The following is a 70,426-nucleotide window of genomic DNA, read 5'->3' as shown; positions in this document are numbered from 1 at the left end:
GGTTATGAACAGTCCAAATGTGTGTGGAGGCTGAGGTGACTTCTCTTGTGGGGGAATTAGTGTGAATGTCCAGTATCTGGAGTTCTCTGTCTTGCCCAGGAGAAGGGAGGATCCCTGAGCTGGGGCACAGGCTCTGCTGAGGACAGTGGCCATCTGTGTGGACATCCAGTGCTGCTCCAGGGATCTGTTTGCCTTTGCTGTGCAGGTCCCTGCCGAGGCTGTGTATTTTTGTCATGGCTGGCTGGGAATGTGCATGATTTATGTTTTTTTTTTTTTTTTTTTTTAAATCCGAGGCTTCGTCATAAAGGAGCATTGAGACTACAGTGAACCTGGGTATGAAAGACCTTCCTTTCTGAGGCTGTGGGAGGAGGCACTGCTGGCTGCCCCCCGGGAGGGTTCTGGAATGCTGTGCCCACCTTAGTTAGCTCTGGAATGGCCAGAGATGCCAACGAATCTGTACACCAGTCTATGCCTTGTCACCACGTCCCTTCCCAGGCCTCTTGCTCTTCGTATGTTCTTAGCTGAAATTCTTCCTTACAGGAAACCTGCTGGGTGCCTTCGACTTTGGAGGCACACAGGTCTCTGGACAAGTCACCTGACCTCAGCAAGTGTCAGTTTTACAAACTGCAAAGGGAGCGTAAAAATATTCACCTCAAACTGTTGTGTGGCAATACAGGTCCCACGTCCTGGCTGGTAAACTCTTGGAGCATGTGTCTTGTTTATTTCCGTCTGTCGAGTACCTAGCAGTCTCTGGCACACAGTAGTGGGCACTGAGTGTTAACTAGTTCCAGCTGATTGTATGCTGTGAATGGAGAATGTGGGGAATGTATTGGGAGTGGCAAGCCCAGCTGGTCACTGATCAGCATTTAGGAAACCATCAACTGTGTCCTCATCTTTCCCTATAGATTCAGAGATAGAGCACCTGGCCTTACGCTGAGAGACCCCAGAGTTCCAACTGATCCCAACCCCCTGCTTGTGGGGAGCATCAGAGAGGCCTTTATCACTGGGTGCCTACCCAGACACCCTTCTTCCAGCTTGGACCCTCACTTCTGGGAATGGCAGCCACTCTGGGGGCAGTGGGCGTCCTCATGTCGGCTCGGCCAGGCTGGGCCCCTCTTCAGAGAAGGGGTGGAGGGGTGTGAAGGACTGGTGTGTGTGACTTTGTTTATTTTTTCTGAAGGATCCTGCTATAAAAATAACCTGCCTGGAAACCTCATCTCTGAGGGGGAGAAAGAAGCTTTTGTATCCGAGGAAGTGGCTCTAACGGCAGCCCTGGGCCTGCCCCCGCCCCCACCATCAAGGAGGGGCGGCTAAGGTGAGAGGGGCAGGGCCCACAGAGGACTGGGAGCCTCTCTTCCCAGTACTGGAGGCTCTCCACAAGCCAGCTAGGTCTACAAGTTCCGAAGGAGGCCCTAGGTAAGGAATGTTAATGAGCGAAAAGCTGAGACAGAGCAGATACAGAGACAAAGAGCCTAAAAGAAAGGAAAATCAGTCCCGCAGAAGGGAGCAGAGGGTCAGCCTGGAGTTCAGAGAGCTGCAGAGCTGAGAACTCAGCGTGACACTGTGGCCATGTTTCTAGATGTAGCTAAGAATTTGATCCAATTCTCAACCCCCACTATCTTTTCATCGCTGAGGGACAAAGGCAGGGCAGGAAATAAGCTGGCTGCCTGCTCTGTGGCTCAGACTGTGACAGAAAAGACAAAGGGTTGCAAGTAACTGCCAGGCCAGTTGATGAGGACCCACTTGGGCCCCTCGAGGTTCTCTTGCCCAGGATCCAGGCACAACAGTAAAGGCTCGCAGGTGGCACGTGAAAGGAAAAGATGATGGGGCACCAATGAAAGGAAAAGTCACGGGGCACCAACGTTGTGAAAAGATGATGTCCCAGGTTTCGGCACCAATGTTAGGGGAAGAATGAGGAGAGTGGGGGGCATATGGCCCATAGAGGTGCGTCGAGGCCTTGGGGCAAGGGAGATGCCTCTGGGGTGTCCATGTTGGGAATCCCTTCCCCCTGAGGGACCAGCCACACAACGGTATAGTACAGAATAGAGTTTATTCAGGTCATGGGAGAGTTAAGAGGGTGGTAGAGGCAGAGAGAGAGAGAGAGAGAGAGAGAGAGAGAGAGAGAGAGAGAGAGAGAGAGAGAGAAGAGAGACAGGAATAGAGGGAGGGAGGGAGGGAGAGGGAGAGAGAGAGAGAGAGAGAGAGAGAAGAGAGAGACAGGAATAGAGGGAGGGAGGGAGGGAGAGGGAGAGGGAGAGAGAGAGAGAGAGAGAGAGAGAGAGAGAGAGAGAGAGAGAGAAAGAGGAATAGAGGAGCTAGAATGCTATAGGATTGGCTGTGTTTGCTGGGCCAAAGCCACTAAGAAGGCCATCCATCGAACAGCTACCTGGACTAGACTGAGTGTGAACTGTGAGGCCCTTCCTTGCTCACAGGACTTTCCCAAGAGGTGTCAATACCTCAAACTTGTGATCCACCCACAGAACCAGGGGTTGGTAGGAGCCATTGAAGATGCCCCTGAACATTCAGTCTAGGAGACAAGTTGTGTCCCAGAGAGAACAGGATATCAGAAGAGGGTGATGGTTATCTCCCATAAGTTGTGGGACTGGTGTTGGAAGAAGATAAATCAAAGAACCCAACAGAGTAGGGATCCAGGATATTTAGAGCAACGTTGAGAGGAAAAACTTAAAATGCTGTGGCCACAAAGCTCTCTTGATAGAACAGCTGCTGGTGCAGGTGGGAGAGATTCATGGCTGCAGAAGCCATGGTCAGAGGTGGGGGTCACAGAGTTCCAGAGCTGAACGGATTCTCTGGGGCCTAAGCCCATAGGCCCAAGAGAGAAGCAACAGACAGACTGTTGCACTGGGGCCACTCTGAAGCACTGTGGTAGACTTGTACCAGACAGGGTGTCCATAGGTACATGGATGGATGAAGAAAGCATTGTACATACATACATGGAATGTTAGTCTACCATAAAAAGAATAAAACCCTGTCATTTGTGGCAATGTGGATGAAACTTGAGGATAATTATAGGTTAAAATTAGCCAGGCACAGCTAGACAAATACCACATTTTCATTCATCTGTGGAAGCCAAACATGTCAATATTATAAAAGAGGAGAGTAAAACAGTGGCCACGAGATACTGGGGGTGAGGATAGAGGCAATGGGTTCCAAAGATAAAGGAACTCCTGGACGATAGAGAGATGGTTCAGCACTTAATCTAGAGGATCTGGGTTCAATTTTCAGTACCCACACAGTGGCTCACAACCATCAGCAACTCCATTTCTAGGGAATTCAACACTCTTCAGTGCCAGCAGGCACATTTATGGTACATGGGCATACTTTCAGGGAAAACATACATATAAAATAAAAGCAATTCTTATAGAAGAGAACCAGAAGAGAACCCTAGTCTCAACATACACACATTTTAGTGTTTAGGGTGATGAGAATCCTGGCTATTCATATGCAATCATTATGTATTACACATGTACACTAAAGTGTCTGCACTCCTCACGTAGGCACAGCAAGTACACCCCCAAGCTGGCCCTTAGTGAAGTGCTGACTTTGTGTTCAGGACACCAATAATGCTGTTGCTAAGAATGACAGCATTCCCTGTGCCAGGTGCTGCTTGAAACCCTGTTATCTCATTTAGCATGTATGAACGCCCACTATGATGATCCTGTGGTTGGCTCCTCCAGTGTCTGTCACACACAACTGTGCAGAAAATTGCTATTTCGATAGAGTGCACTCTAATTCCCGTGTACATAAAGGCCCGGATTGACCTGGGTCAATTAGGCTAATTCCAGGACCCATACAAGAAATTGATTTGTTTAAAAAAAAAAAGGTTTTAAAGTGTAAGTGAGGGCATGTATCTGCAGAGGCCAAGAGTGTTAGATCCTCCTGGATCTAGGTAACTAGTAGTTGTGAACCACCTGATACAGGTGCTGGGGAAGGACTCAGGGTCCTCTCCAAGAGCAGCACATGGTCTTAAACACTGACCCATCTCTCTAGCCCAGAAAGTTTTCTTCTGGGCTGGTCCATACAAAGTATGAGTCAAAGTTTGGTTTAAAGGTAGGGGAGGAAAAGACCTCTCTTCATGTGCAGGACTTGTGTGAGTATTTTGGGTTTGCGAGGGAGCCAATGTATCAGGAAGGCAGAGCCAAGGGAATTACTGGAAACCAACTCAAGCTTGATCAAGTTGTCCTGAGCCTGCTATGATTTTCAGATTTTCAGCTCTGTGAATTAAAGTTTGTTGTGGAAGTCAATTGAATTTATTTGACCATGAGACCCAGAGGGCGCAGCCTTGCCAGTCTGGTGGTCATAAGCAGGGCCAGGAATTGTCTGTGTCACTCCAATGTAGAGAAAACTGATTTCGATCTGAAAACACAAAAAGCAAAACCAAACAAGACACACATAAATTCAGAACCCAGTCCCATCTCACTCTGGAGACCACACAAAGGTGAAACTGAAGGGAGAGGGAGTCTGACTTTAGCCCAGTGTTAGAGCTTTCTTATTACTGAACATCCCACTTCTCAGTGGCCAAGGCTAGCAGGCCAGGGCTTTGGGACACCAGCGGTGCTGATGTGAGGTACATGCTGGGCTTGACACAAAAAAGCATGCTCCTTAAGCTGTCTGCCTCCCAGGCCTCAGTTTCCCCTTGTACAGTACTAGGCAAGGGCTGTGGTCTCATCCAACTCTAAGATCCTAACATTCTGGAATTCTCACAGGCAGGCCTCCAGGCCCCAGGGCTGGCCAAGAGAACAGAGCTGTGGCTGTTTGTCACTGTGGCAGAACAGTGGGACCCATTGAACCTGTGGTCTCCTGCAACAGAAACAGCCAAATGGCACATGTAGAAAAGGTAAATTCATCTGTGGTGCTGGTGAGAGGTTCTGAAAAAAATATGCAGCACTTGGGGACTGTCCAGGGAGAGTCATCCTTCAGTTCACAGGCTGAGACAACCATGTGTCTGACAGGCTACACTGAGCTTCATCTTGCCATAGCCAGAGCGAAGACAGTGGAGAGCAGTCCTACATGAACACTATGAGACCAAGCAGTCCTACATGGTGGGGGTTCTCTAAAGAGCCATGCCTTTCATGGTCCTGGTTTTGTGACTGATAGAACAATAACTCTTTAAGAAATACGCCTTGAATGAAATCTAAAGTGTTGTTCTTGTGGAAAAAAAAGTGTTTATTTCAGCAACTTTAGACTGCCTTCAGCTAACTGTGAGCCCCAAACTGGAGAGTCTGAGGTTTCCTTTCCTTCGGGTCTTTGAGCTGGACTTGAGGCCATGATGTAGAGATGACATCGTAAGTCTTCTGGTGGCCACTCTCTGACTTTCCTTCCATCCTTTTCTCTGTCGCTGTGCTCTCATATCTGAAACTGATGTCATGTGAAATGGGGTGAGAGTTGGAAATGCTACAGTTGAAGTGAGCAGCTGGGGTACAGGGAAGACAAGCCAGGGGCCCCTTAGTTAGCAACTGATAGCTCTGGGGCTCAAATAAAGCCTCTTAGTATCGAGAGTTCTCTGGTCTTCTACCGCACAGGGCTGCTCTTCCACCCCCAAGGGCTATGGGGGAGGGATTCTTTGTTTCTCTTATTTGAGGATGATGAAGAACCCTTAGTGCTGGATTAAAACATTTACAAGTGCTAATCATTGAAAGATTGGTATTAAAAATAAAATAAAAGCAGTTGTAAGGGTGAAGAATTCTAAAGTTCTGACTTTTTCTATAAAGATCAGTTATTCTGACACTTGAAGAGCATCAAACATTGCAGTTAACAGGTTCTATTTGAGGCACCACTTGTGCTCACGTGGTGTGTGACGGTGTTTCTGGGCTGGCTTTGGACCACCCTGCCTACATTTCTTACCATCTCATAGGCCCCCAAAAGCCTTTCAGGGCAGGAATTCAGCCTTTGCTGGGGCAGGAATGGAAGGTCCTCAGGTAACTGTCGGTGGCTCCTGTTGGGAACACCCTCATACTCACTCCTGCATAGGCGGGACTGGAGCTGTAATCACTTTCTGGTACACGGTGTCATGCTACTTTCCCCAGCACCTGCCATCTTCCCTTGGTCCTGCAGAGATGGACCCAGTACAGGAAGTGTTCCATCAGAGGACAGAGCACCACTGTGAGACGGGGAGTTTCCACCTGAGGCACAGGAGTAAAGACCAAAGACACTATGGGGAGGGTGAAGTTGACCCTGACCCTAAAGGATTGTGGGGGTTTAATACAGCAATGCTTGCAGCACTTACAAGGAAGCTAGATCCTGGAATGTTCACAGCTATTTTTTTTCTAAAGATTTTAACACATATGGGTGTGTGTTTTGCCTTTATGTGTCTGTCCATTAAATGCATGCAGTATTCACAAAGGCCAGAAAAGGGTGTTGGGTCCTCAGGAAATGGGTGTAGAGAGTTGTTAGCTGTCACATGGGTGCTGGAAATCAAACTCCAGGCAGGTCCTCTACAAGAACAGCCAGCGCTCTCAACCACTGGGCTACCTCTCCAGGCTCGGCTCCCTGGTTCTTAAGTTTCTGGGGGTGGGGTGTCCTCAAAGGCCTCTGTGACCTGTACGTCATTCCAGTGGGCTTATAAAGAGCTCTTGCAGCCTTCCACCTCACTGTAAGGAGACTGAAACCCAGAGGTGAAATATCTTGGGGAAGGTCTCAAAGCTTGCTAGTAGTAGTGGCCACCTGAGCCCCTCACTCTGAGGCAGGTAAAGTCTTCATGTTGTTCTTTAGCTATTTCTCCTCCCAGATCCTGGAAATATCACAAGTACCACCCAGGCAGGCTGCCTGCGGTCCCGAAGGTTGTCAGAGGTAACGCCAATGGGCCCAACATTGGGTAAAGACCAAGAGAGAGGCACAGCCAGAGCCTGAGCCAAGAGGCATGTGGTAGGGAGGGGTTAAAGCGCTTGAGTGTGGCTTTTGTGTGTGTGCTTGAGGGCAAGGCTGCATGTGCGAAGATGCACGTCGCTCCCTTGCACATTGGTGGGACAGGACTAGGACTACAGGCCAGCCTGAGAGGTGCTTTGCAGCTCCTGGAATGAATGGGCCTCTGTCTTCAAGGCTGTGAGAGCCTCTGTGTATGCAGGTCCCATTAACTCAACCTCAGCCACATGTAGAAAGGGGAGAGGCCTGAGGAGCCCAAAGTACACAGTCCTTCTGATTTTAGAATGAAGCAAAACCTGCAGATGTCATATACAGTGTTGCCCCATCCACTGTCCTGTATTGTCCCTTCTTGTTCCTCCCGCTCATCTCCTCTTCAACAGATTCCAACAAGAGAACCCTATTCGTAAGTTCATGACGACCTCACTCCATGTGTGTGCTGTCTGGAGCCTGGGATCCTGAGTGTGGCTTTCTCCTAACTCAGCCTCAGCCTCCAGGCTGCATGCTCAGACGTCCAGCCAGACAGCGGCTTCACTCACACAAGTTTATCTGCAATGGACAGATGGCTTAAGTCTTGCCCGGGGCCCATGTCCCCACTCTCATTTCCAGGCCTCTCTGGGCCCAGGCCCCTGTTGCCCTTGGCTGTAGTTTGTTTAATGGAGTGACTCCTGTCTGGGAACAGCCTAGAGCACAGAACACAGAAAGACATTTGTCCAAGCTTGCTTTTTTTTTTTTTTTTTTTTTTTTTTTTTTAAAAACCAGCATAGCCAAACCACAGTGATGGGCTCAGTGGCCTGGCTGGGTACCTTCCTCATTCCTCCAACCACTATCCTGCCCTAATCATCAATGGCTTCTGGTCTAAGACTTCTAGTTATCCACTGGAAGACCTCCTAGGTTGGAGTCTGGTCCCTGACATGAAAGAAGGGAGATCCTGGCTTCTGAAGAAGGAAGCCGAGCTGAGAGAAGTTCCTGTGGAGACAAGCAACCATACTACATCCTCCCTACACCCAAGCCAGGCACAGAGTAGGACCTAAAGAAGCAATTGAGTGAATGGTTGAATAGAGGTTAGTAGACAGACAGACAGACAGGCAAATGGATGCATGTGCAGACAGGAAAATATTCGCTTCCCCATAAAGACATTTTTATAAGAATCTTACATGGTATCTTGACCCAAACATGGGAAAGGCTTAGGGAGAGACAGCACGATTATCCCATCTCGAATCTAAGGGAATGTTCTCAGCCCAGACCCTCCCTGGCACATCTACGAGACCACCTTAAATGTCTGCTGCTATGCAAAACTGGTCCATTCTCCATCCTTTCTTCCACTCAACTGGATTCCTCTCACAAAGGAGGCTGTGCCTACTGGAAAAAGGTCCTATGCAGCTGAGCAAAGCTGTAGAATCAGGGTGAAGGGAGTGGGAGGTCACCAGGTTGCAGTCCAAGCTGCCAGAAGCCATGGAACTGAGTATGACACTTAGGGCTGACGTGGAGCAATACGCACCAGGGGACAGAAAGCACCTAAACACGGAGCCACTAAAACATTTCTGTCTCCTCTCTGGCCGTCACTCTCATATCCTTTTCTAACTAGTGTATTAGACTCCACGGGATCCTTGTCTCTGGAGGGAGAATGAGTCAGGATGAGTAGACAAGCTGAAGGAGAAAGTGTTATCCACCACCCTCCAGCTCGCCCGCTCCACTCACGAGTGGCCGCCATTCCCTCTCTGACAGACCCCAAAGATCCCTGGTACTGAGCGTCCTAGGGAAGGAGCCGCTCAATACCCCCAGGACCTTGTTCTTCTCTTTTGATTACTATTCTCTGTGAGCCTCCCCTCTAAGTTACATCTGGAAAGCTGGGGACTGAGGTCCAAAGGGGCTTCCTTCCCTCCCTGGGTCCATGTTCTAAGGGGAGCCAAGAAAGGCCTCGTAAACCAGGGAAAACAATTAGGAGCAATTACCATCAAGAGGCCTCGGGTGAGGGTGCCAGCCATCTGTGATGAAGTGGCAAAACAGATTTGGGGAGGAGCAGAGAGGTTGGGAAAGAGCTCAGAGGGTCTGGCTTTTCTTTTCCAGTTAGAGCTCAGGACTCCTCCCCCAGTAAGCTCCTTGAATAAAACTTCTCCCATATGAGGGGAGTTTAACGTGGGGGGTGGGGCTGGAGTGGGGTGGGGGTGAAGACAGAGGGAGGGCCCCAGGTTCTACATTCCTGAGATTCTCAAACCAGGGCAGAGGGAACTCCACACTGACACGAACGAACGAATGAGTGGGGCAGAGATGGGAAGACAGGACGGACCACAAGAAATGACTCCAGGGTTTTGTTTGTGTGTAGGGTGTAGAGCTATTTAGCACAAACCCTGCCTTCTTCCTGAGGCATGAGTGTAGATGACTGGGGCCACCTGCTAACTCCAATTCATCGCCCTCCATCCTTAGGCTTATCTTTCTCTGGGTCTGATGAGACCAAAGAAAAGTCCTGGCCAGGTAGTGGAGGACAGTGGCACTTGGGAAAGGTGGACCCACATTACTGCCAGGGTTCTGACTTAATAGAGCTGGCGACAAGAGGTCTTTGGCCAGGTGTCTCTCTTGGAAGATGACTACTAGACTGGGCAGGTCATCAATGTCTGCTCTGGTTTATCGTGTCAGAAGTGATGACACTAGGTGTGTGAGGACCAATGAGCAACGCACACGGAGTGCCTTCCCTTCGTCAGTAAAATTATCAATACCATTAGGAAATGGCTTTAGCTGGTAAGTAGAAAAGAAACTTGAAGGCAGACACTGTGGCAGACAGGAAGCAGAAATGAACTTAGATGAGGGCCAGTTCAGCACTTGGGAGGCTGAGAGGCCAGAGCAAGTGTGGTATTCAGTGAGTTCCAGATCAGCCAGAGCCATACAGTGAGACCCTTTCTCCAAAATAAACATAGTGAATGTTCAGAGGGAGGCAAGAGGATGGAGGCACAAACTAGACCCAACATTCAGGAGAATGGGAATGATCAAAAGCCTTGGCTATACTGTGAGAAGATCTCAAAAATGGGGCTGTAGGGACAGCTCAGCAGGTAAGACTAGCTAAGCTACGGTCAGGGAACCCAGATTCCCAGCACCCATGTGGTGCCTCACAACTGTCACTCCAGTTCCAGGGGAAATGATGCCCTCTTCTGGCCTCTTTAGGCAACAGATACACAGGCATGCACAGACATGAACATAAAACAAACACCCACATACATAAAAACAAAAATAAATACATTTTAAAATGAATAATAAAACATGAATCAAAAAGAAAAAAAGGCCAGTTGCGATACACATCTGGGAGATAGGATCAGGAGACAGGCTACCTAACAAATTTGAGGCCAGCCTGAATTACACAAAACAGTCTCTTTTAATCAACACACAACTTGGGGATGTCAGTAATAGCAATCCATTCATTCCTTCAGTCTGTCTTTCCATGGTCCTAGACACTGGGAGGAGTACACATCTCAGCAAGAGGTGCTTAGCACAGGTCAGTAACACCGGGCCCAGGTGCTGTAAACACAGGAGAGGCGCGGGTGAGGAAGCGGTGAGTTCAGAGAAGCTTTGGCTTGTTAGACAAACAGGAGCAAGAGGCCAGGGTGGTAATACCACACAGCACAGGACAGGAGCAGGACGGCTGTTAGAGAGGTGCAGAGACAAATGCAGGGTTTGCCAGGGCACAGCAGAAATAGGTAAGCGTACATGGTAGATGAGGACAGGAACATTTCTCCCAGTCTGAGAAGTATTTGGTAAACAACGAACAAGCAGCCTTCCCTTTTCCTTTGAAACTTTCTGCAGAGCCATGCCCAGAGTAGCAAGCACCCAGGAGTAGCTGGGGAGAGGATGTCTTTTATGGACAGTGAAAGCAGGTCCTGCTCTGAGAGCAGTCTCCTTTTTGGGTGGCAGGTGGAAAAGGTTCAGGCAATCGACAACTATTTATATAAACCATATAATATGCTGTAATGGTTTCTTTACTCACTCCAGTCATTAGAAGAGTTTTAAAAATCTTAATCATGCCTAAAAAAGAGTTTAAAAATCTGTCCAGAGACAGCCTGGGTTCTTCAATCCCTCTCTCCTAAGCCAACAGATAAACGTTTCTCCACGAGGTTGCGAGTTGCTATGCTTTCTCAGCTTCACTCTTGGGAGCACAATGTACCAGAAGCACCCAGTAGAGGTAATATGGCAGGAAAGGGGGACAGGAAAGCAACGAGACAAGGGTGCAGTTAGCAGAGTCAGTTGGAGTCTGACTGGTACACTTGGCTTCAAGAGAGCTCCCTGGCCGCCTCTGCAGACAGGTTTAGTTTATAAAAGCACCAGAAAGCCACAGATTTGCATGTTATTTGTGTTCCTGGCTTCACTTTCAGGTATGTGGAATAAAATGAATGAACGGTATTCAGTCTCTTGGTTAAGGGGTGGATTCAGAAATCCAGACCATAATGAGGATCCAATCACTGGTACAGTGTGGATCAGCAGACAGTTTTTTTTTTTTGGGGGGGTATCTGTTTTATATATATATATATATATATATATATATATTTCATACTCTCATATAAATGAGGAGACAGAACAATCTCGGAGACACACGAATACATTGAGTCCAGGGAATTCCCAGTCAAAGCACAGAAGCAAAATCCACAGAATTTATTTTAAATAAATCAATTTTAAAAACCTAGGGAATCACATATACAGATAAAGGCAACACCGTCCGTGACACATTTCCACTTCTGTCCTTTCCTCCGCTTTAGCTTCATCTCAGTTATGTGTTAATGAGCCTGTGTTCTTCTTGACAAGGTGTATCTGTGTTTGCTTAGCCTTCCAAATGAGGCAAACTATAAACTTACAGACTGTAAGACCCCGAGGACAAGGTGGCTTTTATTTTCTTTGTTAAACCATCTTTCTCACCCTTCCCTAAGTCCAGTGCTTGACCTCACACTTCTGAAATCCTCAGATAGACAATTCCCTGTGAGTTTCAGGTAAGGCAAGTGCCTTTATAGGACGGGACAAAGAGGAAGGAGCCCATGGTCTGAATGTGCAAGGGATAGCCATGTCAATAAAAAGATGGAGGAGGGGCCTGCGGCTTAAGAGATGTTCTAGAAAGTCTCTTGGGGTATATAGCCTGAGAGCCCCAGATGGCAACACGGCAACCCGCCGAGGAAGGTGCTTCTGTTAAAGGCCAAGAGGAGCACTGTTCAGGTCAGAGCGAATGCTCTGATTTAATGCTCACACTATTCTTCTTAATGTTTCAGAGAATGAGCTGCCTTTTTCCTTACAGACTAGAATACGGACGCTTGCTCTCTTGGCTAGAGAAACAGTACCAAACTCATTCTCCTCACCTTGGCAGTTCCATGCTTCCCCCACCTCCCCTGTCCCCCATGAGAAAGGCTTTGTGCGCACACACACACACACACACACACACACACACACACACACACACACAGACACACAGACACACACACACACACAGACACACACACACACACACACACACGAGAAAGGCAGATGACAAGACAAAGAGGGAGAAGTTAGGCCATTCTGTCATCAGGACAGACAAGAGATTTTAAGGACTAAACTAAGGTGCCTGAGCAGATGGGGCCTGTGCTCCTGGCGACCGTTCTCCACATCTGCCTTCCCTGCAGCCAGCCTATATCTAGGCATGCTGTATTTAGCAAGACTCGCATGTAGCCTTGATTCTACAGCCATGGCAGTGTTCGTACTGACCTTCAACAGTAATGTAAAGCATCTTACTGCAGGTAGAGCAAGGAGAAACAAAACAAACAGTAAAATGCTAGTCGTTTCTTACTCTGACCTTTTCTTTTTTCAGAGTTTGGAGGATGGCACAGAAGATCAGAGGTGAAGATTTTGAATACAAAGCAGCTCTTTATCGGACCCTCTCTCCATCCACTAACGATGGACCGTACCGTTGGTGTACAGAACCAGGTGGTGGCGACGCACAGGCTGTGAGACGGGGCAGGTGGGTTATCTGCTGTCCCCGTGAAGCATGTAATGCTGATGCAGTGCTGCGGGCAGTCTTAAGAGCAGAGGAAGTGCTCCTCACACAGACGAGTGAACTGACAGCGAGGCTCTAGGCTGTCTATGGACAAGTACTCACACAGCCCTGGGACTCCTGAGTCAGTGGGTCTCAGGTGATCAACCAGATGTAGCTGGTTCCCATACATCACAGCACATGCTCGCAGGAGGGCAGGGACAGTCTCATTTCTCTACACACTGCAAGGCTGACTCCTGGGATTGTGGATGTCTGTTGGAGCCTGTAACTGCCATGTAAGGCTCATCATCCCTCAAACATTCCTTTTACAGAGGAGGGGAGATGGGCATCAGCATGGAATACAGGGGAAAAGAGACAGAAAGGGAAAACAACAGGCATATTCTGTTTAAAGCAGGTCAAACAAGATACTGGTAGCATACCCTTAGCCATGAAATATACAACCAGCTTCAGTCTTGGTCATCAAAGTTCACTCTTGAGTTGAGGAAGTTTCCAGATACTTGCCCTGCTCTGGTTAGCTGGCTCTTTAAGATGGCCTACTATACAAATCTATACCTGGTTCCCATTAAGCCACCCCGTCGTAGTCTGACTCATTCCTATTACTCCTGGGATGAACAGTGGTCTTAGGATCACTAGCTTTTACCTGGTACATTTAAACTGATTGGAGAAAGGGCGCCAACTTCAGACTGGCTCAACAATTCTATATATTTTGCAAAGTGCTTTTGTTGCACGTCTCATATTCTGCAATACATGGCAATACATATTTGTTGCTTTGGTCCATACAAAGTCTCTGAGGAAGATAAAACAGATATTGTCTAAAGGAACAAACCATAAACACAGAAAAGCATCTTGTGAAGAGCCCCAGGTAATAGTGAGAAAAGCCCGAGAAGCCTGTCTTTAGATTAAGTAGTCCAAACTGCCACTGTGCACGCTGTCACTGACATACAGTAAGTGTCAAGACCCAGACACTATTCTGTGTCCTGTGCTGAGTGTGCACGCCAGCTTTCTAAAGAGAACGTGAACGGCCCAGCAACTCATACATAGAAAGCTATTTATTCCCTATGGAAAATCAAGAGAAAAAGGGAGAAGGAGAGAGGAAGAAGCAGCAAGAGAAAGAAACACAAATGTACAGAGGGCCCTCGTCCCCCAACATGCAGGGAGGGAGGCAGGAGGGCACAGGCTGCTGGAGTGGAGACAGTAACATTCATTTAACAATGGAGTAGTAAAAAAAATAGTTGTTGTTTTCAAATTGTAACTTGTGGTAAAACATAGAAAAATGTACTAAACAAGCTTGGTATAAAACAGAGTAAGTTTTCAAATAAGCCCAAGGAGAGAGCACAGTGCTGGAAGGGCTGGGCACAGGGGAAGCGGGAGAAGACTGCATAGAAAACTACCGGTCACCACACAGAAAGTAGAAAACGTCCCTGTTGTGGAACTTAAGTACAAAACGACACTGGCACTGTCACCTCACCATCTCCCCTCAGGAGCTCTGCGAGGGTGGGAGAGGTGCTACAAACAACAAAGAGAGCAGTGTAAAAATCTCAAGTTTATCCATCTAAGCTCCACCCGTTCCTCAGCTGACAATGCCATTTACCTTGATAACCTTTACTTCTAAACCAGATTCATCCAGGTCTCAAAATACTCTTAGGAAATCTACAAACGCCCGAAACACGGGGCTTGCTGGGATCTCTGTGTGCTAGAGTTTGAAAGATGAAAATAAAACTACAGACTAAATGGTGAACACATTCAGTCTTTTTCTTTTAAAAGCATATACCTGTGAAATATATATTTCACATCGGGTGTGTATATATACGTATGTATACACACATATAGGTATATATGTATATAAAATTCTCTGTGGTTAGAAACATATTTAAACTAACTAGCCACAGACTACCTAGACCTGTATTCATCCACCTCTGGTATGTGATTCTAACCACCAAGGTTCCTGGTTAGAAGCAGCAGCAGTGGACCTCAGGCCTGGCTGCTGCACTCAATACTTCTGGGTGGGTCCTCCCACAGCACGTGTGTGCTCGCACATGCAACCCCTGCTTGTAAGGAAAGGACTGCTTGAGACTTTAGGGTCTGCCAGGGCTTGTGCAGTGTGCTCAGGATGGGATGACTGTACCAGTGAGAAAACACTTTGAGGAGAAGCAGTCGGCTTCATGGAGGGCACATAAATAGAAGGTTCTGGAGGAAGGGCTTAAGCTTGTGCCTCAAGAGTCCAGTTTACAGTTCCATTCCTGACTGCGTCTTGGAGACTGTGGGTATGACTATGTGCTGGTGGTTTTTATCCCTACCTGCTGCCCATGCCCTTTCCTACTTCTTAGTAAGGCCTAGCAACAAGAGTTTATACGAAACCAAGATTCTTCTCGAGTTTTCCTTGGACTCCCAATGAGGAACTCAGTGAGGCTGGAGCCCTTGGAAAACAAGATGGCAGAGCTGAAGTGAAAAGCAGTCTGTCTCTTCAGTAGGGATGTCTCTCACCCCTTTCACAGCACCAAAGTTTCTTTGCAAAAATAGTATCTGAGATACAAAAGGAAAGGCAGATGTGCTTGTGAATGCATCTTGCCTGGTCTGGTCCAGGATCAAGGGCTGTACAAGAACAAGGGGTTAGGGGCAGCTGTTTCCAAGGTCTCTGGCTGTTGATGGCAAAGGTTGGTCCCCCATACGTTCCGTGTCTGCTCACTGAGACAGTCTTCACAAGAGTTTCCGGTGGAGGATCTCCCAGACCATTCGCTTCCGGAAATACGGCATGTGTTGCTGCAGGGACACAGATAGACTCTCAGTTCTCACTACCGTGAGCAGTGTTCCTTTCTCCTTCTCAGTTCTCACTACCATGAGCACAGTGTTTCTTTCTCCTCAAGGTTTTCAACTAGACTTGGTAATGTCTCTTGGTCTTTCAAACTTCTCATAACTGGTCACACTGCCTTTTTTGTTTTGTTTTTTTTTTTTTTTTTTTTTTTTTTTTTTGCTTCTACTAATCTTCACTCTATGCCCTTAGCAAGTTATAGTGGGCATCTGAAATCTCCAGGCCATTCCCAAATGACTCCAAGAATTTCGAGAAGGCTGTCTATCAAATTTTTTATGTTTACGATGAAACTAAGGCCAAAAAAAGAAAAGTACTTTATTGGAGAAAAAGTTAAGAGAACTTCAAACGATGTCTCAGTTTGGTCTAAATCTCAGTGTCTTAATTTTTAGTTTAGTTTTGTTTGAGACAGTCTCGCACTATCTATCCTTGGCTAGCCTGAAACTCTACGTAAACCAAGATGCCCTCTAATTCAGAGATAGGCCTGCTTCTGAGTGCTGGTATTGAAGGTGTGTACCACCATGCCCAGTTTTTTCAAGGGTTCTTAAACTCTGGGCTGTGACCTCATATGAGCATCTGAATTTGTTATTTCAAAAGATTTATTTATTTAATGTATCTGAGTGCTCTGTCTTCAGACACACCAGAAAAGGGCCCCAGATCCCATTATAGATGGTTGTGAGCCACCATGTGGTTGCTGGGAATTGAACTCAGGACCTCTGGGCCATCTCTCCAGCCCAGACATTTGAATTTGTAACTGTATAAGGGCACTCTGAAAAATCAGAGAACAGTAAAGGGTTTCTGAACACACCATGTCCAGAAATTAATTCAGGCTCAAACACATAATGAATCCAAGGTGCATGATTTCACTAAGGCCTGACTCTGAGAAATCTGTGACACACAGGACACCAGCTGATGCTGCGGGAAACTCCCAGTTCTGACTATAAATCACTGTACATGACGGACGGCAGCCATTCTACTTATACATATGACACTTTCTGCCTTGGCAGAAACAAGAGTTTAGTTATGAAAATCAGAATTTTCCTATCATCATTCCTCAGTATGTGACATCAAACTGGTCTATTGTACCGGGCCAGTGACATGGCTCAGAGTAAAGAAACTTCTACCACGGTTGAAAATGGGAGTTTGATCCTTGGACTCACAGTAGAAAGAGGAACAATTCCTAAAACTGTCTTCTGACTTCCACATGCAAGTTATTCCTATCCCACACTTCTGTGCAGCAGCATTCTCAGCACTGCCGACTGTAAACCAAACTGCCAACCCCTCTGGAGAACGAGGACACACTATACCCTATGCAAAACCGTCTATTTCATTTGTGTACAAACCAACTGTAAAATGACATGTATGCCAGAGAACTGTTAAAATCATTCCTTTACGCTATTATCGGTATATGTTTCACTTATCTATTTAATGTATACATCTAGAGCAATGAAAACTTTTTGGATGGAGAAGATTAGTAAGTTTCATTCCTTCTTAAAGACTCATTTATTTTTATCTGTAGGGCTGCTTCCCTTGCATGCATGTCTGAGCTCCATGTGCATTCCGTGGTGCCTGTGGAAGCCAGAAGAGGGTGGTGGATCTCCTGGAACTCTAGTTACCAAAGGCCTTGTGGATGCCGGGAACTGAACCCAGTCCTCTGGAAGAGCAGCAGGTGCTCTTAAACCACTGAGCATCGCTCAAGACTCGGCAAAAAGAAAATGTTTAAGAAGCCCTGGTTCAGACAATACATAGGCGACACTGATTCCAACAGAAGTGAAGTAGAAAACATCAGAATAGGTTGTCAATTGTAGTCTTGATCCTCCTAGGCTCAGGACGATATATAGAAAAATGATCAACTCCCGCTGAGATAAAATTGGCACTGACAGAGGGGACAGGGAAGGGCGTGTAACAAAGTACTTGAGGAGATTTACTTGGGTCTATTCCAAAACCTAAATGCTAAATTGAGGGGAACTAAGGAAGACGTCCTCTGATTCCAGTTTGTGTTTCTTATAAGAGGAAGGGGGAGATGGACAGTCAATAAAGCTTTCTTCTTAACATAAAACTCAGTCACTATCACATGGGACAATGGTAACTTGGGGCGTGGGCCTGAGGTATGTAAAAGTCAGGGCAGAGGCTCCACAGAACAGGTGGAAGGGAAGGCAGCTATGGACAGCGTGGGTGTCCAGGCAGAGGTTTTGTCCGGAAGGCCCGCCTCACCTGTGTGAAGTTGATTGGTCTGTCTTTGGTAATGCAGTCAGCGTATTTGCAAGCAAACATCCCACAGTCACTTCCATTCATCTGCTGTGGGATTTCCTAAAAGACCAACAACAATACAAGATTTCTGCAAACTTCTTTATCAATTTTACACCATTTCCCTAAATTCTGGATACATGACCTTGGGTCTCCTATTTAAGACAATAAAGAAAAAGTTTAAGGAGGGCGATTTTAAAAGTGTAGCATTTTAGTCCCACCTCTGTGTTTTGATTTCATACTAATCACACAGGGACCAAACATCTCAGGTTTTCATGGCATCTAAAGGTGTAGAAACTGGTCCTTCTGCTAAGCATCAAAAATTTCAGCAAAACAACGCTACATTTAGAAAATAGTTTTACCCAAGAAACACATTATGAGTTTTCCCACAAATAATTTATCTTCCTTGAGAAACCAGAGAAACCTGAAGTCAGGTTAAGCTTGAAGTTAGGAAGTCAATGGGAATCAGGCAGCAACTGAAACCCTCTCCTCCCAACACACCCCGGCTCTATGGATTTCTAGGACATCAACATGAAACATACCTGGCTTTTCTTGCTGAAGAGCTGCCAGCCGTTGGTGTCAAACTCTTTCCTTTTCTTGTCAACACTTTCTTGTTTCAGGTATTGCCTAAGGGCATCAGAAGAGACCTAGGTGAGCTGTGTGCAGCTTGACGGCAGCCACCACCAGAGAATGGGGCTGGCACGCCTCAGAAAACAACCCTCAAATCTCCCACACGCAGCCCATTCGGCCAACCTGCCTGAGGGACAGGACCTCGGCTTCTGACATTCCTGATAGGTAATGTTCTTTCTAAAGTTCTTCAGTCTGCTATCTTCCAAAGGAACCTTTTTTAATGTATTTTTTTGGTTTGTATGGCCCTTTTAGAGTTATCAACCTAGTGGATAACTTATTATTAAATGTCTCAAGCAGTATCAGGGTTTTTTTGGTTTTGTTTTGTTAAAGATGTATTTGTTTTACATATGTAAGTACACAGTTACTCTCTTCAGACGCACCAGAAGAGGGCATCGGATTCCATTATAGATGATTGCAAGCCACCATGTGGTTGCTGGGAATTGAACTCAGGACCTCTAGAACCACATGGAGTTTAACCACTGAGCCATCCTTCCAGCCCCAGAGTATATATCTTAACATTTGTAGGGTAGGATCTTTTTGTAAAGGTTTAATCCAAACCAACAATTTAACAAGTACAAATTCACACCAGGCAGTGCTGGCACATGCCTTAAATCCCAGCCCTTGGGAGGGAGGAAGATCTGAGTTTGAAGCTGGCCTGGTCTACTACAGAACAAATTCCAGGATAGGCAGAGTTACAAAGAGAAAACCTGTCTCAAAAACACAAACAAAACAGAATAAATTCACAGAGGATTCCTCCGCAATGTTCACGGTATGAATGTGTGTGTGTATGGAGGTCTGAGGTCAACATCAGGAGTCATTCTTGATTACCACTCAACCCTACTCATTGCGCAGGGTCTCTCAATCAAATCCAGAGATCACTGATACTACTAGTCTCACTAGCCAGTTTGCTCTGGGGATCTTTGTGTCTGCCTTCCAAGGCTGGAGTTAAGGGGAACCATGCACACACAGCATTTATGTGCAAACTATAGTTCTCGTGCCTGTGCAGCAAACCTTTAGCCTCCAAGCCTCCCCCTAGCCAAGAGCACTCTTTTGAAGTAGTAAATGCTCACTTTTCAGGAACGTATCTCTCTTGCTATGTATTAATTGCAGAGCAAGGAACAGGTGTTTCACAAAGAGAAGCAAATGGTGTGGAAGAGATTTGCGCTCTAATTTCCAGGTGAACCACTAAGTAATGAGATCAAAGCAAAGCCATCTCTGTGGGACTGTTCATCTAAAACTTCAGAAAGCTGCATTAATGAGTTTCTTCTGTCCTCAATTCGCACTTACAAGAGGATCCTGCAGGCCTCATTGTTTACTCCGCCCATAGAATCATAGTAGGTGACACTCTTCTTTCTAAAGTCTACAACCTGAAACGAGACAAAACAGGGAAGACACCAATGTATCATCAGCTTTTCCTCCCTTGGCCCTTGACCTTTCCCCAGACTTTCTGTGAAACTGTGAGCGGTCTGGTAAATGCTTTGCATTCTATTATGCTGAAGAACAAGTGGGTCATTTACACAGAGCAGTGCTGGGAAATGATCATTGGCCTATTAGCTATCCTAAAATCGTTTTCTGCATGTCAGTTTCTCCATGATCAACAACACATGATTCAAAGAAAATTAACTACCATTAAGTTCATTTCCACAGTTTAAGAAAGATGGTGACAAGACTCTAGATTTGTCTTTATCTTTATTTCCTTTTTGGATTGGATTGATATCTTTTAAATGTAATTCAAAACAGAATATACAATAACACTTATTAACATTAAGCTGATGTATCCATGCTCCCAGAGCCACAGAAGTGCTACATCCCCACATGCACAAGGCAAGTCACAGCTAGTAGGAAGTAGCATCTGAAGCTGGAGCTGGTGGCATCACAAACATGCTTGTCCCCTTGTCTCACCTGAGGTGGCTGGATGACCTGTAACTTCCAAATGTAAACATCTCCTACTCTAAATACGAAATTCATTGGTTTATCTGATTGTTAGCCAAGTCATCACTATGAAATTCTACCTTTGCCCTCCATAACCAAGCAAAGATACAAAACAAACCCTCTATGTTGCCTATGTAGATTTCTTTTTTTATGTCATCAAAAATAAAGGAGTTACTCACAGCTAGACACCAGTGCACACCCAAGTGAATGGGCACCAGAAGAATGTCAACAGAAAACACATCCACCTTCTTTGTCCAACGTTTCACTGCCTGATAACCAGCTGTTTTTAGCTTTGTGAAGAAGAAGGTGTTAAACGCATGTACACTTGGAAATCCCTTCTCTTTGCTGCGTTCCATTAGCATATTCATGTAGAAATTGATAATCTGCAGGAAGACATTACACATTAAACAGTCCAAACAGAAGCACAAGCAAAGAGCACTGCTATGAGTGATTAGCATGTCATTAACATGTTCATGTTTTATGCTATGGATGGCAACCAAGTCAATGCTTCAACAGATAATTTAAAAATATCGGGATTTTCCTTAATATAAAGATTTTATTAATCATACTTCTTAAGTATCACACAACTAAGTTAACTGCTGGAAACAGGACAGATAGGCAGATGCTAGCCAGACTAGTAGAAAACTGGAGGATTGGAGAAAGGAGATGAGGGAGCGCAGTGGGAGTTGTTTGAGTGTTTGTGCTGAGCAAGTGGATCCTGGGCTCAGGTCTTATTTTCCCTCTAGCCTTGAACTTGTGGTACATCTCCTGTTCTAGACCTGAGTGCTGGAAATAAAGACTTCAAATGCTTGTTACAATCTGTACAAAGAGAAAATCTAGTTCCACATCTGAAGCCTTATCAGCTATATGCAGTGGCAAATTGCTGAGGTTTTATGCAGATCTAAGTGAGCAGAAAACCATGGAGCAAACTAAGAAAATGTCTGCAACAGCACAGCCACCTCACTTAGGAACCTAAGAGTCAAGTCATAAGCATAAGAATCTCGATGTTTGCTTTCTCATGTTAACAACATTACTTCTTCAGTATCAAAGTCTGAGTCTGATAAACTAAAATGTTTGCTAGAAGAGATGCATGGTTCTTTGTCAACAAAGCAACAGTAACTATGCTGTTTGTGGTTCCTTTAGGTCCAGAGTCCTGATCCTAAAACTTAAAAGTTATTAGGCCAAAAATTACAGCATACTTACTTTATGTGGATAGCTAAGGCCAAGCCAGCGTCTGTCAACTGAAAGGAATGAATGGGCTAACTGAGCCACAGCTTGGAAATATGACTATGAAAACAGGCACATTTTTCAGAATGTTTTTTGAGGAATGGGAAAATGCCCCTGTCCTTTGACAAATATTTACACACCAGGATGCCAGAGCAGTGAGCCACTGTCCTCAGCAGGGAGCCCTGCCAGGACTACACCCACACATGGTCTGAACTAGAGAAAGGGCCTATAGATACAGATGCAAAGGCAGCTTCAGGGAAACTAAATTAAGAGCTCTAAGGTGATGGGGCCAAGTCTGAAGACACTGTTCTACCTGCAGCTCTGATTACTGTGCAATAATCCCTGAAGAAGTAGAGGACTGTGGTTAACTGGTTCTTGGTTGTTTTAAATAGTGAAAAGGAATCAAGGTACAATCAGAAGGTACGTTTTCAAATCTAAGTGTTCAGTTTAACTGTCAAAACATAATGCTCCTAAATGATGTATCTCCATTTGTAAAAACAAATATGAACCCAGGCAAACACAGATTTCTAGATAGTAAACTATAATCTCTATTGAGAGAAAATTAACCAAAAGCAACAGATAAGTTTCCTCTCAGAGGGCTGGAGAGATGGCTCAGTGGTTAAGAGTGCCAACTGCTCTTCCAGAGTTCAAATCCCAACAACCACATGGTGGCTCACAACCATCTGTAAAGGGATCTGATGCCCTCTTCTGGTGTGTCTGATGACAGTGACAGCGTACTTATATACAACAAATAAATCTTTAAAAAAGTTTCCTCTCAGAAGTGAGCAGAATTTACTTAGTCTACTATGTTATCCATGTTATATTTATACATATTATATGTTATAAATATATATTATAGTTACATATCCAGTGTATCAAAAGGCACAGTATACAGGCAGATAACCTAACAGTTCCCTTTTCACAGGGCAGCTAGGGTGTGTATATACTTTATCAAGCAATGAGGACTAAAGAGAGAACATGGCAGGGAGAGATGGACAGTCAAGCACAAAGCCATGCAGGTATCCTCTCCCAGGTGTCTAACAGTCATCACTTCTGGAATCAGTAGCTTGAGGTTTAAAAAGATGGGGTAAGGGTTGGCATGTTATACTAGTATATACTAAGTATTCTAGTTTTCAGAAGGAAAAAGTTCTAAAAGCTAAACAAGTTTTTACATAGTCAGGTTTTTCCTCACTCCCAGAAAGCGCCAACTGCATAAAACTGTTAGACTGAGGAGAACAGAATCTATTTCCATTGCTTGTGTTTCCCCTCCATCAAAGGTTTTCCTATGGGAGGGAAATGGCTTCCTCCCACTAGCCAGCAGCCAGCTCTCTGACACGATATAGGTTCCTGTCCATTTTCCCTATATCCCAGCAAAGGGAGTTTGGTGACCTTGGCATCTCCTTCCAATAGCCAAGAGTTTGCAATCTGATATCCAGGCTAAGTCTAGATGCACGACTTTCTCTCAAGTGAAGAAAACTGCCATGTTCAGCAAGACACAGTCAAGCTCAAAATAAGCTACAAAAAGAATCGTACGTGTCATCCTACAGAGGAGGCTGGGGATGAAGGGAAGAGAAATGGGAGACGGGATCACAGTGTTCAAGATGAAAGAGAAGCAGCAAGGCCTCAGCAGTTGCTTGTACCGTATGAAAACAAAGGTCCCTTCCCTCTCCACTGGCAAGAGCTCTCTGACACACAAGATTCTCTCAGCTCAGCAGGTCTTGGATCTCCTTTGAAATAAGGGGCAAAAAGTCCACCAGCTCAGGGTCCTGGTGTCTGTCTTGCCACTCAAAGCCATCTAACAAGCACTGTAGGTCAGTCCACTTGCCACCTTTCTGGCAGGCACTGCTGTCTGTGGCTGCTGGTGCCTAAGAAACTGCCTTCCTATTCCCAGAAGAGCCTTGGCCATCAAGCGTCTGCTTGTCTGCGGCCTTGTTTGAGGATGGAGAAATTGTTTACAGTGTCTTTGTTCCTTTTATATTCTATCTGATGAGTTGCCAGCCTGAAACTGGAAAGAAGCTTCTCTTTTAAAGAAAAATTCTACAGTGCTTCGTTTTTTAAATTAATATATATATATATTTATTTACCTATGCTTATCAGTGTCTTGCTTGAATGTACGTCTATGTCTGTTACCACTTGCATGTGGATCCCCCTAAGACTGGAGTTACAGACCGTCTTTTAAAAATGATTTATGTATGTGAGTACAGTGTTGTTGTCTGACACACCAGAAGAGGGCATCAGATCCCAGATGGTTGTGAGCCACCATGTGGTGCTGGGATTTGAACTCAGGACCTCTGGAAGAGCAGCCAGTGTTCTTAACCACTGAGCAATATCTCCAGCCTGCTATAGAACATTTTAAGCTGCCATTTGAATACTGAGAAGCAAACCTAGGTCTTCTGCAAGAGCACCTGGTGGTCTTAAACACTGAGCCATCTCTTCAGCCCCCCAAAATCCTACAGTGTTTTCAAACTAAAACTGGGGAGAGATGAGGAATATTTTCTCTGTGAATGTTACCATGATGACATAAATAATCACTGGTATCTATCTTTTTTTCTTGCCCAATAAACCATATAAATCTAGAAGTATCCTATTCCCTAGCAACAATGTGTTGATGATTAAGTCTTCAGCTCTTCCATGGCTACTCCGAGCCACACCTATGTCTTAGAAAGAAATGTTCCAACAGTCTTGGGAATGTTAATACGCCTGAGCAGACACTGAGACAAGAGGATAACAAAATATCAGCACTTGACTATTATGGCTCAGAGACCACCTTATGGAGATAAAAATACAGTTTCCCTACTGTATTCATGATTTTGTCTTCTTATGTGTAAATTCAAGAACAAATACTCAGAATTACTGCTAAGATATTTTAAGAGGAACAGGCAGGCAGCATCTACATTTATGGAGAATAAATTACAATTTTCCAAATGACCTTGCATAAGATCCTGATGCAGAGGATATGTAAGGAAATATTAACTTCCCTCTGATGTGCTGGCCCCACTCACATGCATACATCCCATCTGGCAGGCCTATCACACTCACTTATCCAGTTGACTTTTGCTTCTTAGTAAGTAGTCTTTTTCCCTTACACATATGGCTTCTTCCCTATAAAGAAGTACCTATTCCCAGTGTTAAGTTTTGTGGGTTGTTTCCTCTCTACTGAGCATTACTAGGATCCATCTATTGGAGAGAATAACCAGCTATGACCACTATTAACCCCACCCCCACCCCCATTCCATTATTCTGTGAGTGTGGTACTGAGGATCAAACCCAGAGCCTTGTGCTTGGGAAGCAGGAGCTCTACCACTGAGTAAAATAATGCTCAGACTTCCACTGAATACCATGTCTAAAAGTCGGGATTGGTGACTGAAAAGTCTGAGCTTCAGTTCTAGATTTCAATCCTGCTATAAAATCAGTGAGCACAGGACTTCCTTATGGTCTTACATTTTTATTTTCCACAAACAATCAAGTAGCGACACTGTTTCTATCTACAGGGCTATTGCAAAGCTGGAAAGCTGAAAGGCATTTTCCTGTTCGAAGATGAAGCTGGCTGGCTGTGTACTTGTCTGTTACAGGATGTACTACCTTAGCTCCTCCTTCAGCAACCTCTTTTCACATCTGATGAGACTGCCCCCAGGACCTCTCCCTCCCAGGTGAAGTTACAAATACAATATTCCAGTATTTACTTGGAAACCTGGTAATAATTAGAATGAGCTTGCAAAGCTTCCCCCTACAAAAAAGGGGGTAGCCATATCTTCTGGCTAGTTCCCAGTTCCTAGTTTACCCATGTAAACTGGTCCTTAGTAATTCGTGGAGACTAAGTTCTTGGAGGCCAAGTGAGCGCAGGGAAGGCTGCAATCACAAAGCTTCTTCACACAGGGTGCACCTAAACATTCCTCCGGCATCTGAGGAGATGCAGCTTTGCACCTCCTTCAGTTCCACCAACTGTGAATTACACAAGTTATTTTCCATGTGTTATTAAAATGTATGTTTAGTTGGGCTGCAAAATTACTATCGCTGCTGACAGTCCTCACTCAGTATGAACTTTGTAGACTATTAACAGACTCATTTTTTTTATTAGTGTTTGCATGTCACAACTTTTCCCACCCTTCAGTCTGTAAACCCATCCGAATCCTTACATTCAGAATAGGATCTTGTATGGTTGTCATGTGGCTCACTACAAAACACATGGCTCACACACACAGGTCCCAGGCTCGATCCGCGGAAATGCAGTGAAGGATGCTTTTTACAGTTCTCTCTCTCTATCTCTCTCTGTCTCTCTGTCTCTCTGTCTCTCTCTCTCTTTGGTGCTGGAGAGCAAAGCCAGGACCTCAGGCTTACAAGCCAAACACTACCCATGACCCACTGAACTACATCCCAGTCCCTTCTAAAAATGATACTACTATTCAATTTAAAGTAAGATCCGTGGGTCATGCTGTATTCCCACCACACAGGGCTCGTCTAGATCACACTGGCTGGACAGTGATGTGGCCAAGTTAAATCTGCTGTGGAGTGCATCTTTATGTTTGTACTACGTCTTCTTCCCATCCTTTCCCTTGTGGATTGCTCTTGCATGTGTGCTCCCGCTTTTCTTCTGACATTGCAGTTGCACCCAGGCTGCCTGACAGCATCCTAGCACTCACCGATGGTCTGTCATCTTTGTACTTCCTGCTCTATCTCCACATCCACAGTCTCATTTCTCTCAGGGACCACTGGGGTACTGCCTTAATGCGATATAAGAAAATTGTTTTGTTTAGATATTTTTATGTTTAGATATTGATATTTTTTATTTAGAAGAAGACCCAGTTTTATCTGTATAAATACCTAAATTATTTCCATGTATTTCTAAATTTATTTAGTGATCTACAAAACAGATCAAGGGGCTAGACAGATGGCTCAGCAATTAAGAACACTGGCTGCTGTTCCCGAGCACCTACACAGCGTCTCTTAAGAGTAAGTCCAGTCTCTGGGAATCCAGAACCCTCTGCTAGTCTCTGTGGGCACTACACAGGCGGAGAGTATTGTAATGGCTTTATATTTATGCCACACACGAGATTTTTAGATTTTATTTTACTATTATACTTATTTATGTGTTTACATGTCTGGACGTAGCTTCACTACAGTGGACACGAGTGAGGTCACAGGAGAACTTACAGATGTTGGTCTCTCCAAATTTGTGACAGGTCATCAGCCCTGGCAGGAAACCCTTTACCTGCTTGGCCATCCTGCCAGCCCTGGATTTTCTCCCCCTCCCCACTCTGCTTCCTTTGGACCACTTAAGATTTTACTTTAAAAACTAAATCTGATTATTTGTCATTTCTTGTATTAGTTTGTCAATAGTAAAAATAATTTATGAGTTACTTGATTTTACAATATTATAGGATTGTCTCCTATAATATTAGCAGGACACAAAACAAGAATGGGTATGTACAAGAGTATCTGAGGAAAGAATAGAATTTAAAAATACATGAGTACTTGAAAAAGACTGAATATTCATAATTGATGAAAAAGAATTAAGTATTTGTAAATTAAACATCACAATTTAAGTATCTGATATTTCATCAAATGTTGGCGCTCCTCAAGCCTAAGAAATACGATACTATAAGATTGGTGCTTCTTAAAATATAGTTCTCATTATCATCTTGAAGATGTGTCTTTCCTGTGTGGCTTTGAAAGCACTTCCTCCAGCACTGTAGGAAGGTGTGGTCGGGATGCAATAGACAGGGAATCTTGCCTCCCCGAATCTCTAATCACCTAATGCCCACTAACTGCACGCTCACGGTGTAGCCTCGGATGGGTTGCTGCAAAGGAAGTCTGTCCTGACGAATGCTGCCTCTCTGAAAGGAATCTCTGAGGAAACTGCCACAGTGAAGGGCAAGAATTCAGCTTATGTCTGACTCACTGCTGCCCCCTAGGTTTTGCCTAAGTTATAACAAACAGGCTATAATCCTTTTGGAAAAGAAAAATGGTAAATGATCACACATATAAAACGTGTAAGTGGACACTTTTGATTAACACCAGTGCCCAGGATCTGCTATTATTAGCTCTATGAACTTGGGAGTTTCATAATCTTCTATACTTTGTTTTTTAAATGTTCAACTTGTCAAATGCACACAATAAATAAATGATAAATCTTCTCAAATGCAACGGCTTTTTTAAGGTTTAGGATGAGGACAGATAAACACGAAAGCTTATCATGCACAATGTAAGTAACCTAAGGCAGGTAGATGGGAAGGACGTAGAGCTGGTCCCTGCCTAGGAGTCCCAAAGAAGCCCCTCATGCAGCAGTATGGTCAGACAGAAGCTCTGCTCAGAAACAGAACTGCAGAGCAGGAACGGAGGCATTCTGTTGTAATAGTCCATGGGAGGGGCTGCTGAGGGCGCCTCTGTACCTCACTGCTCACCCTTGCAGAAACCGTGAGATAATGCCTTGCCTCAGTCTTCACCAAGTTCTCTCTGACTATCAGTAAGCTAAGATTACCTCGTCATTGAGCCAGTTTAGATGGTTTAGCGTTTGGATGTCTTTGCGTGTAATGGTCAAACGGAATGCCTCACTGAGGACTTCATCCTGGTTACCGTTACGAAATACATTCTTTATTTCTTTCTCCATTTCCTAAGAAAACAAAAGAAAATGGTTTCAGAAAAAACTGGCTGCTCACTAATCCCCAGGCTGTGTTTATCACCTGCCGACCAGTTAGTTTCCTGTTGTTGGCTTCCTTGTACCCACCATATCCCGTCTCTCTTCCTTTAGTGACCCCACCCACCTCACCTTACCCTTCTTCTTTCACATAACATTCAGATCCTTGTTTTTGTACCACTTCCTGAAGACTGATACAACCTTTGCTCAAATCTTTTAAGCTCCTTAAATGGTTTATGTTTTATGTTTCTGGTTCAAATAGTTTCCCAAGACACAAAAGATACAAAAGACAGCACAGAGTAAAGGCAGCAGCCAAAGTGACATGCTCTGCACAGACAGCATGGTTTACTTCTGAAGATGTGCAAACAGAGCCCAGTACAGCTGTGAGGAGTCTGTGCTGCTCGCTGACTGCAGAGCAGCTGCAGCCGGATCCAGGACCGCGGCCTGTGCACATGGAGCCGGCGCTCCAGCACTAAGCTGCACCAGGTCCAATAACGTTTTCAAAGAGGTACGGACTAAGGAACCGATTTTAAAATATACATATATTTCTAAGTATTTTCCAAAATTTTCATAATAGATTACTAATGCTTAAAAAGAAACATTATGAGCTGGAGAGATGGCTCAGTCGTTAAGAGCACTGACAGCTCTTCCAGAGGTCCTGAGTTCAATTCCCAGCAACCACATGGTGGATCACAACCGTCTGTAATGGGATCTGATGCCCTCTTCTGGTGTGTCTGAAGATAGCTACAGTGTACCAGTATATTCACATAAAATAATAAATAATTTTTAAAAAGAGAAAGAAACACTATAAAAGCAAAGTATATAAAAGTCATAATGAAATCCATTCCTTTGTATATTCATTAAAAAATAAAGACAAAAACAAAAAACAAAAAAAGAAAAATAGTACTTCTCAGCTCACAATTTGCTATCAAATAATCTATGTCACCATACAGGAAACAGGAGTCTCAATTCCCCTGACTATAATCAAAATAGAACACAATCTCCCAAGACAAACCTAGCAACAAAAAATATTTTTTGAAATATAAAAAAAATTATTATAACCAGGGGTATAAAATATCAATTTACTACACTTCTCACTGAAGTTGCTAAAACCCATCTATGACCACAGGAGCACTCTAATCACCTTCAAAAGTGAACCCTGGTGCACAACCCAACTAAAGCACAGCTATACAAATGCACCCTAGATATCAGGTACTCTACTGAGTCACATTTGAAACTGCCCTTAGCATCTTTTCTAAACAAAAAGCAACTGTAGAAAAATAATTTTTTTGAGACACGGTCTCACTATATAGCCTGAAATACCTGTGTTGAACAGGCTGGTCTCAAAGGCAGAGATCCACCTGCCTCTGCTTCCAAGGTGCAGGGACTAAAGGTGCTTGCCACCATACGCTCTACTGTAGGAGTTTTCAGTGTGTTCTTTACCTCTGTAATTTCAGGAAATTCATCTTCACTATCAGTCAGATGGTGACTTTTTTTCCGCGTTTCTTGGGCAGCTGTAACAGGAACCTCCTTTTCAAGAGGTACACGAAGGTGAAGTTCTACGGAATCAAGTACTGCATGTTCCTGCTCCTGCAATCTCTGGAGACAGAACGTTAGAGTAAGTGGGACAAAGAACTCTACTATTTGACCTCTGTAAGGTGAGTCCCTCTAGGACATCAGCCACTTACCATCTCTGTCTGTCTGTCTGTCTATCTTTTTTGAGGCAGGGTTTCTGGATGTCCTGAAACTCACCCTGTAGACCAGGCTGGCTTCAAACTCACACAGATCCCCCTGTCTCTGCCTCCTAAGTGCTGGGACTAAGGGTATGCACCACCAGCCCTTGGTTATTGTTTAGGAGTGAGTGCTCTGCCTGCATGTATGCATGTATACCAAGTAGGTGCCTGGTTTCTGAGGGTGCCAGATTCCCTGCAACTGGAGTTACTATTGGTGTGAACTGCCATCTGAGTGCTGGTAATGGAACCTGAGTCCTCTCCAAGAACAGTCAGTGCTCCTAACTTCTGGGCACTCCTCTTTAATTTTAATATTGTTTGTTTTTTACCTGGTTTTGAAGCTGTAGTGCCAATGCTTTCTGTTCTTCAATCTGACGCAATCTTTCCCGAGCTCGAGAATCATAAACACTAGTTCTAGAAAATGAAAGTAACCCAGTGAGATCAGTGTCTTAGCACTGACCACATCTCTGCTGCACACAGAAGAAAGTCAGTAGTAAACAGAGCTCACGTATACAGAAACTTCATTCAGACCTCACCACTTCTACATTTCAAGATACAGTAAAACAACATGGTAATTTAAATTATTTTATCACTTTTAGTAATTTACATATAACACAGTCCTATTTCAAAAGCTTGCCTCTTACTAAGACTGGTGAGAGTGAAGGTTGGCTCTAAATATCCAAAAGCAGAACTAAGCCCCACAGAATGAGAGTGTACTGTCAAGGCAGCAGCTAAATATTCTGTATTTACACTTACAAAGACCAAGGGCTGAAGAAAACTCAACAGGTCCTAACACTTGAAACTAAATGTTTTAAGTTATTTCTCAAATTCTCTAATATCTCAACAGTTTATGTAACGATAAAGGCATTTACTTTATTCTTTATATATCTAACTTTGGAATCTTTTCCAATCCAACTGCTACATAGCTGACAAATATGAAAACAGAAATCTCCTAACTGAGGCTGCAGAGATGACGCAAAGGTTAAGAACTCCAGAGAATTTAGGTTCGGTTCCTGGTACCCATATGTGGCTCACAATCACAGATGGTTAGTCTGTAATTTCATTTTAGGGTACCAGCTTCTGGCCTCTGTGGGCAGTGCACACACAGGATGCACATACATGCAGGCAAAACACTGACATACATAAAATAAAAATAAATAAAATCTAAATATTGTAACTCTAAGAGAATCTTAAAAACCCAATAACTAAAGAGTACAAATAGGTATTTCTTACTGAGTAAAAACGATAGAATAACTAGCCAGTGTCTGATTTCTTCCTAAATGAAAATGAAATAACAAGAAAAAGTAGAATGAAACCAGTAACTTACAATTCTTTGATCCACAGCTCTGCCTGGAAGAAGGTAGGGCTACAGTGGGAAGAAGGGAGCAGAAGGGATTAGGGGGCTTCCAGTATTTTCACAAATAAAAAACAATAATTTCAACAGTTTGTAAGACTCCTTTGTAATTATGGAATAAAAGATATCCAATTGACACAAAGTAACTAATTTGAATTTTAACGGAATCTACTAAAAAAATGACCTAAAGATCAGAGGAGAATGAAGTTCAGTCCAGCTCTCAACTTGTATGAGAGAATAACATGTTATGAAAAAAAAAATCCTTCTTCTAAAAGAATATATTAAGATAGATACTGTTCCCAAATAGTGCAGGCTGACGGAATCCTTAAAAGATTTAGCCAAATCTTTAAATTCTTAGACTTCCCATTCTGAGTCATATATATGTTACAGGAGTTTTCTAGTTGTGGTGCGGCTCAGCCCGTAGCACACACCTCTGACCCCTGTCTGGAATACAGGCATGTGCTTAGTATTCACCTTATTCTGAAAAAGTGAAGGTAAAGTTAGTTTGTAGAAGGAAGCACCCATGTCTGAAAGTGATGTCTGATCTATGGCAGACGAAGGGAGGAACCAGAGACAGATCTGACAGAATAGAGGGAGAGAGGACAGAGCAGGAACACAGCAGAGACTGTGGAGAGCTGTGCAGTAGACTTAGGAGGGAGAGTGGAGCAGCGCAGAGGTGGAGGCAGTTTTTAATGGAGAGAGTTTCAGAGACAGACAGAAGAGAACAAGATTGATACAGGTAAAGATAGAACAAGCAAGAGAATGAGAAGGAGCCAGAAGACTAGAAAAGACTGCTAGAGTTAGAGGCCAAGCAGAGCAATTCAGAGGCTGAGAAAGAAGCCGGAGTGAATCAGTCAGGTGGGACAGGAGTGTGAACCAGAAGAGCTGAGTTGAGCCAGCCAGCCAGAGTTCAAAAACAGCTAGAAAGTGAGCCTTTTCAGCAGTAAGGCTCAGAGGCTAAAAACATTTTAAGCCTAGATAAGATTGTATGGAGGCTAGAAGCTTAGCTTCCAGGACTAGGCCTAGGTTAGCAGACAGAGACAGCCTCCCAGACAACTATGACAATAGTAGAATAAGTTACATTTACACATATCCAATCAAATAACAGAACATACTGAAAATCTCCATCCACAAAACATTAAACATCAAACTGGCTAAGGAGCCCAGGCAGAGACACAGCAGGCAGCTCTGCTCCAAGGATCACAAGCCTATTCCATTCCACAGGCTCTGTGAACAAACCCACTGAGGAACACTGAGGAGTCACAGGAATGTTAACTGTTCCGACAGCTTTCCTCCCTCTCAGCTGCTTTATCTCCTTGTAAATCCTGAAGAGATCCATCACAGAAACAAATACAAGAATGAACTCTTTTCCAAAGGAGACCTTTGAGGTCCTCAGAGCAAGTAAATAAGTAAATAGTTTTCTGATTCTAAGCAAATCATTTCATCTCTATGGGCTTCAGTTTCAAGATGTGTAAAATACAGTGTGGTCAGAGTTCTTTTAAGTTCCCAGTCACCCATAGGCCATGAGTTGGCAAAGAAAATGCTGTTCTGCCCCTCAATTTCATTAAGGTTAACGAGAACTAGTCACTTTTGGCACAATAAACCCGAAAGGGCAAGAGAGACAGAAAGCCTCAGAAATCATCAGTAGCAGTAGTTTTAGTCTCTCTCTCTCTCTCTCTCTCTCTCTCTCTCTCTCTCTCTCTCTCTCTCACACACACACACACACACACACACAAAACCAAATCAACAAGAGAAGATATCTATAACATCATACAAAGATGTAAAAAGAATTACCCAAGCTTTCACAGTGACAGGTCATGAATTTGTCTGCACTCCTTATTAAAATATAAATTTCATGAAAATACAGATTTTTATCTATTTATAAACTACTGTATCCTCCTCAAGTAGAATACTACCTGCTAGAGAGCAGATCCATGACTGCTGAATAAGGAATAATGTAGTATTCTTTACTACAAGTACTTCTCTTCAATGCACTGAGGTATCTGTTGGCTCAGGAAGTACAGTTATAAGAGAAATTGCATTTCTAAAGAGATCACATATACAGTACTAAGAGCTACAAGTATACTGAGCATAGTTGGTCCTAGTGCTCTATGTGTTTCTAAACCTGCCCGAGTGGTTTTATATATTGTTAAGCCTCATGAGATCTCCATATTAATTGATCTTTAATATGCAACATGAAATTCTTACTCATGCTTTACTGAAAACCGAACCAAACCATGCTGAGGTTCAGAGGGACACATTACATTGGAACAACGAGTATTATAAACCTCTCTGTCCAATTCCAAAGACTACGTTTCCTCATGGCTCTCAGTGTGATAGAACATTGAGCAACAAGGAAAACTGAGTACTTGGACTACAAGAGTGTCTTTTGAGCTTTCTTGGATGTTTATTTATTAGAAAAAACTTATTTACCCAATGTCCATCACACAAAGATTATCACCAGGTGGTTAAGTGCAAAGATATTAGTGGTAAAAATACAGGGAGGTGCAATGTCTAATGTCATCTGGGGCTCAGAGACACCACCTAGAAAAACTAACATCTAAATCCGATTTTGAAAAAGTAAGAGTTCATCAGTGCTCAAGTAAAAAACAGGAATCCCAGGCAGAAGAATCAAGAGTATATGAAGTAGAGAAGTGCACACCACATTCCAGGAGAACAGGGCAGGAAATAAACCAAAAGGCAGTGGCCAGAAACTAACCCTTAAGGTTAATGAGCCCAGCCTTGGGACAGCAGCTTAACTTCAACCACAGACATTACTCATTATTCCAGCTCTTCCTTCAGCAACTCACACTTTTCTCCTACATTACCCTCCCTTCAGGTCATTCCTAGGAGAGATCCTCCATAAAGGAAGCCAGGCTTAGTAACAAACCGATGAGAAAGCGAGAAGTGCTTTGTCTAATACCATCTTCTTCTGGGAGAGAGTACTAGCTGTGTGTGTGTGTGTGTGTGTGTGTGTGTGTGTGTGTGTGTGTGTGTGTGTCTGTGTGTGTGTGTGTGTGAGAAAAACATCTTTAAGTACTAAACGCCTTAACTATACATTCTTTTTCTTTTCTTCCTTTGAACTAGTCTGGTTTCAAACTCACCATATGGATGAGGACTTGATCCTCCTGCGTCAGCCCTGTAAGTGCTAGACACAGCCCTAGGTTCAGTTACTCTTCACACAGTACAACAGTAAGGTCTTAACACTCAAATTTTTTGGCAAGCGAAGTTCAGAAAAGCTACAAGCAGAAATCAGACCTGACTCCAAACACCATGCAAGAAACAACAAATCCAAACCATACATTTCTCCTTGAAAAATTACCAGAGAAAACTTTGTAGAATACCCAAGCTGAGAATAAATATCAGAGCTGCCAAGTAGGGGCTGAGACAGAACACTCTTATCATCTGCAATGTTCTCAAATAAAGAACTGCTCCTGCTATCGCCCTAGCAGACAGAGTGCCAGGCTCTGTATGATGATGGCGGCAGTGTGAGTGACTATCTCAGAGAGGGAGTGCCTGACACCTCCAGAAGTGAAGTAGACATTTAAACTTAGACTTACATCAATCAGTGTCAGACAGAAGAAACGGTGATGTTGAGACACAAACATATATCATATTTACAAGCTAACTAGTATATCAAGATACACAAAAGGACCTATTTACAAACATAGCTCCTGTTGAGGCAATGGTGGCACATGCCTTTAATCCCAGCATTCTAGAGGCAGGCAGACGTCTGTGAGTTCCAGGACAGCCAAGGCTACTCAGAAAAACTGTCTTGTAAAAACCAAACCAAAGTCAAAACAAAAAGCAACGCCTCCCACCTTCACCACAGCAAAAAACAAAACAAGACAACAACAACAACAACAAAAAAAACCCCAACAATACAGCTACCAAACAAATGTAACTTCTTCTTTGACTTCCATCAGCTGCATTTGAGCAGACTTGTTCCAGCCACTTTAAGTAAACAGGACCTCTGACCCTAGTGTCTCTTCATTTTTCTTCACAACACTGATAATTACCACATCTTGCTCACTACTAATTTGTAACCCTATATGGAATGCAGCTCCTTGAGAACAGGAGTCTTAGTTACTGCTGCCATCTTGATGTCTATAGCAATACCCAAAACACTGCAGGTCCTCAATAAAGACTCCCTAAAGGGAAGAGTGCCGGAAAGTGTGAGCAGTGTATGTGAAGGGGTTCTTTTAAATCGCACGATGGCATCCTGCCTTAATGAGTCTCCTTCAGGTAATTTAACAACTAAGTGCTCCTTAAACATCCTTACTGATCAGATACAAATTTTAGAAAGCTAGCTGTGGCTGCAGCAAGGAGGGCAGAGCGTGGCCAGTGTGGTATGGTGCACAACAGAATCAAGTGAGTGGAGGCTGGATGGAAAGAGAACAGGAAGTCACTGAAATAATTTGAAAACACAGGAAAGAGATTTTTATACTATGTAACTGTCAGCAAAGAAATTGTAGCTACGGGGAAAATGACCACTGACCCTTTCCCTGGGTTTACCTGGAAGCTGGAGTCTGAGATTCTTTCACTTTGAGTAAAATCACAGAGTCTGACCCTAAAGAAAGAAAACACAAGAGTGTCTCATTATTAGTAAAACTCCAGCACTTACCTCCTCTCATTAAGTTTAACTTCTACATGTTGTCATGTTACATATATGTCGAAAGCATGACACTAAGCATAGGACAAACAACAGCCAGCCTGAGGCACAGTTAAAGATGGAAAAGAGGGACAGTTCCACTGTGCCTCACAAATAGGGAACCATTAGAAACAAGCACACCTGTCCATCAGCATCCACCTTTAGGCTGTGCCTGCTCTGTGCTCCTTCCCCGTTTCTAGGGAACAAGACAGGCCACAATTTCTAAGTCTTGAGTTCATGACAGCATATCCTAAGTTAGGTAAGAAGAAGGGAAGATGACAGCACAGTACAACTTACAGAAATCACTGGACAAGCACAGCTTTTATCACTGTGTATTTTGAACACTCCTGGAGAGCAGGGCTCATGACCTTCTCCAGTGCTGTGATTACACCCTCACTTACACTAGGGCACAACGCAATGCTGTGTCTGATGCTGTTCCAGTCTAGCTTCATCTCAGTATCCTACTGCATAATATGTATTTCTGAAGTTGGAGAATTTTTTAATTTTAGATTTTTGGAAGATAAGATAGTTCTCAGTAAATCATTTCATAAAATGTAATAAAGGTAATGTGTAGTTAAATAGTGATATCACCAAAAATTGAATCCCCAAGTAAGAATTTTCAGAAAGTGAGTATAGTAACAACAGTAATGATAATAATAACAACAACAATAGTAACAACAACAACAATAATAATAGTAAAGCAAATGAATTAAGGGGTTGTGTATGTCCAAAGAGTCCTACTATATAACCACTTAGTCTAAACCCTGCTTTCCATTATAATCTGAATACATATTTAACAATGAGGATAACTACATACAAAATCTTTACCAGCACCAATGCTTAGGCCAGCACCAATACTGGGTCAGCTCAAAGTCAGGCAGGAGATTCTTGTTTCTAAACTTTCAACCACTCTGAAATGCATGAAGCATCTATCAAGATTAAGAGATACGTGGTAAATACTTGATCAAGGTTTGAAAGTTCACAGAACTCCAGAGAAACCTTGCGTGCATTAGAGAGTAAAAGAAATGAAAAGCAATCCCTGACGCAGCTGGGCTGAGTAAGACTTGACTCTTCTAGGGAAGTTAAAACATTTCCCTAACATGATAGAGGATCCTGTAATCCCAGCTCTCTGGGTAGGACTGCCATGAGATCAAGGCCAGCCTACCACACAGCAAGTGCCAAGTAGGCAGGGCAAATACATAGTAAGACCCTTTTAAAAGATAAAATAGTATAGCAAGTCATTTGTATGTAGAAAAAAGGAATATCCTTTAAAGTAGGGAGGGAGGGAATAAGGGAGAGAGGAGAGTGAGAGAGAAAGGAGATAAGATATGTACTACAGTTTTGTCTGCAACAGGTCCAAGGAACAGTTAACTGGGTGCTAGTATTATTTACCTTCAGACTGTGTATTTGATGCTGGTAAGCTATCTGGCTGATGAGGTGCAGAGAGGTGATGGTGAGGATCAGAGTCTTTGGATCCAAAGGCAACATCTGGGGTACCAGATGACAGGGAATGTGCACTGTGGGACAACTGCTCCTGTGCAGCCAAAATGCTGGCAGATCCAGAGGATGAAGTATCAGAGCCAATGACATGAGATGCGCAAGAGTTTCCATTTCTCAACAGCGAATCTCTCAAAGAGTTCTTATTGGAACTAAGACACCGAGACCTAGTAAAAGAAGGGAAAAGTTTCAATATCAAGTAACAAACTAGAAAATTAAGTTCATATGAAAGATGCGTTTGTGACTCACAGATGTAAAGGAAAATGTGTGGTGGGCTTGGCTACAGAGAACTGTTTCCCTGTGACCATCTGCAGCAGCTGTCTGTAGATCTCCTTTTCTTCTTCTTGAACCGTCTGTAAGGGAGAAAAAAGATTTTAAATATAGCCAATGAGGCAAACACTTCTCAAATTAGCATGTAGATCTCAGACTTTCTGCTAAATCTCTAGCAGTCCTGAAGATAAAGAAATATTGTGCATTAATGACAAAGTACTGAGCATGAGAGGTGACAAGCAGAATCAGATCTCGGAGATAGCATGCCTTGGAAGATCACAGTGAACTTAACAGTGCTGAGAAGTTACTGACTAGGAAACCAGAAAGCCACGGAGCAATTATTTAATCACTCAGATGAGAATGAGTCCATAAGAGTTCTAAATTAGAATCCTGAAAAATCCCTTGAGTCCCGATACTGATTATAAAGGTCCTGAGGCGAGAAGCATTTCGTCAAGTGCGGTCAGAGGCCTCTTGCAAACAGCTCTTCACTCTACGTAGGTGCGAGGCCTCTCTAAAGATGGTTTCTATCTCCACCACCCATTTACTTATTTTTCTCGAAGTCTCAATTTAGTATTTAAAAAAGATTAAAGCATATAATCTGTAGGATTTATTCACTGAACATCTACTCTGCTCTAGTCATCTGAGATTCACAAATTGAATAAGTAAATTTCCAGCTTTTGTGGAGTTTATATTATAGCTATTACAAAGACTGTCAGTCAAAAACTTGTTCATGGCATGAAGAAAATTAAGGGGGGGGGGATAAAAAAGTGATGTAGGCAATGGTCGAGAAGAGACGCAATCTCTCTAAAAAGAAAACCTTTCAGCAGAAACCTCAACTAAGGGAGGAAGTTAATGATGAATAGAAGGCTGTGTGTACGCAGACGCAAAGCCCATGACAGGAAGGTGCTTGATGTACTCTAGAGCCTTACCGTCCGCGAAAAGGAGGAGGAGAATGATGAGCTCACTGGGAGGGAGCGAAGGACTCCATGAGGACCTGCAAGTGCAAGGCAGCCACTCTACACACAAGCGATACTGGGCTCACCAACAAACATGGCCTCGCTGCTTTTCTCAGCCACTAATTTTCACAAAATGAAATTCCACTGTGCTAGGGTTTGCATTATGAAATAAGATATATGACATTAACCAATAAGAGCATTAATATTTTATGTAACTGTAAATGCCTCTTAAAGCAGAGTGAACTAAAATAGCTAATTCGGAAATAAGCAGACACTAACGGTTCTCTTCCTGAACCTCTCACTGCTGTAAGTTATAAACGTGCTGCCATTATAATGTTCCTCATCTACCAGGTACATTTCAACTGTGAAGTGTGACATCTCCAATCACGCTGACAGCTGACAAAAGGAACAATTAAGCAAGTTTTGGGTGGACAGCATCCTGTGATATAAAGAGCTGAGCAGTAGGACTTCATTACTGGCCAGAGAGAAGAGCCCAAGTCTTATGGTCCTGAAGGAATGATGGCCGGAAAATATTAACTGTCTTTATTTTCTGTAAACGATGTTTTTTCTTTAACCTTGCTTCCTTTTTCTTTCCTAGACTCCTTTGCTTTATCCTCTAGTTTTCTTGCTCTTACCTTTATTAACTTTTAAGCTCCAGTATATTGTACATTGTTGTTGCCTCCCTCTCCTGTGCTCATGGTCTAGTAGCTGTCCTCAGCTGCTTCTCATCTTTGTTTGCTTCTGTGTCATTGCTGTCTTGCAATTTGATTTTTCCCTTCTGAGTGACATGAAGATGAGTCTCCAAGAAAAGGCTGCTTGCTATTCCCAAATAAAACCATAAAGAAATCCACCCCAGGCTGAGGGCAGAGCTCTTGCCATACAAGCATGAAGATGGGAGCGTGGCTCCCCAGTATTCACAAGGTGGAGACGGGATTCCTGGAGCAGTCTAGCTAGTCAGCCTAGGTGTTCGGGGGGAGTTCTGGATTGAAGTGAGAGATCCTACCTCAGTGAGTAAGGCCGGCTGCTATGGAGACAGGACACCTCAACAATGGAGAAATACAAAAGTGATCTAAAGGAAAATCAGAATTGTGCACAAGCTGAATCACTGCAGTTGGATGTCATTAGAAAGAAGGAGAGAAGAAAAACACTATTTTTAGGTAGGCAGTGGTGGTGCACCCCTTTAGTCCTAGCACTCAGGAGGTGGAGGTAGGCGGATCTGAGTTTGAGGTTAGCAAGGTCTACAGAACAACCAGGGCTACACAGAGAAGCCTTCTCTCTAAAAACAAAACAAAATAAAACATACAAAATAAAAGAGCAAAGTTTCCAAGACATTATATATTCTAATAAACCAGGAAAGTCCAGAAGGAACGTATGCATTTCTAGATGTTTATATGACCTAACAAAACTGAATGAGGTACAACAATAACCTAAACAGATCAATAATGATACTGAAGCACTATTCAAAGTCTCCTAGCAAAGAAAAGCTAGGACCAGACACTGACCATGAATTCTTCCAGACTTAAGAACTAACATCAATGTTCTTCAAACTATTCCACAAAATAGGAAAGAAACTTTCAAACTCCATCTACAGAGCCAATACTGAGACAACTGGGTAAGGACACAATAAGAAAATGATAAATCAAATTCTTGTTCCTTTCATTCTTTTTGGAGATAGGATTTCTCTATATAAAAGAGCCCTGGCTTTCCTGAGCTTGCTTGGTAGATAACCCTAGTCTTGAACTCACAAAGATCCACCCGCCTCTAGCGATAATAAACCAAATTCTTTGATGAACATAGATGTAAAAAATCCAAAATAATTTCCAAACAAAATTCAACAACACATTAGGAATACTGTACATCATGATCAGGTTGGTTTTATTCCAGTGATGGAGGGCTGGCACCACACACAAGTCAGGAACATAATCATTCATAAACAGAAGCAAAAGGAATAAGTATGGTATTATCATTTCAACTGCTACAAAATCAAGTCTGACAAAGTTAATGCCCTTCACAGTAAAAGTCCTGAAGGAAAGGTGTTTCAGATGTGGCTGCTGTGCCACATGTACGTCAGTAGGTGGCAGAGAGAGGCTATGTCTATGCTCAGTGTTCTGACCTGTGGACATCTATCTGAATGGTTAGTAGCTTAATATTCCCTGAAAAAGAGACCCTAGGACTACCACCAGTCTGGCACCAGGGGGCCTGGACAGGCTTCCAGGACAGGAAGCAAGCCAGAGACTAGGAGAACCCTGCCAGGGGCCAGACAGATGGCCACTCAAGTGGGCCAGTAGAGGAATGAGACTGAAATGACCACCACAGACTGGTGCCAAGGAGTCCTGATAGGAAGCTAGCCTGAGATGAGCACCAGTCTGCCACCCACAGTCCTGGGAGGGAGGACAGAACAGATCAGGCCTGGGATGACACTTACCTGGCACCACAATGCATGAGCAGGGCATAATCACTCCTGAAACCACCCCCAGACAGTCAGACCACAGGTGCCACTAAGAGGAACAAGTGAGGGGTAGAGAAATGGAAGAGAAAGAGAAACAGAAGGACACAGGCACAATGAAGAGAGGCAGAACTGGAGACTTCAGGGCAGCGAGAAGCAGCCTGATGTGAGTAGCTGGTGCTACCTATGACCGAGGTGGGTGAGTTCCTGGCCTGTGCTGACACCGGGGGCCATGTCTGGGTTGGTAGCCCTGCAGCAACAGAGGTCTGTTACCACCAAAGGCTAGGCAGATGTCCCTGGTCTGGGCTGCCACTGGGGACATGTTCATGCCTGAGGGATGTGCAGAGCTTGCCCCGTTCCTCACCTGGGCATCACAGGAGAGCTGGCCCTAGAGGAATGAGAGCAGGAGAGCTGACTCCACCCACAGCCAGCTGCCTGTGTGGGTTGCAGCTGAGCTGGTCCCAAGGGTGTGAGTGACAAGAGCCAGCCCTGCCTCGTGTCTGCTAGGCAGTGTGCAGATGAGGGAGATAGGCCCTCCTCTCCTCCCCCCTCCCTTATTGTTGGCAGAAGGGAGAACTGGCCATGTCCCTCACTGGATACAGCACTTTGCCTTGAAAGTAGGGTGGGGAGGCAGCAAGTGCACAAGACAGGTATGAGGGGCGGGAAGATGAGGGCTGGGGTACATAATGTGAGGTCTACAAAGAATCAATAAAAAGTTAAAATAAGAATACAAAATAGGTTTTTATGGGATATGCTGAATGGGGGAAAACTAAAGGTATTTTTTCAAAAATCAGAAACAAAACAAGGGCTGTCATTCTTACTGATTTCTAGCCAGAACAGTAAGGCAAGAAAAAGAAAAGAAAAAAGCATTACAAATAGGAAAAAAGGAAGTAACCAAATCACCCCCACTTGCTGATAATAGAAGCCTATACTTAAAAGACCAGAAAAACTCCATCAAAAGACTTTGAGGCTTGGTAGTACTTTCAACAAAGGAGCAGAATACGAACTAAACACTCATTTCCCTAAGCAGCCTCTCCCAAAACCCAGCACATCTGCTATGAGGCTTGTGGATGCTGGGAAGGGTGAGGACCTGCTTCCTTAGAATTCAACAGAGAAACAGCAGGAGGACCCCGCACGGTCCGGGGGTAAAGAGACTAATTTGCCTGTGTTGGCACTGTAGCATGGAGAAGTAATTCAGGTTGACCAGCACAACATATTCCAGTTCCTGAAAGACTCTGATTGAGGATGATCAGATGAAGGCTCTAGGATCTAAGCTGCTGCTCTCTCAAGTTTAATTGAGGATTTCCTTGCAAGGAGTAGAATTTCCCTTCTGTCCCTGTTACAAGAATATACCCTCACAGCTTGTAAGCTGTAACCCTCTGGGGCCTGCTCTTATACTTTTGTTGTGAGCCTGGCCTTTAAAGGCTGAGTGTCTCTCCAGCTTTAATCTGCTAATTCCTTCATGCAATAAACTGAAAAGTGGAGACAACAAAAAGCAAAACCAAAACAGAACAAAAAAAAGGAAAACAACTTCAGAAAACAATTCAATCCACAGTAGCTCAAATTCACAAATAGAGCAGCTAGGGCAGGACAAGCGCAGAGACCATGGAGGGATGAGTCTAACCAAGCAGGTCAAAGATTCCCTCAGTGAAAACTATAAAACACTGAAGAGAGTGAAGACACACAAAACAGCAAGAACACCCATGTTTGTGGGTCAGCAGAATGACTATTGTGAAGTTAACTTTTACTGAAAGTGATCTATAGAATCAATGAAAACATCATCAAAATTCCACTGCTATTCTTCACAGAGACAGAAAACCAGGCACATACCTATAATTCCAGCCCTTGGATGTGCAGGCCAGAAAACCAGGAGTTCAAGGCCATCTTTGGCTACACAGCCTAAGTTCTATAAGACCATGTTTCAAAAAATTAAAGAGAGAAAGGACAAACCAACCAACTGACCTAAAATTCATATGTGAGCATAAAATATACTAAATAAAATAATTCTGGGCTAAAATAGCTGTTCTATAGTAGTATAACCTCTATTGTAAAATTACACTAAAGCCATATGAACACAACCAGCATGCTACTACCCTCCCCCCAAAAAACCAGACACAGACTAGAGCTAAGGAGAACGTTTTAGACAGAACACTTTCTAGTCAGATCTGAACAGAATTTAAGAGAGAGCAAAGGGAGCAGGCAGGCCTCCGCTTACCATGGGACAGGCAGCAGGCTTAGTCTTACTAAAAGGAACATGGCTTTCTTCTTACAAACTTGCGTTTAATTCATTTTGCGTTAGAAGAGTAGAAGCTTTTTCTTTCTCTATGCAATAAAGATCTTTCATCCAGAATGAGTGAGTTCTCTCTGCACTGGTGCTTGGTCTTTTGCTCCAAATGCATATGTAAGTATGGATGTGCGTGTGTTAAGTATGTAATTGTGAGAATGTATGCAAGCTGGGCCCAACTGGTTTGAATGGAAATGTGTAAATAAGCATGCATGAATCTATACATAAATTTATGTGAGTTTATGCGTATTGGCTTATGTAAAAGTTTTTCCTTCAGTGAGTGCTATTCTCTTATCCTGGTTCAACAGAAGTTTATTGCGCCAAAGAGAAGAGCGTGAGAAAGTTTTCCCTTGCTCTGCTTAGGATCTTTCTGCTTTTCACCTTTTCTTAGTGAGCTTTCTAAAAATTTAATTTCTTTTTATTTTATATTTTGTTTTTATAATTGATGAAAACTGTTCCTAGTGAGAGTAGATGTTCTAATAAATCAAATTTAATAAAACAAGTTCAGTTTTACTATGAAAAAAATGGTACAGAAAGTTTGTGAAACAACAGGAACAGAAGGCAGTAGGAAAACTAATGTTTTCCCAACATTTTGGAAATTGGAACAAAACTTTGGAAAGAGTGATTGTGGGGAGAAACCAGAGTGGATGAGGAAAGTCCAGTGGTTTAAGAGCACACAGGGAGAGATGACCCACCGGCTCCGGCTGCAGCGTCTCCTTACCTCTTCTGCTGTGCTGAAATGTCGCCTCTGAGTTTTCTTGGGACTCAAAAGACTCCGACGACACGACCCACTCCAGGATGGACTTGAGACAGGCTTAATGGGAAATGACTTTTCATACGCAGACACGTGGCAGTGGTGGTTGGACTTTCCCACAAAGGTGTTTGATAATCCACTAAAAAAAGTTTGTAAGAAAAGTTAAAATAAAGCTACTGATTATTTTTACTTCTACTTTTCAGAAATAACAAAAGCAGAGCTGGGGGGGGGGGGTGGCTCAGTGGTGAGGAGCACTGGCTGTTCTTGAGGGAACCCAGGTTCAATTCCTAGTGCCCACAGGTGCAGTGACATTTCTGGAAGTTCAGTTCCTTTAAAAAAACACAAACATAAGAAACCGCTTTGTTTTAAATCTTGCTTCGCAGCAGCTGACTATGATTTGCCTCCTGCTCTAGCAGAGACATGGTTTTGCCAACTGCAGATAGTTTCTACAATTGTTTGATGTTTGGAGTTCTGGAAGCTTTTCAGAGCGTATATAAATGCTAGGGTCCCAAGAGGCGGAGTGTGCTGTTGATTGTTCGTGGGTGTGGGTGGTGGGTGTGGTTTGTTAGTAGTCGTGCTCCAAGAATAAACAAAACGAAAGAAATTAGATTAAAAAAATCTCTATTTCTCTCTCCCCCTCCATCCTTCTTCCTCTCCCAGCTAGTGACAGGGGAGAAACAAGGTTGCCGAGGTGACAGATAAAAGGTGGGAAAAAAGACCCCACAAAATAGTAAAGACTAGCTACACACATGGCAGCTCAACTGTCTGTAATTCTAGTCACATAGACATACACACAGGCAACACAGCAATGCACATAGAAAGAAAAACAGCTGAATGACAGCAGCGCATTTGTGGAAATACACAACACGGGTTTTAAGTCAGGTTCTACCTCTCAAAAGACCGTAGACTCCTAAATCATCTATCTAGCAAATAACCAAAACTGTTTTTCCTTGGATTCACAATCTAGAATTTCTTTTCTCAAGAACCAGTTAGCAGTATGGCATGAGAGAGAACAGACCAGGTTACTCTTTGCTGGAGAACTAGGAGCAGTGGCATGATAACCACACAGATTTTCTGTCACTGCTTCACATTTCTATCCCACAGCCCTGACCCTAAAGCTCTTTGGAAGGAATTAAACATGTAAAGGTGGATAAAGCTGAACTCTATAAAACCTTTACAGTGAAGTTAAATTTCCTCCAGGACCAACAGAGGGTTCTCCTTCAGGAAGAAGAACCAGAAGGCTTTCTGCCAGGGTGCACAGCACGCTCTGTGATCCACCCGCTGCACAGCACGAGATGGACCTTGCTATCTGTGCCCTTTCTAGTGGGAAAACTGACAAGAAAAATACCCTTGTGCACTCATAGTTACTGGTTTGAAGCTTCTCCATCCTCATATGAAGCTTTCCATCTGCCTTTACCTGCAAGCCTCAGGTCCATACTCTGACCAAAGTGAACTGTTCTTTTTCTTGCATTTCCCCAAGGACTCAAAATAGTTGCATAGCGGTCTCAGCTAGACTCAATGAACTCAGCTAATCTAAATGAGATGACCTAAACTAAATAACCAAAATACAGGGGCTGGAGAGATGGCTCAACGGTTAAGAGCACTGGCTGCTCTTCCAGAGGTTCTGAGTTCAATTCCCAGCAACCACATGGTGGCTCACAACCATCTGTAATCGGATCCAATTCCCTCTTCTGGTTTGTCTGAAGAGAGCAACAGTGTACTCATATACATAAAAAATAAAAAAAAATCATACTGAATTCATCATGATAATTAAACTATAAGTAGCCATTAAAAAAACAGTAACACAAACCTACTTTAAAAACTAATTTTAAAAAGAAATAATCATTTGTCCTACTACTCCCACAACAGACTATGCATTTCAGGGTCATCAAACAGCCTAATCTTAAGAGAAAACCAGAATGCCAACTAAAACAGTTTCATTAACTTTAAGAATCATTAGATAAGGATTACCAATTGAAATCAATAATCATTAAGGAATTAGATTCAGTGAAACTGTTCACTTATATAAAGCCAAAGTAACCACACTCAGATTATATTCAAATCAGAAAGGGACAGCTCTAATGTACAATCGAGGACCAGACTCTAAATTCTCTTGTCCAGAGTCAATCTACCATCACTAATCATGGAAGAACCAGAATAAGACAGCATTTGTTTTCTAGTGTGATATAACACAATATCATTATTTCTTTGAGTCAGAAAACTAACTTACAAAAAGCACAGGAAATGAAGACTAAAGCAATGATACCATGAAGATGTAACCTATCTAATCCAAAGGGCAACTCTACATCAAGTCACAGCTAACCAACCAGCCCTGTCTCTGAACCCCTAGCCCTCAGGACCTGGGTGTCAGAGGCAGGAGGATCAGAAGCTCAATGTCATCCTTGGCTACATATGAAGTTTGATCCAAGCTGGGCTAAATGAAAACTCATCTCAAAATATAAAAAAATAAAAACTATTCTGACAGGCCGGTGATAACCCAGTGGTAGAGTATTTGCCTAGTGGGCCCAATTCTCTGGGTTTGACTTCCCAACACTGTCAAAACTTTAAAAATAATGCAGTATTTCTGAGATATTTGTCTTTGATAACCAGTTTATAAATATGGCAAGGTAGGAGGGGCTCATGAACTGGGACAAAGTACTCACAACTCTACTTTCTAAGTCATAGGATGCTTGGCTCTAACTGAGTGGTTAGACAGCGCTGTGTACGGAAGGTCATGTGAAAGACTAAAACGGCTGAGTTTGGAGCTGGAGGTGGCTCACAGTTAATCCCCACCTGCTCTTCCAGAGTGCCCAGGGCTGGATTCCCAGCACCCACATGGCAGCTCACAACTGTCTGTAACCCCAGTTCCAGAGGACACGACATCTTCATGCAGATGTGCATATAGACAAAACACCAATGCACACGAAATAAACTGAATAAAATGAAATAAAATAAAAATTTAGAAACTGTGCTAAGTTCTTTGGCACTGCAGTTGCAGAGATCAACCTCCTTTTCCCTGTCAGACTTGTCCTGGCTGCCTGAACATTACACTAAGTCCTAAAACACTCACATGCTGTCCGGGTTCCTTTCGCAAGTCTCGCCTTATCACTTAGAAGATTCTGCTATCACCCAAATTCAGCACAAAGGAAATAACTTGTATACATTATTATGGTTTAAAGCCCTAAACTGGTACTCTCACTGAGAATTCTACTGTGACATCTCTCTTATAGCCATTTCCCTAGTATCCGAGGAAGGGTTGGAGAACTAGGTAGACCAAAAACTAACCTTGAGGTCTTCCGGGTTTCGAGGTAAAGACTTCGGCTATTTCTTGGTTTTTGTAATGCTGAGCCTGACGCTGGAGTGGAATTTCTCCATTGTCCATTTGCACTTTGACCAAAGGTTCTCATGTCACCTGAGCCAAGGAAACTGTCTGAGGAAGGGTTATCTAAAAGAAAATAAACATTTCAATAAGTCGAACGAATAACTAGATCTAGGCCTTTTTAATGACTGCAGCCATGTTCCATCATTGCATTCCAAAGTAACGTAGCATACCACCATGCCTCTCATGGAAAAGATCCCAGTCTCAACTGCCAATAAATCTGCAGTAAGGGAACTTCTACAAACTATAATCGATTCAGCCATACTAACCTGAAAATTGATGAAGGAGCTGAATCCTGCCACAGCCATGTGCCTTATCTGCATCAATGTGACTCCGTGGTGTCCACCAAAAGTCAACATTTTACCCCAACTATATCTTGCAAGCACTCCCAGGCCTGGGCCTGAAAGAAGGTAGGCCAGACCAGTAAGAAAGCAAGTGGAGGGCCAAGGAGATTGTAATTCAAATGAACAACAGTTATTGCTTAATAAGCAGCTGGTGTTACTTCCTTGTAATTAACATGTTCCAGACTCAGGGAGTCTCTCAAAGAGTACAGAAAATCTAACTGCTGCTCACACTGGCTGGCTTATGGCAGGAACGACCCACTGCAGACCTCTGGTTCTAGTGCAACCGTCAGTTTCTTAACACCACAATCATTACATATATCATCAATAATCCAGTGGTTGCTACTACAGTCAGACTGAGGATTATTTAGTATTTTAACCTTATGAACTCTAGATTATAAGTTGGAATGACAAGAACCTCCTGAAGTTTCAGCTAGGAGTAGAATAATTTCTATGTCTTCCTTTCTCTATCAGGAGGACCAGATAAGTTAAACCAGCTCCCAAAAAATAACTTCAGACATTAGGCTACTGAATTCTATGGAGCATTAGCAAAAAAAAAGTAAAAGTAATAATTCTCTATTCCCAGAATTTGTCTTATACTAACAATATTCTGAAGCTCTCCTTTCAAAGAACATTTAACATAGGACTTTTGCATAATAATATGCATTTATGTTATTTAAAGTATTTAGCTTGGGTATGGTGATATACACCTGTAATACCAGGACTTGAGAAGCTGAGGCAGGGCAATCATGAGTTTAAGGCCAGCTTTGGCTATAGTAAGATTGTCTCAACACACACACACACACACACACACACACACACACACACACACAAGCATGTGCACACATACACCTGTTTGTCTTTTAGTACTCTATCCAAATAAAACAGCCTTCAAAAAGAAGGCTCCTTAAGTAAACCATGAAACAGAACTTGGTGTCAACATAAGGGGGAGAAGCAATCCATAGTACTGTTAGTATCAAATGATTCACTAGTCAGTGCAGGAACTTATGCTGACAAAGTAAGTAAATTCATTTTCAAAGTGAATCAGAACTTTCTTCCTCTATAGTAAACGTGGTCTGAGCATGCATGATCATCGATACTCTAAGGACAGATACACAAAGCTACTGAACAAAAGTCTCAGTAAGAAACCCAGAAACAATAGTTGCTAAATGCAAAGCTGTAACAGCAGAAATAAGTGGCTTTCACACTGCTTGCTAAATGATCTAACTAAAAACGTATGGAGGGGATCTGTTAAAAATACAAATCACCCTGACAGATGTGAAATCTGAGATCAGGGTATGTCAGAACAGCCTTCCTAGAGCATCAGAGTGAGCCTTCAGCTTTATAGTGCTAGGGGAACGCATTGTCTCAGTCAGGTGGTTCTATCCCCAGTCAATGACATCATTGAGTAATACTCTAATTGCTTGGAGTAAGGGACTAATAAGAGGCTGCAAGAGCTGGAGAGATGCTCAGTGGTTAGAGCACTGACTGTTCTTCCAGAGGTCCTGAGTTCAATTCCCAGCAACCACATGGTGGATCACAACCATCTGTAATGGGATCTGATGCCCTCTTCTGGTGTGTCTGAAGACAGCTACAGTGTACTTATACATAAACAAACAAACAAATCTTAAAAAAAAAAAAATAAGAGGCTGCAAATCTTCTGTTATCAGGAAAATTTAACCTTCTATTTTGTCATCTCTAAGAAATCAGAGTTACAAAGCCAGAATCAAGGCAACTTATCATGTGCTCATACATGCATGCAAAACTAGAATGGACTTGTGGTTATGTTCTAAAGGTGAAATGACTGAGTGCTTTTCTTTGCAAGTTTTCTGCAGAAACAGGCAGTACTTTTACGGGCATAATAAACTATTAAAAACAACAGTATGCTCCCACTATTTAGAGGCTCTTTGCTCACCTCCCCTTGAGCTCCTTCTAAAAATTAAAGAATAATGTGTCAGATAATCATTCACTGTGAAAGTAACCCATTATTTCTCCTCTTAATATTGGGATTGATTAGTTTCTGTAGTAACAGCACACTAAACAAACTTTATCTACTACATGTTAGCTTAATAACCTAATTAACATATTTCAAAAGATATTGATAAATTTAAAGCACTAGAAAATTCTTTTCATTTCAATCTACTTTTTTTGTTGCTCTTCAGGATTAAAAACACTTTATATGTCTTCATAGGGTTGGCTATTAAAGGAAAGTGCTGTATTAATGCTTTGTACACAATTCAGAAGTAACTTCCTTTCAATAGTTTAATCTTGAGCAGACTCAGAGTTTTAGATGGTGTTATTCAGAGATAGGTCCAATAGATTCTACAATCTGAATTTCCTACTTTCATTTCCTCTTGGAAGACAAGAGTATAGCAAAGCAGCAGCAAACAGCAGCAGTGCCCTGATTAGAAGACTGTGGCAGATACCAGGAGACCCACCCCTAGCTCCATCAGCAGGACAGGCTCAAGGTCAAAGCAAATAGCAGAGACAGAAATGTGCAGAGTCTGCAATGAATTGGAGTAGGTATGGAACAGGAAAACGGCTCTACAGTACATGTAAGAAGTGCCTTTGTTTGGTTTGGTGCTGGGGACCAAACCGTGGGCCCTGTATATGCACAGTAGATGTAAAATCCTGTTTGTCAAGTCTATGGCATGCCATAAACTTGAGTAATCAATAACTAGATGAAATGAATCATCTAGTTCTCAACCTGTGGGTTAGGACCCCTTTCGGAGGGTCAAAGGACCCTTTCACAGGGGTAGCATATCAAATATTCTATGTATCAGATAGTTACAATTCATAGCAGTAGCAAAAACAACAAAACTAATCTTATAGTTGGGCTCACTACAACCTGCGGGACGGTACTAAAGGGTCACGGAGTTAGGAAGGTTGAGAAGCGCTGAGCTAAACAGACAGACCCGAGTCCTGTTTCAAGCGGTAGATTGCACACAGAGGATGAGTGTGACGGACAGTGTGGCACTCTATCATCAGCACCGTGTCACTAGTCACTGCTGCTTTTCCCATGGATACAAAACTATTACAAAATATTTTTATTTTCTTAAAAGGGTCATAAATTCCAAGTGGGAGATAAACTTTAGTGAAAAATTTTTGGTCTGAGGATCAACCTGTAGTATGATGACAAACAGGAAAAGTGTAACTCAACGACTTGTGACCAATTAGAAGGACAAGAACCGGGTCAAAGGTTGCCACATGCAAGAACATGAGGATCTGGTGATCTCAAATATAGCTTTGTCAGAATTACGGTTCAATTAAAATTAAGAGAAACACTATGAATGCTTTTAAGAGGTATTGTTAACAAGTAACAAGGGTGTGGTGGACTTAAGCCCTAGGAAACACAACGGTGACACAAACTAAGGCACAACTCACACGGATGGGGTCACGGACCAGGGATTCTGGATAACCTGCCACTCTGCACAGCACTGGCCAGTGCCATCTGGATCAGCACTTTATCACAAACATACATGCAGCAGAACAGCTATGCACTTACATTTACAGGGAGAAGTGCTGTTAAACAGAAACTTCTCCACATTAGCTCACACTGCTTTTAATGTCAAATCTAAAAAAGCAGGTTTTTAGAGCTTTGTGGAGTTTGAAACTACATGTACGGGACTACGGCTGTGCATGACAATGCCACAGATTAAAAATTAACAGAAAAAAGTAAATAAGGTAGAACTTGTGGACTGAAAGAAAACAAAAAATGCAAACTTTAAGTTACAAGGATTTTATGTGTTAAATTATATAATGTGTATGAATAGAGAGAGAAATAAAAATCACAAGAGGCCAAAGAGAATGGAATTAAGTAATATTTGGATTTTAGTCAAGGGGATTTAGGACTAATTTTCTATACAACTGTTTATTATAAAGCAATCATTTGAAACACAACGGAATGTTTCTATCCAATGGTGAACTAGCATGTGAAATAACAAGCAAACACAGCATGTTCAAATGGAAATATTAATAATTTGATTTTATGGATTCCATAATCATCTTTTTTTGAGATTTGATTATGAATTATCACACCAGATTTTTTTGCTACCAAAAGGCCTTTTCAATAATGACTAAAGAGCTACTTTCTCGGTTCTTTTACCATTGAAATTATTGACACATACTATGTAGAGGCCACTGTCCATCCTGAGAGGAAATCTAGTGCCCAGAGAATAGTACCGCCCACCTAAATAATGCACACTTAAATATAACATACATCTAAAAGAACATCATACTAACGTCTTTTTAGGGGAGGAGATCTCATCTTGCTGACAATGAAGCCTGAGGAAGCCAAATAATAATGATTATTATGTGCATATTTATTTCATATTTATCATAAACTTTTCCTTATAAAACCATCTCTCATATAGGCAGGCTCTACAGTGTACCTTTTACTCCCATATTTGTGGCAATGAGATTTTAAGTGATGCTGAGTGGAAAGACCTGGAAGGTCACTGCAGTCTTCCTGAGTCATACGGCTCAGAGACAGACGAATTAACAGTCTTAGTTCTCCAAGTTAGACAGGCAGAACACTGTCAGAAGTCTACACCGTGGGAAGGGGTTAGATAAGGAGGCCAGCCAGCCAGGGATAGGAGTCACTTAGAGAACGCTGACTTCTGTCATGGATTACAGGTTGAATAGTAAAATCCTTGAATACAAAAGCATATGGCTGTGGCAGGCGCTACACAGAAACATGTAGTTAATACTTCCTGCCCTGAAGGAGAAACAGACTTGGGCAGAAGTAAACTTTCTGGTTTCATTGTTACAAAAACAGAAATAAGTTAGCTGTGTGGTTTAAATCAATACAAAACAAATATCCTTTGTATTACATGCATATAACAAAACAGAAGCAAAAACAAAGCAAAGCTATTAAAATGGATTGGTAGACAAGGAGAATAGAGTCCAAAACAACTCTCCCACTCAAGGATTAGTATTTGATTGACATTAAATCCAAACTATTATGGTAACCAAGTACACACAAACACCTTATTAAAACGATGTTTTAATGGAAAAATGTCATGTTGCTTTTGACAATGTTTTCAACTTTGTTTTTAACAGTATAAGGAGGAAACCCAGGGCTCTGAGCACAAGAGGTAAGTGCTCTAGCACCGAGCCATGTCCCAATACCTGATAATGTTTTCACTTTTAGAAATGGTAAGCACAAAATATCTGCTATGAAGAAATGTGAGGGGCATGCAATGACTGAATACAAGTAATGAGCCATACCTGAGTGATAGTCTGGGCTGTAGGCTGCACTTCTTGTAGAACACGTGAAAGCTCTGTCTAAAGTCCCCTGCCTGAAAGGTAGGATCTAAAAACAGAAGATTGTTTCTTAAAACATTTATTACAATTAAAGAGATTAAGTTTACATTAAGAAAAACATTACTAAACAGGACTACAATAAACTTTGCAACTCAATATAATATGTAAATATCTGTTATATTATAAATAAGCTGCATACTAACAAAATAAAGATAATTTGAGAAAATTACTGGGATTTAAGGAAAAAGTTGGAAAACAATGATCTGCTCTACAATGAAAAGCATGTTCACTGGATGGTAGAGCTACATTCACTACATTCTCTCAGACGATGAGTTGTAAGAGGTTACAGAAGTTGAGAAAGTCAATTTGGTTTTGCTTCTGAGAACTTCAGAGTAATTCTCAAGGGGAGTGCTATTGTAGTCTTAGTCCAAGTACAAGCTGTAAGCATTTCTGTGACACCTTAGGACCGAAAAGGGGGAGGGGGGATGATGAGAGTCCGACCTGCTACAACAAATTCTCTCATTCAAACTACCAATGGTTTTCCTACTGAGGAAGAGTACTTTCTTTGTCTTAATTACAAAAAGGAATGCATTATTGCCCCCCCCCCCCATGGCATAAGCAAGGAGGTCAGAGGACAACTTGAAGGAGTCCGTTCTTTCCTTCTGCTATTTGGATCTCAGGGATCAAATCAAGGCCATCATGTGTGGCAGAAGGGATGCTTTTACCATACGGCTTCTGTTCCCGAGGTAGATGCTCCGATTCGGCATCGTCCGCGGCTCTCAAGCAATGCCCATACTGCATTCTGAGCCTTTACAAATTATGTCTCAGCAAACTTAGAACGGATGTACATTCACTCCTCTCCCCCAGGCTATGCTTAGTATCCAGTTTAAAAGAACAGAGATCTTTTAAAATTCAGAGTAGAATTTTCAGAGTAGAAAATTCAGAGTAACAATGAAGACCTTCTAACAAATACTATTCCTGCCTGGCAGTGGTGGTACACATCTAATCCCAGCACTCAGGAGGTGGAGCCAGGTGGATCTCTGAATTCAAGGCCAGCCTGCTCTACAGAGCTAGTTTTAGGACAGCCAGAGCTACGCAGAGAAACTCTGACTTGAAAAACAAAACTATTCTTTTTCTTTTTTTAAGATTTATTTATTTTATATATGTGAATCCACTGCAGCTGTCTTCAGATATACCAGAAGAGAACATCAGATCCCATTACAGATGGTTGTGAGCCACCATGTGGTTGCTGGGAATTGAACTTGGGACCTCTGGGAGAGCAGTCAGTGCTCCTAACCACTGAGCCATCTCTCCAGCCCAACAGAAATATTCTTAATTCATTTTCTTAATTCAAGCAGAAATCTAACACTAAAATTATTAATTGTAAAAAGTTCACATCCTTGGAGTTTTTAGTGTGGTATTCAAACTGTCTCAGAATATTTATAACGAGGAAAATGATTATTTAATTAAAGAATGATTCTCACCTGCTGGTCAGAAAATGAAAGCTGGTCCTCTGGGAAGCCTGAGTGTGGCAGGAGGTGGGTTCTGAAGGTGGAGCTGTGGTTCACAAAGGTCACCTCCCCAGCATCCATCTTGACCCCATCAGCAGTGTAATCTACAGAAAGAGTCCACATTAGAGCAAGACACACAGTCCTTCAACAACCTTCCTGTGAGACAATCTTTTCACCTAAAAACTTGCTATCAAAGAATTATATAGACAAACAAAACCCCTCCTTCACAGCATGTGAAGACACTGGTCCATTTAGCATCATCTAACAAGCAGCTCAAAACCTACACAAGAATTAAAAAGACAGCCTGATTTATAGTTTGTTTTTAAAATAATGAAATTTCCCCCAAAGAGAACTTTTAATGCCTTATGTACAAGAAATTTAATATTAAAATAATTAAGATGTTCTAGAAGAGGCAGCTACTGGAAAAGCAAAGGTAGAATTCTGGTCATCTGACCCATGAGTTTGGAATTAGCATGGACAGCACAGAAGCCTGACACTTAGCGAAGGGAAGGAGAGTTATACCACCATGCAGAGACAGTTCACAAAGGTGCTTTAAAGTTTAACCCAGGAGCTTGGGAGCTGGCTCAATGGATAGAAGCGCTTGTTGTACAAGTATGAGAACCTCAATCTGCATCTGCAGCACCCGTATAAAGAGCTGGACATGGCTGTGTTTGCTGGTAACCCCAGCACTATGGAGCAGAAACAGGTAGATCCTGGGAGCTTGCTGACCAAGCTTGCTGACCAGACTGCTAACCTGGCAAAACCAGTAAATCTTCCCGTTCAGTGGAAGTCACTGTCTTAAACTAATAAGGCAGACTAGATATTCAAAATCTTCTTCAGGCCTGTACACACATTCCCACATGCAAGCATACCTGCACATACATGTGTGTGCACCCTCTCCCAAATACCAATCATTCTTAAAAACAAAACACCCTAATTCATTGGATTTTTATAAGAATAAAAAAATGTACTCGTATTGCTCTTAGAGTCACTTCAGTGACTACAGTACCACGGCAGACTCTTGGAAACTTTTTACCATAAATGTGCTAAAACAGCAACAGATGAGGTGAAGAGGACGCAGTGACTTACACTGACAACGCATTGAGAAAAGGGAAACAATGAGGAGAGGGACAGAGTACACTGTGGGGGGCAGTGGGGGCAAAAATGTAAACAGTTGCTAATGGCAACTAAATAGAACCATGAATGTTATAGTCTTCCTGTTTAGCCACTTCAACTTATTCCAAAACTGGCTGCTATTCCTGTATCCTTTTACAGATACAAAATACTGTAAATGAAAGAGTGGGAAATGTTCCAACAGCAAAGTTTTATTATCACTAGCTACATGAAATAAAATGTTTTTACCTCACTCAAATCATTTGTCCTACAGGAGACAGTGCAACACAGTACTAAAGAAGGGGACCGAAGTCTGCTGGACAGAGGGTGACCCCGAGCAGGCTTCTTCACCTGTAGCTCACTCTCCTTGTCAGCACACTGCTGACTGTGTACCTTGTACACACTATTAGGTAGTCTTGCAGGAGGACTAAAGCAGTGAGATGATAAACACATGTTGTATCCAGCACTCGGAAAACATACATAGTAAGCAGAACAAATACTGCAGTGTGCATTCTTTTGTCCAATACAATGAAGAAAAAATGACCTTAAATGATTTGTAAATAGGTGTTAGCCAAAGAAAAGTAATACTGAGTATATTTAATTAGGATAAGATCTTATAATATTATTGCTATGCACAAGGACACGGACAGAACAAATACTGGGAACGCATCCTTTCTCTCCACCTAACTAATCACTGTGTAAAGAACAGAGTGACTAATTAGTTTGTCTTACCCATTTCGGGTCTTTTCACATCACTGACTGTAGCAAAGATACAAAATCCTATAAGAGAAACAAAACATAAACATTACACAGTGAAGCACCTAACTCAAGTATTCTGTAACAGAGACTTGCACAGAAGTGACATGTGTGTGTCCTTAGTGGAGAAAAATGGGGAAGGCAACTGACTTGCTGAGAAAGAAAGTAAAACAATCAAATTGACCTGAGGTACTTCCAAACACTGCTGCAAACTATACTGCACTCAACAGCAGCTACAGGGAACCAGAGAATCACACTTCAGCAAAGCAACCACCAAGTTGAGTGAGCCAACCCCCAGAAACAGAATTATGGCGTATAAATCAAGTTAGTGACTGTGACGAAATCACAACTAGAAATTCTCCCCAATACACCTTGTTTTCTATTACCTCACCCTGACTCGTTTTTCTAAGCAAGTGACAGACTTTGTAATCCTAAGATTTCTCTTCCACAAACTTTATACGGTAGACAAACAAAATCCCACAAATGTACTGAGTACAAATCAAGGAATACTTTCAGTTGTACAAAGCATGACATCATCCACCAACCTGCTGGGAAAGGGTTGGAATCCAGCTCCCTTGTATAGCATGTACAAGGTCCTTCATTCAATCAATCCTTACTGCCAAACCAATCAACCAAACCAAATTAAACCTGCTTAAACCAAGGCTTTATCTGCATAGACGTTCCCCTCATGTAGGATATACGTTCCAAGGCTTCTGGTATATGTCTGAAACTACAAGTGGTACTGAATTATATACACAGGCACATTTCCTATGCACACATACATACATACATATATATGAAAATCTAATTCATAAATTAGAACAAGAGAATAACAACAGTGAAAACAAAATGTCTCAGGGTTTTACTGCTGTGAACAGACGCCAAGGCAAGTCTTATAAGGACAACATGTAACTGGGGCTGGCTCACAGGTCCAGAGGTGCAGTCCATTATCATCAAGGCAGGAACATAGAAGCATCTAGACAGACATGGGTCAGGAGGAGCTGAGAGTTCTACATCTTCATCTGAAGGCTGCTGGCAAAATACTGGCTTCCAAGCAGCTAGGATGAAGGTTCTTAAAGCCCACACCCACAGTGACACACCTACTCTAACAAAGCCACACCTACTCCAACAGGGCTACACCCTCTAACAGTGCCACTCCATGAGCTGAGCATATACAAACCATCACATTCAACTCCCTAGGCCCCAAAGCCTTCTTCAAACATGAGTCTATGGGAGCCATAACTAAGCATAGCATAATGCAAAATGCATTTAGTTCAACTTCAAAAGACCCCATATTCTGTAGCAGTCTCAATAATGTTAAAAGTCCAAAGTTCAAAGTTTCTTCTAAGATTCATTCATTCACTTAACTGTGATCCCCAAGGCAAACAGAAAACCATATGGACAAACTTCAAACTCTGCATCTCCATGTCTGATGTCAAAATGGTCTTTAGATTTCCAACTCCTTTTTCATTTTTGTTGACTACAACAAACTTCTTTCTCCTGGGCTAGTTCCACTCATTAGCAGCTTTCCTCAGCAGATAGTCTACCACTCCAGCATCTCAGAACATCTTGGAGTCCCCAAGGCAACTCCAATGTTACATCTTCCTGTTTCAATGAACATGATGTTCTAAACTCCTCCAAAGGGCTGATGTCACTTCAGTTCTGTCCTCTGTAGCACTCAGGTTGATCAACTACACTGCTACTGCTGTACTTGGTGACCATCCCAAAGTACTGGCATCTCCAATACACTGGAATCTTCCACTGCAACTAGGCACCACCAACAGCCTCTCACAGGCTCTCTTAATGGTGCCAAGTCTCAACTCTTTTCCAAATAAAAGCATGGTCAGGCCTATCACAGCAATACTCCAGTCCCTGGTACCAACTTCTGTCTTAATTAGGGTTTTACTGCTGTGAACAGACACCAAGGCAAGTCTTATAAGGACAACATTTAATTGGGGCTGGCTTACAGGTTCAGAGGTTCAGTCTATTATCATCAAGACAAAAATGTGGCAGCACTCAGGCAGGCATGGTGCAGGAGAAACTGGGAGTTCTACGTCTTCATCTGAAGGCTACGAGCAGAATACTAACTTCCAGGCAGCTGGGGTTAGGATCTTAAGCCCACACTCAGTGACACACCTACTCTAATAAGGCCACACCTCCTAGCAGGGCCACTCCCTGGGCCAAGCACATATAAACCATCACAACAACCATGCCTGAAATTTTTCACCTATTTTCTAAACAAACTTGACTGTAACTAAAACTGCAAAAAATAAAGTTGCAGATATGAATTACCCCAGAAAAGGGTTGAGAGTAGTTAAAACCCTAACTTCGTAGAACTACTTAATTAGCATAACCATGTACATCCCCTTTATCAAAGTAGTTTAAGGAGGCTGAGCACTTGATTATCAAATCCACAGCCATTCTGAATCCTCAAGGTATTCAAGATTACGTGATGCCAAAAGGCATTCTTAACAGTCACAATAAGGAAGAGTACGTGAGAAGGTAGGCTGCCTGAGTGAGCAGCCCAGGTTTGCCAGGAAAGATCCCCAATAGATTTAAGCCTTAGACTTAGGATCAAATACATCTCTAAGCTTCTATCTAGAATTTCCCCAGGCTATTCTTCCCCTTTCCTCCTTAATGGGTTTTTTTTTTTTTTTTATGTGTATGAACATTTTGCCTAAATGTGTGTGTGCTTGTGTGTGCACCACGTGCGTGTGCAGTGCTTGTGGAGGTTAAGAGGGCTTCAGATCCCCTGGAACTGGAACTGTGAATGCCTGTGAGTTACCATGTGAGAGAACGGAGCTGAACCCAGGTCTTCTGGAAAAGCAGCCACAGCTCTTAACCACTGAGCTGTTCCTCCTGCATTAGGGTAGAATTCTTTAGGGTCTAGATTAAGATGGGGAAAAAAATCCAACCAACCAAAGTCACTTCTAATTGTGACTGCATACCTTTTAAAAAAAGAAAAATGCCAATTTAAATGTCTAGTATCTATAACTTGGGAAATAGGAAGATTCCAAGTTTGAGGCCACTTGGATTATTCATCAAGACACTTTCTCAGAAAGAAAGGAAAAAAACAAAACAAAACAAAACTGGTATCCAGAAGAATTCCAGTTAATATCTTTTTCATTTTAGAGATGTAGGTGAAAACAAGCTAGAAATTCAGTAAGTTAACTGACTTGCATAAAATCACACAGATGGGTCAAAAGGAAAGACTCGAGAATCCCTCAGCAAGCGCACACTCAGGCTTAGCATAGCTACAGGTCCCTCAAACATCTTCATTCAAAGACTCATCAGGCAATTGACAAACAACCTCCAACTAGCTTTGAGTGACCTAGCCTGGCTCACTGTGTAATGGTTAAAGCTCCATAACCATCTTCTTACAAATACATCTTGCTTCTTTGGTGTGCTTCTAGTACCTTCTTTAGCAATAATGTCGAAAGAAGACGTTTAAAAACAACAACAAAATCAAGATTCTACCTGAGTCCTAAAAGAAGAGCCTTAGATGTCATCAAATTTGTGCACAGATGACAATTTTTAATTTTAAGAAAATCTTTGTTGCTGGGTGGTGGTAGAGACACACATCGTTAATCCCAGCATGTGGGAGGCAAAGGCAGGCGGATCTCTTTCGAGTTTGTCAACCTGGTCTACAGAGTGAGTTTCAGGATAACTTTGGTTAAAGTTACACAGAGAAACCCTGTCTCAAAAAAATTATTCTAATAATTCATCCTTAGTATCCATCATTCATTTAATTTACAGACTGCTGGGCTGGAGAGATGGCTCAGTGGTTAAGAGCACTGACTGCTCTTCCAGAGGTCCCGAGTTCAAATCCCAGCAACCACATGGTGGCTCACAAGCTTCTGTAGTGGGATTCTATGCCCTCTTCTGGTGTGTCTCAAGACAGCAATACTGTACTCACAAATAAAAAATAAATCTTTAAAAGAATAATTTACAGAATGTTACTAAGCAGCTGCTTATTAATGTGAATCAGGTTAGCAGCTGAACACCAAGTGAAAGAAGATGGAAACCACCTGCAATAGAATGCAAAGTCGTTGACTTCCTACTTCAACCCAGACTTCCTCTGTGAGTCTGTATGCTTTGGAAGAGATGATTACAGCACTAATGAAGTTACCTGTATCCAGAACCACGTGTGGAAGTAAGCATGTGAATGACTCTACCTGAGGTTTGGAAACAATTATACCTATGACACGGCTGACACTTATCATCTGTTCAGTCCCCAACAGAGTCTCTTTATGTGTACTCTCTCCCCCAGTTAAATTACTACCTTAAGTGCCTTAATATTCTACACCCTTGAACAGTGTTTAACTGCTTACACATGCACTAAGTGTGGGGTCTGGGGTATAAATACAAGGAAGCCCTGGCCTTTGCCCTTTACAAGTTTTCAGGCTCGGTGAGGAAGCCAGATCTAGTCACAAACAGCAGAACTAGTATGACTGGAAGGAGAGAGAGAAGTCAGTGGAAGACGAAACTTACATCACCTCAGCCACAAGTGGCACAACCTGTTTGTAAACTCACCCACTCCCTCTCCAGACTTAATTCATCAGACGAGTGACAGGCTTTACCCACTTTTGCAGTATGGATAATTACCTGAAATCAGGGAATGAAGCTCTTTAAAAGGGACTGGGGGACAGGTAGTTTAAGTAAAAGGCTTAGGTTATTAATACAGGTATCACTGTAACCTCAAAGGCAGTAATCCACTTTTCAGCAAGAGTCCTGAATACAAATTATCTTTACGAAGAATACTTATACATGTTCTATTCCATCCAGAACTTCCTAGTACAACGAAAACCCTACATCAAATAGTTGATAGCCTATAAAAGGACTATACAAAATTTTACAAGAATCACCCCTCACTCCAAATACAATAAGTATGCCACGTGAACTAAGTAATTTTACAAGTGTGACTTAAAAGTGATAAAGGAGTAAGTTATTGCCAACAAGATAACAGAAAAACTGTAGAGGTCCTGATAAAACAGAAATCACCAAGCTCAAGACTAGGGAAACCCAGCACATATCCAGAAAGATCACATTTAGGGTATACGAAGAAAAGGTTCAAGGCAATTACCAAGAGGCGATGAGCCAGGTAAGAGAACTGTGGCAGTTAAGGGGGTTTTCATAACCTGTGTAGAAGGGTCCAGACGTTTCTCTCTGGTGGTGGCTCTAGCGACATCACATCCCAGGGAAATACCACAGGGTAAAAGAGTTGGAGAATTGTTCACGTGAGACACAGTAGTCGAAAAGTAGCATTCAGGTTTCAAGGAAGAAGAGAGGTGGGAGCGAAAGCTGAACTTCCTCGTTGAAAACAGCTCTCCCTCCAGAGGACCCGGCTCTGGCGGGAAACTCCCGGAATCCCAACCGGCCTTTTCTCTTTGGAAAAGTAGAATTGGGCGCAGAGAAGGCCCTGCTGTGACCGCAGGGAGATGGCCTCTCCGCGGGTCCGGAGACCGAGGCCTGAAAGGGCGGCCTCAGTAAGCCCAGCTACCAGACCCGGGCCAGACAGCCGCCACCGGACAGCAGGGGGGAATGGAGGTGGTCCCAAGGGGCGGGGCGGAAGAAAGGGCACGGTCCCCACCGCGGTCCTCTCTTCCGCTCAGCCCAGCGGAGGCCAGCGGGCCCGGTCCGACACAGCCTCCCGGCCCAGTCTCCCTCCATCCTCACCCCTCCCCCAGTTTCCCGCCGCTACTCACCGAACCGGAACCGGCTGCTAGGCAAAGGGGTTTCCGGCCGGGCGCGGACGGCAAAGCCCGGGAACCTCCGTGAACCGGAACCGTCTTTACAGTACCGGAAGACGGTTTGGCGGGCGCCAAGGAGGAAAGGGGGTGGGGCAATAGGTCAAAGAGCGAGATACGAGCTCTTGGAACGCCTGCGCGAGGTGGCGAGGCCTGAGAAGCCAAGGGGGCGTTAGACTCTGGTCTCAATTTCCCTGTCACCCTGTCAGACTGGGATTTTTCCTCTTCGTCGCACTTGGAGTACTGTTAGTGTGCCCGCCGTCCTTTGCTTTTCTCTGTCCCTCGGCTCCTTGACCCGCAGTCTTCTGGTTCCGTTCGTTGACTGTTTTTTGGCTTACACGCAGGTTTCCATGGCAGCTCTTCGCCGTGGCCCTAGATGTTTGGAAACCTGAGCCTTCCCTGACAAATGAGGATTTGAGATCTAAATTCTAACTTTATCTTTTGAAAATTAATGCGCATCTTGTCACGCTTGACTGATCACAGGAAGTGGGGCTAGGGGAAGGAGCAGAAATTTGGAGGAACACCTTAGCATAGACTCTTAACAACGTGCCGAACCTTATGTAACTGGAATAATTTAAAGCAGTGATCTCTGATGGGGTGGACCAGAGGTCTTAAACATGTAATCAATGCCAGACTTTTTAAGACAGAATAATGGAGGGAAAATGTGCTTGTTCATTCAAATTATTTACCGAGCTTCTCAATTTAGTACGCCTCTAGCAGCTTTAGAAAGGTGCTTCAAAATAGTGTTCTAGACACAGTTAACTACCTGTCTGAATTCAGTGTTGAAGTAGGCAAAGCCTCTGGAATCTACCAACCTTTTCCATACTCTAAGCATAAGGAGGTAAACTTGCTTGTTAAGGCATCCTGACTTGTTACATATATAAAAGATTATATCACCTTACATGCTGCTATTTTTATATGGCCAAGTCCTAAAACCCAGTGGTATTAAGTCTACCTGAACTGTGTCGACCTTGGACACTAAATATTCTATGGATCTATTTCTTTGGACTAAACTCTCTTTATTTCTAGGAAATAGCCATGCGTAAAGAGGAATTTCATCTGAGATTTTTCATGTGCGTGTTTGAGTCTCGCCAAGTAGTCAGGACTGCTGAGAGCACAGGTACCAGTGATTATGGTATAGTGATAAGGGATGAGTTCTCTTAGAGCTACACAGGATGAGAACTTCTGGCATTATTATAGACTTAAGGGGTCAACAGCTGGAAAGACATCTGTCACCGTGTCATGTGTCTTCTTTGTACAAGGAAGATGCTATCTTTGTCCCAGGCAAATGAGGACGACATGGGAGCTGAGAACAAGAACCATGGATCATGGGATGGGTGCTAACTTGTATTAAATTTATAGATTATTTTATCTATCTGGGCAGACTTTTCCATACTCAGTGGGCACCCCCGAGTCAGGACCTAAAGAGAACTTCCCTCTACTCTTCTCTGGTCTGTAGTGATGCACTCTGCTTCGCCCCTGTTCTTACTAAAGGAGCAGAACCTCTTGGAGGTAGCAAACTAGTTGTTGAGAACAATCATCGCCTCTCTTAATCTTTGTCACTGTATTTATGGAAAAGAAGTTTTGAGTAGCTAAGCTTCTTAGGGAAAACAAAAGAGTAAAGAACACCCCCTCCCTGGCTCCCACCCAGAGGGTGACCCCCAGTTATCGCTTCCCAGCGGGGGAAGCTTCAACTTCCAACATGATCATACCGAACCTACAGCCAGAGGCAGATTCCTCGAAGAAACTAGAAAACATCGTGGGACATATACCTATTCTCGGAACCGGTGAGGCGTGTGAGTAAACGGTGGGGATTGGGGGGGAAAGAAGAGTTGAAGAGCAAGTTTGTTCACAGGATTATGATGACGGTAGGCCAAGGTTTACACCTGAGACACAGGGAGAAAGTATGTATGAGGTGGGGGGAGCTATAGAAGAATAATTAGTTCTTTGCATGAACAATACTTAATTCCATTTACTCAGTATTTATCTTTGTTTTTGTTTTCTGTTGCTGTAACAAAATACCCATTGCAGAGTAATGTGTAAAACAAGTTTTATTCACAGTTCAGGAAACTGGAAGCCCAATAGGCAGCCGCTTTTGTTTGGCCTCTGCTTAGGATTCCTTTGGTTGAGCCACATCACAGCAAGAATATAAGCAAGAAGGAGGGATCACATGGTGAAACAGTAAGCCAGATGTCAGGGAGGAGCTAGTCTGTTTTCTAACAGCTTTCTTTAACAAGAACTGACTGGGGTCCGCAGGGACCTTGTTAACCCCTGCCCAGACCTTTACCACCCACCAGACCCCACACTCAAGGTCTTGCCTGATTCTAACATTGCTGCCTTGAACACCATGCTTTCAACACATGAAATTTTGAGAGGTACACTCACAGGGTTTCTAAGCCATAGCTACGCTAAGTCACTTGCCTCCCTTGTTACTCTAAGCTATTTAGTCTGGCTTCTGTGTTGTCAGTAAACCTTCTATAGAAAACCTCCAAATTCCCATCAATGGATTAAATTAAGGTATTATTATTATTATTATTTTACAAAATAGTTTCAAAGACTATAAAATTTACCCTGGGAAAAATCTAGCCAGCAGCCCGTTCCACCATTGAGTATGTTCAGGCTGCCCCCTCGTCGCCCTTGTCTTTGCTCTGTACCTTGCACTGCCTCAGACTCCCTTTGCCCTGATGGCTAGTTTGGACCCGCTTCTGTGGTTCACACTCTCCATTACCCCAGGGACAGAATCATGATATTCAGCATCTGCGTTTAAACCTCACGGCCTCAAGAAAGAACCACTCCTAATCTTTTCAGCATTCATCCAAGAGAAAGGAAATCAAGTATCTTCCAGCCTCACTGGGGCAGCCAGGCTTTCTTTCCTGATTGCTGCCATCCTCCATTTTATTCTTCTGTCTGTCTGTCTGTCTAGCATCCACCCATCCATCTATTTTTCTTTTCCTACCAAGAAAGTTTGTTGACATTACAATTCATAACAGTAGCAAAAGTACAGTTGTGAAGTAGCAGCAAAAATAATTTTATGGTTAGGGGGTCAGCACAACTCGAGGAGCTGTCTTAAAGAGTTGCACAGGATTCAACATTGGAAATAGAAGTAAACAAAACGTGTGCCTCCTTCATAAAGTCTATAGTTTTGCGGCAAAGCAGTCATCAGACAAGGTTATAAAAGGAGAATAGTGTGAGTCCAAGGAAAGAAAGCAATATTCAAACAGCATGTCGAGTAGGGCACTGAACTCGGGAAAGCTAGAGGGAGGACTGCATTAGCCAGGCAGCGGAAAAAATAAGGTTAAATTCTGGTTTTCCTTTCCAGCCCTGCTCCCACACTCTCGACTCATTATTTACTGTTAAATGACTGGGTCACCAGCTTTGGCTCGTTCCCCAATTAGCTAGGGACTTATTTAACCCATTCAAATTACTCCAGGTCTACCACTTGGTAATTACCTCTCTTCAGTCCTGGCCTGCTTTCTTCTTGTCTCCTCAGCAGCTCTCTGAGTTAGTTTACCTGCTGGCTTATGTCCACAGTCTCCTTTAATTCTCTCACTATTTCCCAGAATCCTCTCTCTTTCTGCCAGTGTCCCACCCCTATTTCCTGCCTCAGCCCATCGGCTTTTTTTTTTTTTTTTTTTTTTTTTTTTTTTTTTTAATTGACAAGTGATGCTTAGAAGAGATTTTACAAGGCAGAGCAGAGAGAATCCTTTTCCAGAAAGAACAGGTGTCTCTGATCTGGGAGGAAATTGGCTCATTGGAAAGGGAGTGTGATCCAGTAAGACTAGTGCTGCAGAGACTACCCAAAGTTATAAGAATGAGATCAGGCAGTACCTTCTAAATACTTTTTATAACTACTTATTCACTATGGGAAATTAACAGTGACGGGACCATATTAAAAACAAGAACAAAACCCAAACCATCTAATCACAAATGCATTTCCTTCAGAGATGCAGGGTTAGCGCAGTGCTTTAGGGTAGATTAAACCCAGGACCTTGTGAATGCTAGGCAAGCTCTACTCATGATCTATATCTGTAGCCCTCATATTTGCTTCTTAAAATGATCTTTTAATATCTTGGGTAGAAGATAGGTTAGAACAGTGGTTTTCAACCCGTGGATAGAGCCCTGTTTGGGGCTGGGGGGGTCATATATGAGACATTTACATTATGATTCATAACAGTAGCAAAAGTACAGTTGTGAAGTAGCAGCACAAATAATTTTATGCCTAGGGGTCAGCACAACACGAAGAAGTGTATTAGGGGGCCGCGGTGTTAGGAAGGTTGAGAAGCATTGGTTTAGAGGGAAGCAAATGCAGAGCAGTGTCTCAAACGGGAGACGTGATGTCATCACATAACCCAGGGGAGCCCAGGGCTAGGAACACAGAAGTGGGCACCAACCCTGGCTTACCCTGCTGCTGCCTCCGCACTTCTGAGAGGGAAACAGACACTCGTCCCAGGGTGCGCTAGTTCTTGTTTTAAGCTCAGCTGTGTACAGAGGAGCTGCGCCCAGTCTCCCGGAAAAGAGTGTTTGCTTCATGCTCAGTGTCTCTTTGCCCATCAGTGTACACAGCCTCGCCTTGTATGATGATGAAGCTGGTGTATGTTGTGTGTTTCTGAAGTACAGAAACCCAACCACCCACAGAAGTGGGTTACATAGGCCTCTCTTCCTGCCCTTAAGTCCTGCTCCCTAAGCTTTTATAAAGAATGCCAGTCAACAGTCCAGAATAGCCAGGATGCTGCTACATATCCCACAATGCACAGGGGTCCTCACAACTAAGTCATGTACCCAAAACTGCCAGCCTTGCTAACACTGCTAAAATCTAATCTCAGCTGTCTCCTTGTTCTTTCCTCCGATGTTGATATTGTTATGAGCCGTCACACTGCGAGGTATTTCTCCATACATGTTTCAGACCTGACACAGTTCTGGGAGGCGTGAGTGACACTGTCGGTCCTTCCAGTGTGAGAGAATGTCACCACGGCTCTCACTCACCCATGCGACAATTCTCACCGAAAGAAAGGCAGAGGAATACGAGAGTGCAGCTTCCAGTGTTCAATCATAAAAACTGATCTGAGTTCATGAATGTGCAGTCTTTATCCTTAAGATGGTGCTTCTGTAAATAGCAAGCGATCGTCATAAAAGAGTACATCGTCTTTCTCATAGCTTAATTCTTGCTATATCTCAGTTTCCGTCTGGATAACTTACTTCCCCAGTGGATACAGAGCATTGTGTGGCAGCTGGTATATAACCCAAGCACAGCATGATATCTTTTTCTCTTTTGTTTAGTTTTTTTGAGACGGGGTCTCTCTACATAGTCCCGGCTGTCTTGCAACTCACTATGTAGGCCAGGCTGGCCTTGAACTCGAGCAATCCACCTGCCTCTGCTTCCCAAATGCTCGGGTGAAAGGTGTGCACCTGCCTAGCCTTGTATGTCTTCATCACACAAATCTTGTGGTTTATTTGTGGCCTCATAACGTCTCACATCATTTTCTTTCAAGCATGGTCTGTTTGCCACACCCAAGGCAGGTGACACTGAGAGTGCTCTTGTGGGATCCCCCCCCCCCCGTGCTGCCTTCTTTGTCCTTCTCATTATTCTGACCTCAAGAAGAGTCCAGTGTCTACTGTTAAAAGCTCCATCTTGTGACCATGAGAAGGAGTTTACAATCCACAGAGGGCACTGCAGAGGCATCACCATTAATCTGCTTCCTCCGTGGCTTTTTTTTTTTTTTGCATGTAGATATGACTTCTACTTTCTTTCTTTCTTTCCTTCCTTCCTTCCTTCCTTCCTTCCTTCCTTCCTTCCTTTCTTTCTTTCTTCTTTGGACTTCCTATTACATGAGGGAGAAAACAGATTACTTGTGTAAGTGGCAAGAAACACAAAACCAAAAGCCAAGATAGCTGAATGCAGGACAGAGTTACCTTCAGGACAAAAGCTTTTGAGCAGCTCTGTGGGCCAGGCTCTGGTCCAGCAGACCCAACTGCCCACTTAATATATAAATCCTTCCCTGAGCCTAGGAACTTCACTGGTAAGCAGCTGCCTAGGTAACCACTGACTTTTTTTTTTTTCATTTTTTAAAATTGGATATTCTCTGTATTTACATTTCAGATGTTAGTCCCTTCTCCCAATCCCATCCCCCCTCACCCTCCCATTGCCTCCATGAAGGTGCTCCCTCTCCAACCATTCTCTCCCACCTCAGCACCTTGGCATTCCCCTACACTGGGAAAGCAAGCCTTCCTTGGACCAAGGATGCCAGACAATGCTATCCTCTGCTACATATGCACCTGGAGCCATGGGTCTCTCCATGTGAACTCATTGGTTGGTGGTTTAGTTCCTGAGAGCTGTGGTGGGTTTGGTTAGTTGATCATTTTATTCTTTCCATGGGGTTGCAAACCCTGTCAGCTCCTTTAGTCCTTTCTCTAGCTCCTTCATTGGGGTCCTCATGTTCAGTCTGATGGTTAGCTGCAAGCATCCTCCTCTGTATCAGTATGGCTCTGGCACAGCCTCTGAGGAGGCATTCATATCAGGTTCCTGCCAGTAAGCACTACTTGGCATCATCAATAGTGCTTGGGTTTAGTGGCTGCATATGGCATCGATCCCCAGGTGAGGCCGTCTCTAGATGATCTTTCTCCAATCCTTGCTCCTCTATTTGTCCCTTTATTTTCTCCCATGAGCGATTTGTTCTCCCTTCAAAGGACTGAAGCATCCACCTTTTGGCCTTCCTTCTTTTTGAGCTTCATAAGGTCTATGAATTGTTTCTTGGGTATTCTGAGCTTTTGGGGCTAGTATCCACTTATAAGTGAGTACATACCATGAGTGTTCTTTTATGACTGGGTTACTTCACTCAGGATTATATTTTTCTAGTTCCATCCATTTGCCTAGGAATTTCATGAAGTCATTGTTTTTAATAGCTGAGTAGTACTCCATTGTGTAAATGTACCACATTTTCTGTATGAGTTCCTCTGTTGAAGGGCATCTGGGTTCTTTCCAGCTTCTGGCTATTATAAATAAGGCTTCTATGAACATGGTGGAACATGTGTTCCTGTTAGATGTTGGAGCTTCTTCTGGGTATATGCCCAGGAAACCACTGACTTATGACAGCGTATTTGTTGCAGGATATTTGATCACATTGTGAATCCTGATATTGTAATATTTACTGAAAAATTTAGTTTCTAATGGTATGGTTCAGCCCTTTAATCCCTTTGGCTAGAATACATACATGACCTTAGTTCACACCTTCAATCCTAAGCGATGAGTGTAAAGTTTGTAGAAGAAAGCACCCATGTTTGAAAGTCTCTTATTGAGTGGCAGACAAATTGCTGAAGCAGAGAAAGATTTGACAGAACAGAATATGCCCAACTCTCACGAGAAGAGAGAGGAAAGGGAAGCTACTTAAGGGGCAGTGCAGAGAAGAGGAGGCAGTTTTACAGAGTAGCACAGAAGAGAGAAGTAGTAGTTTTGGGGACAGTTGTACAGAGACAAGTTTCAGAGACAGAACAAGCTAGACACAGTTGAAGACAGAAAAAGCAAGAGAATGGGAAGAAGCCAGAAGATTAGAACAGACGGCCAGAGTTAAAGGCCAAGCAGAGCAGTTCAGGAGAGGCAGATTGACTCAGTTTAGAGAGGAGTGGGAGCCAGAACAGCTGAGTTAACCAGACACTCAGAGTTCAGAAAGAACAAAAAGGACAAGCTTATTCAGCAGTAAGTCTGCGACTGAAAACCTTCTAAGCCCATAGATTGTATGGAGGCTAGAAGCTTCCAGGACCAGGCCCCAGTTAGCATACTGAAACAGTAATCCTTGGAGACGACAATTACTTCATGTGAATAAAAGTTACTTTCACACTTATTACGGAGTCATAAATGGGAGAGCATTCAAAGGAATGATGCTCTTCCCATGGCCTTCTATGCTACAAGCTTCTCTGTAGAAGACCTTCACAGCATGCTGTTCCTTCACCTGACCCCAGCATGCCCACCATTGCCCTGCTGGTCTTTGGACAAGTACACTCACACACAGGTAGTTTGTATAGACC

General features: G+C 43.1%; 1 protein-coding gene across 1 annotated transcript; it reads right to left on the bottom strand.

The window, feature by feature from the left end:
- Window positions 1-14,104: 14,104 nt before the first annotated feature.
- SENP1 (SUMO specific peptidase 1) lies at window positions 14,105-54,047 on the bottom strand (the record flags this gene model as incomplete). Its single annotated transcript, XM_080939468.1, has 15 exons — window positions 14,105-15,637; window positions 17,898-17,993; window positions 18,473-18,557; window positions 19,848-19,927; window positions 20,672-20,875; window positions 28,198-28,329; window positions 29,797-29,952; window positions 30,413-30,497; window positions 31,411-31,449; window positions 35,953-36,007; window positions 37,481-37,752; window positions 37,835-37,938; window positions 44,263-44,434; window positions 47,581-47,740; window positions 54,011-54,047. 15 exons carry the CDS (start codon window positions 54,045-54,047, stop codon window positions 15,575-15,577), a joined length of 1,740 nt encoding a protein of 579 aa, XP_080795594.1. The 3' UTR covers window positions 14,105-15,574.
- Window positions 54,048-70,426: the final 16,379 nt, after the last annotated feature.

The sequence above is a fragment of the Micromys minutus genome (assembly GCF_963924665.1).
Source record: "Micromys minutus genome assembly, chromosome: 27".
Lineage (NCBI taxonomy): Eukaryota > Metazoa > Chordata > Mammalia > Rodentia > Muridae > Micromys > Micromys minutus.
Note: the sequence above shows the minus strand (reverse complement) of the source record. Positions and strands in the feature narration are given on the sequence as shown.